The 72089-nt window shown below is 33.2% G+C and overlaps 3 protein-coding genes and 1 pseudogene across 3 annotated transcripts; 1 reads left to right on the forward strand and 3 right to left on the reverse strand.

Annotated features, from left to right (window-relative positions):
- Positions 1 to 5190: 5190 nt before the first annotated feature.
- On the reverse strand, positions 5191 to 5309 carry LOC136972100 (5S ribosomal RNA; annotated as a pseudogene).
- A 5282-nt stretch (positions 5310 to 10591) lies between these two features.
- Positions 10592 to 17861, forward strand: LOC136972075 (probable peptidoglycan muropeptide transporter SLC46). Its single transcript, XM_067266620.1, has 6 exons — positions 10592 to 10659; positions 12471 to 13596; positions 15267 to 15525; positions 15596 to 15679; positions 15757 to 15913; positions 17519 to 17861. The coding sequence occupies exons 2-6, from the start codon at positions 12658 to 12660 to the stop codon at positions 17562 to 17564; spliced, it is 1485 nt and encodes a 494-aa protein (XP_067122721.1). The 5' UTR covers positions 10592 to 10659; positions 12471 to 12657; the 3' UTR covers positions 17565 to 17861.
- Positions 17862 to 39350: 21489 nt separating this feature from the next.
- On the reverse strand, positions 39351 to 42966 carry LOC136972086 (probable peptidoglycan muropeptide transporter SLC46). The gene is made up of 5 exons (XM_067266641.1): positions 41761 to 42966; positions 41425 to 41664; positions 41256 to 41339; positions 41026 to 41182; positions 39351 to 39544 (listed from the first exon to the last, which is right to left on the reverse strand). The coding sequence occupies exons 1-5, from the start codon at positions 42695 to 42697 to the stop codon at positions 39478 to 39480; spliced, it is 1485 nt and encodes a 494-aa protein (XP_067122742.1). The 5' UTR covers positions 42698 to 42966; the 3' UTR covers positions 39351 to 39477.
- Positions 42967 to 54974: 12008 nt separating this feature from the next.
- LOC136972084 (probable peptidoglycan muropeptide transporter SLC46) lies at positions 54975 to 60124 on the reverse strand. Its single transcript, XM_067266640.1, has 5 exons — positions 59070 to 60124; positions 58749 to 58988; positions 58475 to 58558; positions 58245 to 58401; positions 54975 to 55116 (listed from the first exon to the last, which is right to left on the reverse strand). Exons 1-5 carry the CDS (start codon positions 60004 to 60006, stop codon positions 55020 to 55022), a joined length of 1515 nt encoding a protein of 504 aa, XP_067122741.1. The 5' UTR covers positions 60007 to 60124; the 3' UTR covers positions 54975 to 55019.
- Between the last annotated feature and the right edge of the window lie 11965 nt (positions 60125 to 72089).

Raw genomic sequence — 72089 nt, forward strand, 5'->3', positions numbered from 1 at the left:
GCTACACTTTCCGCCATTACTACAATCAAAGTACACGTGACTACGCGTCACAAATCCTTGCGTTTTTATTGGTTGCAGTACGACAGAAGCGCGGAACGAAAACGGAAAAGTTAAATAATTTTTAACTCTGCTTTCAGTCTTGTTTCTGTCCAACTGAACGTTCCAAAACTGAAAGTTTCGTCAGTTTGGCTTTCAGTTTTACGATTACGTCGCGGATTCCGGTAATGTGGAGTCCAGGCTTTACGCTTTTATGCCAGAAAACACATACGTAAAAATTCTGACCGAATAGGAAACATCACTGCTACTAACAGTGCAAATTTTATTTATTTTTTCCTCTCATATATCTATTCCTTTGTACCTTCCATTTTTTTCTTCGCTTCCTCTGCTATAATATAAAAAATATTTAAATTAATAAACTTGTATTCCGAATTTAAATAAAGAACGTGTGATCTAAATACTAGGCCTATATATCGATTCTACTAGACCTACCTGTTATTTGAAATTTTGTACCTATAGCCATCCATAAACGTCGTTTAACTTTTTCATTTATTTAATTTAAAATCTCCAAACCAAATTAGTAGTGGCTTGCGTACTGTACGCAAGCCACTACTAACCCTGTACGTCATACTTTATCTTTAACAATAGAGTCATCTATCTAACTGCTTTAAGAGAAAAATTTTTCAAAATTGAAATAACGCGACTTCCAGTTTGCATCGGAAGTTCGTACATACTTGGTACATTGTCGGGGTCTCCTGCTGCCCCTAAATTTCCTTATCTGATCTCGTCTTTCATCTATCTAACTCCGTTCTCGAGATAAGGAAAACCCAGGCGGAATTTTCTGATTGCAACTCAATAAGCGTCTAGTTTGCTTGTCCTATTATAATTACGTAGCTTAACAGTAAAGTAGAAGATGTCAGTAAACTCAAACAGTAAACTTATCACAGAATTGCTTTGTTTTAAAATAAATTTAAATAAATACCTATACGTTTGGGAATGCAAGATTATTATGAATAATTTGATATTTTAAGCAGTTAAATTCAAAAGTTATAAGTTACAACTTAAGAATAACAAAATCATAAACTGTAAAATAATCAATTTATTCGAATTTTAAAAACAAACTTCAAATTTATTTTTAGCAGATAACAATTGTGTTTTCAAGGAAGACAAAATGCTTATTTTTAATACAAAATATATAAGCCCGTGAAATTTGCAATTATTTTACGTAAAATTGGCATTAATTTGAAGAAAAACTCACTCATCCGGCCGCGAATCAGCGATCTCGCAAATATGTTAAGGCGCCTAACCGTGTTTTGAATCCAATGGAAAAGACAGGCGGAATTTTCTTATTGCCGCCCAATAAGCGTCTTGTTCGCTTGCTTGTCCTATTATAATTACGTAGCTTAAGGAATCTTAAAGGGGTCGACTGTCGAAAAAGTTTGCAAACGACTGAATCCCCAAAATTTTCAAAGAAGTTTTTCAGCCACAGTCGTGATTTTTACCAGGTAAAACCCTTACGTGACTCAGTGAGTTGGCCTACACCGTTTAATGAACACAACTATTTTTGTTAACGTCAGGCGTTCATTTGGCCTTTCATTTCTATTTTCTACGTGAACGTCTCCCTATTTTATTGTAGCTTAGTACAGAAAAAATAAAAATGGATACAAAGTGCCGAACAATAGTGAGTAGCTAAGGCATACCAGTGTTCGCACCAAAGCGGAAATTGTTTAAGGCGTCAAAACTAAATTACAAAAGTAGGTAAAATTGGGGTTTCTATACTTGAAGTTTATTGTTTTTTCGGTTGTAAGGGACATGATAAGATCGAAATTTCTATTCATCTTTATACGAGAATATTACGTTTTTGCGTACATATTGACGTTAACATCAATGTACGAGTATATGCAGGGAAAATCACGCAATTTGGCCAAACTCTTAATATTAACTTTCGTGGCAACGCAACAATAAAACTCTGTGTACTTACAAATTGTCAGAGTTTTATTGTTGCGAGCGGTCGTCGATTGTTAATGCGAACGGTTGGATTTTTAGTTCGTGCGGTCAAAATTTTCTCGTTTCGAGTGTTTTTCTCAGTTTTGTTTCGTTTGCGTCGATTTTATCGGTAAGTACAGACTACGATGTTTCTAATTTTACGTATTTTTTGAACATTGTTAAGCCGAATATCACAATTAGTGCCAATGATTTTCCGACGAATCTCTATTTCCATAACAATTGATCGGTCTTGACAGAGACGACGGACGGGGTCTTTCTACTCATTTTCACTTTTCGTTAAGCCCAAATCCAATGGAATCTAAATTAATAAATACATTACATCGGTATTAGCGCGCTATAGTTTATATACGCATCATATCCCATATGATATTTGCACTGTTATAGTGTGAACTTTAATTAAACAGGATAATTCGAGATTATTCGTCTAAATTTTCACAAATGTTTTGTGTTATGGCAATAGACAGAACTGTACAATTTGTAGAAACTGATTTCTATAGCGAACATTAAAAATCCTTTGGAAGTTAAAATTACTATATTTAACAGAGATTTTATTATAATATTCATTTGTGACTTTTCGTTATAATTAAGACGATATTTTTAAAATTATTTTTTTCATTAGAAATCTTACAATTTACATAAAATTAAATTTTCATAATAGTCGTTTTTTTCTTTTGCAGAATGGAAAATTTCAAGCAATTAAAGAAGTGGCGCACCTCGGCAGATGGTGAGGAGGAGGGGAGGAAGGCTCTTCGTCGTCTTCCGTTCCGTTTCCGGTAATTCGGGTGCTCCCGAAAGATGTCGAGGAGAGCGGAGAGTGCGTCAAACGGGTGGTCGTCATTACTCCCGACGATAGCGCCTCGACTGTGGTCGACTACCTGGGACCCGGAAGTTGCAGAATGGACGGTGGAGTGTCGAGGTGAGTCCAAAGTGGTCGTGGAAACATCCGTCGAGCAGAAGAAACCTTGGTGGAAAAGGCTCTTCTTCTGCTGCATAAAGTGAATCTTCTCTCTTCCGAGATCACTTCCACCCACGTTCCACTTTTCACCGGATATGACTCTGCCACCCGAATATGACTTTGTCACCCGGAAATGACGTTTCACCCGGCTACGACTTAATTTACTGGACTTGGCATTTCATCCCCGATTGGGTTTCTTCGTTTTCAATTGACGGACAGAATTTCTGCACTGGTTGTACAACTTACTTCGATTAGATTAAAGTCTGATGATCTGCAAAGTGACATCCAAAACATAAAGCAATGTTTTTACCAGCTCAAAGACTCTGTTAATTGTCTATAAATGGACAAGGCAACTTATATTGTACGGACATTCACACTGTATTTAAACCGGTGTTCGACTGTCATTGTAGTCCGAACCAGAATTATAATTACTTCAACAATTCAATTTGTAAATCGAATTGTATATAAACTTTCATATTTAATAAATTTTAATTTAAACTTTAATTTTAAAGATTGGCTATTTATCAAAATAAATATTAAAATTGCACACTTTCAGATACATTAAAACGTTTCTACTTTTATCAATATTTATTTCCATCCCTGTCATCGTTTAGGTTTTCAATAACGTGACTATTTTTAATATAGAAACGGGCGATAAAGTAATTAAAACGAGTACCATAGTTTTGCAATGAATTGGAAAATATCGGGAATTCACCAACAAAACTGCGCACCCGCTTTTACAACGCCGAATTAGTGAATTCCGAAGCAAAAAGGCCGTTCTGCAGTATCGCAGTCACACAGCGCCAAGTGGAAAATTCACTGATACACGAATCAAAATTGCCGATCTCTCCCTCTATTAAACGTCTGTAGTAAATGTGAATATCTCGTTCGAAAGATACTTGTTTTCTTAGGTAGCGTGCAAAATTTCGGGTTTTTCTGTAAAGGGATTGCCGAAATATAACCAGTTGAAAAGTGCAAAGATCTCCATAAAAGCTGTAACTTTTCTCTTTCTTATTCATTTGGCGGTGCAGATGCTCCTAGAGAAAGAACACCGCTGGCTCTAGAGAGGTCATATTTTAAACTTAAGCCTTTCTCGTTATCAGTGAGGTGCTGGCGAAACTTGCGGGTGGATAAATCAAACTTGGCGGGGTCCTATCCCTTGCTTTTATCGCTTCTTAAAATAAAATTAATCCGAACGAATGTTGTTGTTCAGAATAACAAAAGCTCAAATTTATGCAAATTAAACTTTTTTGTAGCGATTACACTAACAGCATATTGTGGGTGGCCGTCGTGACGCCCAGCGCCCTCGGAATTGTTGGTCGTAGCTGCCTCGGGTTTGAAACTACAAACTATAGGGATTTCGGAAGTTTGTAGCTTAGCAAAACCTTATAAAGTAAATCGTAAACGTTTGTAAATTAAACGGTTTCCATAAGCGCTGTAAAGTTATGCCCGATTTTAAATTAAGTTTAGGCTACTATCCTTTACAAAAGTTATAATTTTGTGTAACTTACAGATACCATTTAAACATTGTAAATAAAAAAGAGTTTATTAAAAGATTGCGGCCTGAAATTTACTGCAAACCAAAATTTTCGCCATGGCAGTATTACCGTCGCTCTCCCTCCTATATGCTTAGTATCCAGCAACTATATACAAATTCTATTTAATTCTAAACCCACATTATTATTTCACATTTAATGACTTGCGTATTTTTAGTAAATAAAAAATATATATGTGGGGTTTAGACGAGTAACATTCCTAAACCGTTAAGATTTACGAGGGTTACGGGGGGAGACGAGAACGACAAAAGGGAGAAGTGGGAAAGACGACAATTGGTGACGGCGCGAAAAGAAGAAAGAACGAATGACGTTACGATGAAAGGAGAAAAGACGTTACGAAGAAGATTATCGTTCTATCAAGACGGTTGTCAATTCCGGTTCTCTCTATTTTTATCTCAATCACTATTCCCTCATATATAATAGGCTATTGTTTGATTTTGATGGTAGCCGAAGTATGTTCTTTTACACGTAATAAACGCGTTTATTACGTGTAGAAGAACATTTTTTAATTGATACTTACCGAGAAGTTTTAAAACAATGTACAGGAAGCTAAAGGTTACAGAAAAGAAATGTTTGCTTGACATAATGTATTAAAGAAAAATTACTGCCCCAAGTGATAAATTTTATTAGACGAAAGAAAAAGAGATAGGTCGAAGAATGAAAGTAAAAGAATAGTGACAGCAGCACCCGGTATTCCCAGGTCGTCTCCGCCCCAAGTACTGAGCGGGCCCGACGCTCCTTGACTTCGGTGATCGGACGAGAACCGGTATTTTCAGCGTGGTATGGCCGCTGCCCGAGACAACTCGCCTGCACAACATCACTTATGCATATTCGTACCCAATTCGCGCTTCGAATATCGCTTTTTGTCCTTCTTACCATCACATTCCACTTTAAATCAGGTTTTCTTAAAGCGTTCGATATTACATCGACAGGATCGATGGGGGAAAAAGTTCATTAAAAATTGACAATATCAGTCAATTTTACTAACTTAATGAGACTTATTATATGTGTAATATTATAAATAATAAACAATCTAAAAATCCCACTAGCAATTCTTTTATTCGTCACAACGTCGGAATGTTAAATACAGTGTTCTTTACACGTGACACTGATGTGGTCGAACGGATTCAATAAACTCTTCTATTTCATTTATTTTTCATGTTTTCGAGACTGTCACAATTGTAGGATTAACCCTCATTTCTGTTATTGTTAGAATTTAAACCACGTGTCTACTTTGACGTCACAGAAATGACTTCTCTTTATTGGAGGAATTTTGGCGTAAAAAATTTTCACCGTAAAAATTTTGGGGTAGAAATTACGGCGTAAAAAGTAGAGACATGCTCTACTTTTTTTCAGTTCTGTTTCAGCCAAAATTTCAGAAAAATATTTATGTTTTCTGTTTTATGCTAGATTTTACGCCGAATTTTACGCATGTGTGTTCCTGGCCTTACTCTTTTGAGTCCATGCTGATTGTGGGTACCTACCACAAAAATAACTTGAATTTATTCGTCTTTAATTAACACAATGTTTTACCTGTTTTACCGTCTTTAATTAGCACAATGTAAAAGAATAAACAGAGATCAACATAACTTCTACAATTTCAGAATTATCAGACATCTTGTATGTTAAATTAATTATAATCTGTGCTTTTAATAGAATGAATTATAAATACACGGTTGTGGAAATTAAACTTCCACAACTCAGAAGGCTATACAGCGCGCTATATGGGTCATAATGATATAAAATTTAGACAAGAGCTGTAAGTTCGTAAGCTGTAAGCTATAGGCTATAGATTTATCAAACAGGAAGATAATCTATCTTCCTGTTTGATAAATCGTGAAAAAATCATTTAATTATTAAATTAAAACTATTTTTAAGGTTTATGTTTATTATAGGTAAGATATAGATTTAAAAGTTTAAAAAATATATTATTCATTTAAATTTCATTCATATATTATGAAACATTGTGTATGAACCTCAAATTTCGAGCTTCAAATTAAAAGTATCGAAGTCTATTAAAATTAATTAGATAACCGATTAAATATTAATATTAATAGATTTATGTATATATATATATATATATATATATATATCTTTTCTAACACTGATTATTTAATGTCGTCTTTCCTCCAGCTCTCCCGTTAAACACATAACACCAGCAGAGAAACCGACATCACAGGCTAAAATCTTTAGCGACATTCGAATATAATTTAATTTACTTCATCTTTTAATTCTTCCTGTTTAAGCATTATTTAAAATTCTCAACATGTGTAGAAATGTGTAAATCTACCTTCTATATATATACAGTAAGAGAATATCAGTAAAGTATTTAAGTTTGGTATATGTATATCAACATTTACAATTTCAACAATTAAATAGGAGAAAAAATATAAAATATTATAAATCATAAATTACTAGTGTTTTATAATTAATACACAATCTGAATATTGTATTTTTGCGTGACTTTATATATGTTGAAAGGAAATAAGTGTAAAAATACTTTATGCCAGCATAAACTCGATTTTTTTTCCGCTCTTTTCTCTTTATTTTTGATTGATTAATCCTAATTATCGGCTAAAATTTTCAGAGTATTTCTCTGAAAATTTAGCCGATTATTAGGATCAATCAATCAATTTTAGCTGATCAATAAAATCAACAGGACACCTCTACCTTGCCCAACTCATTAATAAAATGTTATTATTTAATTAAACGTATTATTATTATAATTATTAAGCTTTTAATTCAGAATACAGTGAAAGTTTCTGAACTGACAGCCAAAGGCACGTCCAGAATTGAATACACTAAACTTTTTCCTAAATATTCTGTGTTGGAATAAGGGTGCATATTATATGCCGCACCCTTATAAATAAAGTACGAGCTGATACAAATTACACCTCTTTTAATCTCTACGTACAGGATTCTTGGATTTTAATTACAACTAATTTAAAATTGAATTGTAGTGTTTATTATTTTAATTTTTTATATATATTTATATAAAAGAAATTAAGTTTTTAAAATTTCTGTTCTATAGAACTACAATTATTTCATATTGTAAATAGGCTACACAATATTCAAATTATTTGGCATTTATGAGGAATACATCCGCAAAAATTAGCGAGGAATTTAATACAAAATGTAAATTATCGAATATAGTATATAAATTACAAAATACATATATTTTATTGTATAAGCCATTTAAAATAACAAAGAGAAAAATTTCCCTTACAAATTAACAATTTTTTACTGTAGATGTAGTATTTAATTCCATACTTCTCTACAGAAGATGTAAGATATCTCGCTGTTTATTGCAGTTATCTAAAAATGAAATAATTTATATTTTAATTTTATCGAATAAATTATTTATTTATAACCTTTTAAATTACCCACTTCCACCACAAGCCACGCAACACTCCTCTAACTTATCAAATCTGTTACAATTTCCGCGACATCCCCCATATATAAAAGTTTGACATTCGTCAGTGCTTTTATTATAAAAATATTTAGGCATACTGGCTTTACATGGACCTACGATCTTTTCTAATGAACAACACTCATCTGAAATATGGAAATTATGTAAATTCGCATAAAGAAGTTTATAATCAATGATATAAAACTACTTACTTTCTACGTAACATTCTACGTTACAGAGAAACAGTATTAGAAATATTCCTCCTACAGCATTCATTTTGTGTAGAAGACCCTCTTTTCTATAAAAATTTATTATTTTATATAGGTTTCGAGTTAGATACGTCATGAATATCGCACCTGTTCAATGAGTGCACATGTACTCGTACCTTTGTTTCCAATTATATTTGATGTAGAGGGATAACATTTATTTATATAGTGGATTAAGTTTAGAATATTACAAACATTTACGCATTTATGTTTTAATTACTTTGTTTAGAATTTTTCGGGTAGATAGAGTTCTGTTGATGTCATGAAGCACATGTATATATAATAAAAATTAAGAACACTTCTAAATTACACCTTATAATACATCATATTTTCCTAAAGTTGACCAAGTAAGAAAAATATGGCTACACTGCTGTCGTCATGCTTATAATTAGCATATGTTTAATTTATTTTACTCTGGGTCGTTAGTTCTGCAGCGGGGAACGTGAAAGCGTTTTGGTTTAAATATGGAAAACACCCAGAAAACTCCACATACTAGCCTATTGGTGACACAAACTCAAGGTGCCGACCAGTGGCCGAATGGATAAAACCACTGAACATTTGTTTGTAGTTGGTCGTGGGTTTGCGCCTAGCCAACCTGGCCGGTCACGTAGCGTTTTCGTGTTTTATTCAAGTGTAACACTAGAAGCACAGAGGAAGTCATCCCGGAAGACATCTCCCCTAACGGCAGCTCAATCACGTACACAATCAATCCAATCCAAAGACACACGAGTGTTTAGTGGTTTTACTCGCGAACGGGTGTCGTGTTGTGTGCTCTCTAGATAGATGAATTATAAACAATAATATAAATGTAATAATGTAATAAAATTGCAATATTTCTGTTTACAAAAATAAAAAACGTTCTTTGATATTCTATTTACAAACAAAAATATGTTTATCAGATGGCAATAAATCTGTAACAAAATATCGAAATTGCAAAATAATAATAAACGAGTTATGTGTTTTAGTATCGCGCAAATAAAGTAGAAATAATTGTTTCTCATTTAAAAAAAAATGCTATAATATAAATCTAACTATTGTGCATACCGTAATTTAAATGTGAGCTTTCTATCTTTCCTGTTATATTGTTGTAACGTCACACCTTACTGACAATGTTTTCCTTCTGTATACCTTGTGCTCAGACAATACAGTGCGACTATAAGCAAATTACCAAATAATTTATTCATTCTTTCGATTTCAGAGGCCCTTTTTTCGTTGTATTTTTTCGTCACGAGTTTCGTGGCATAGAGAGTACAAAGGCATGTAGCATATTCAACGTGAGTCATATTAATTTGTATTTTAAAAAACCTCTTTGTCAACACATCGACTTGTTTGCTTGACATTGACTGTGGCAATGGACCTTACCTTTCATTACGTAATAATTTAAAATTAGCTTATTTTATAGGTTGGTGTTAATATTCTTTAAATAATACGTTTTGTTTATGTAACTTTGCATCATTATTTTTTCTTTATTTTTATTTTAGTTCCGTTTCTCTCACGGACTATGTCACAGTTTTGAAACATTGATAAGCTTAATCTTTAATCTTTACGTGTGTTGTCAACTCCTCGAGTTTTTGCTAATACAGTTAATAATAAATAAATCTGGTAAGCCAAATCTAGTTTGTGGATTAAGAAGCCAGTAAACCTTTTAATTTAAAGGTAGAGATGAATTTTTATAAAAAAAAAAAAAAAAAAAAAAAATTGAAGATGCTAATAACGAGTAAAATCGTCGTTTGTCCGACCCTACTCAAGATACACAACCCGTCTTTATCTCTTCACCCCTTCGATCTGTAAACACCAAAATTTAATAGCATCAATCTTCCTAATATACAAACCTCCCTGCAAAATTTCAGAAAGTTTCGACAAAAAGCACGGGAGTTAATAATCTTCAAAGAGGGTGAACAAAATCGTATCCCCTACACACACCAACAACCAGGCCTAACTGAATTCATTACAGTCTAATGGAATGAACATTTAATTATTTATTTACTTTTTATATTTACTCATTTATTTACTATATAATTCACGGCTGTTCTGTTTGTTATTTTATTTTTTTTTTATTTTCGTTTCTTCCGTTTCTATTTATCGTTTCTCTTTATCGTCAATTCTTTTTCCATTTATGTAGTTTGTCCTTGACAAACGGCAAAAACGGAAAATACAGAGCCACTTTATTTAACATTTAATAATGTTTCGACAGATAAAACGTTATTATAAACATTGTCAGAGCATATTCCAATATAATTACATTCATACAAAGAAAATTAATTTATATTATTACATTAAATGCAAGGATAGGCCTAAAGGTATTCTTATCTTTCATTTTTATCGAGTGTTTATATAAATTATAAATTTCTTACTGGCGTGAAATGTATAATTATCTTTAATGCAAAGCCGATAATCACAAGGCTGATTGTAATTCACGTGGAAAACGGTATCACTTGATAACATTATAATTTCATCTATAGAAATGAAGTAAGTTAAACAATTTTTAAGTAATTTTATGTAGATGTGTTTAAATATTTCTTAATTTTTATTAACTAGCGTAATTATAGATGAATAGATGTAATATCTCTAAAATATATTTTATTATAACACGGATAATCAGCTTAGATATTCTAAATTATATATTATGCGTGTTTTGATATGACAATAAGATATTAAATATAATCTTTTGTGAAGATACCTGTACGGAACAAACACCCTATATATGCTAATTAGAAGTTATCTATATACCGCTCCTTCTTCTGCACGTAAATATTAACTTAACTCAGGGCTGGACTTAGACTTATTGGGGCTCTATGGCGTCTAAGCAATAACATATTATAGGCCCTTCCTCTCCACCAATGATAGGTGTAAAAATATGAGATCCTGAGCTACAGATTATAATGTGAGGCCCTAAGCTGAAATTTCTTTAACTCAAGAGCGATTTTTCCATAACTACCATGCGTTAATTCTTACTTTTGCCCATATTTTCTCAACATCAGGACGGTAAGTCCCGCACACTTTGTCACTGGATGGCTTTCTTACATGACGCGTTTAGCCACAGCTCTGATTATCTTCTAATTCATGAAAGTGGGAGGTTAGTGAGGTCATCGTTAAGGTGTCGGCAATACACAAAAGAGATCAATCATAGTAAACATTAAACAAAGTTTTTAATATAAAGTAAAATGATTACAAATACTAAAGGATAACTTGAATAAATGTTAGGGGTACACTTCCCACGTTCCGTGGTCCAATTCATTTACAAATGAGAGAGAGAGTTTACATAATATTGGTTAATCATCCTACCTCTTTACGGGTGTTTGGTAGTTGGATGGCAAAGGTTGGGGAAATGAGGAGACTTGCATCCGATAAATCACAAGGTAACAAGACAAATTATAAAGATCTCTTGAGAAACAAATGACTCTGGGAGAGTGTCTGTACTTCGTTGTAGATCCGCCAAGAGTATGGCGAGACAAGCCACAGTCTATGGCTCTTTCTGGATATGTCACCCTGAAGGTCAGTTGTGCGGCCATTATATCCCCATCAGGTGTGGAAATTTGGTCTCGTGACTCTATATTGTTTGGTGATGACACTTCAAATGTGTTATTGCTGTGCCAGCTAGGACAGTGGAATCAGATTTGATGTTCTCCTTTCGTTGTGAAATTTTTTTAATTGTTGATGTTCCCATGCGTCAACAACTGGATAATATTGACAATTTTGGATGATGGACTAAACGTTTACATGTTCTTTGTTTATCGGACCCGTGAGAAAACAGAAATACCGTAAGTTGGGAAAAAAGTTTTTTCTTTCCATGATAAAAATTTAACAATTAACCTCTGGATCTCACATATGCCATGCTGATCCAGTCAGTAAATGTCATAATCTTTTATTAAATATTATATACTGTACGTATTTATATAACAGTAATAAAACCGTATAAATGTAATCTAAAAAATGTTTCTATATACTTATATATAATATAATCCATAAATTTGCTTAGAATAATCACATATTAATACAGTAAAAGATGTATAAACTGGAATCTCATGGTGTTTTCGTTTAGACATTTTTTGTTTTATTCAAGTTCCGTTTTAGACAGGTTTTACTATATATACTGTATATAGAGGATCATAATTAAAGAGTGAGTTAGGTTAGATTATCATTAAAACATAACATTGAAAAACGTTGAGGAAAGTATTGAAACACAGAGGAAATGCTTTCCTCAATGGTTTTCTATACAATAATTAGTTATTAAATTTTGTTTATAATTCTTTAAATAAAATAAAAATTAAATTTTACAGAGTCAAAGCTACATGTTATACCAGCGTTTCTTTAACATTCAACTACTATTAAAACAAGATAAAGCGAAATAATTGTTTTAAACGTTTAAATACTCCTGAAATTGAAGATTATTATATTTAATGATCAAAGGATTCCATATAAAACTATAACTTCGCATTCTACCTTTTGTTCTAAACGCCTAAATATATGAAAATGAGCCTTGAAGAAAATACAGAAAAGTCAGAATTAAGAAGCGTAAATCGCTCGAACGAAGACACGAAGAAAACTGAAGAGACAGAAACTAGAACATGTTTACAGATTCTTAAAAGTTTTAAAATAGAGTCGTTTATGATCCTCTTTATGTTTGCTTATCTCTTAGGCGACGTTTCTACTAAAAACATTTATATCGATAAAGTTTGCTTGAATGTCTACAACTTTTCAGCTAACATCTGTGATCATCTGGATAATTATACTGACGAGAAGGATTTAGTAGAAATTACAGCAGATAATTATAACTTATACAGCTCTTTAATCACTACTATACCAGCGATTTTTTTCACTTTGGTCATAGGACCATGGAGTGACAAATATGGAAGAAAGCTACCTATATTTTTATCACTGATCGGTTTAGGATTAGAAAACGTTGGATTAATGTTCAATGCAATTTACTTTAGTACTCCTTTGTACTGGACGCTTGTAAGTGCAATTCCTGCTGGTATATTTGGAGGATTGACAGTGACTATAACGTGCTTGTACAGTTTAATTTCCGAACAGACAACTCGGAAACAAAGAACTATAAAATATGCACTCTTAGAAGTATCGTTTGGAATGGGTGCTCCTCTTGGTACCTCTGTGGGAGGTGTAATATACAAAAATTATGGCTATTTATACGTATATGTGACGAGTCTGTCGTTGCAATTTTTGGCTGCTGTGTGGTTAATTTTCGTAATTAATGATAATAGAAATATCCGAAAGATTTCTATCTCCAAGGCTGTTAGTGATTTATTTTGTTTTACAAACTTTAAAGACAGTTGTGAAGCCGTCGCCAAGCCTCGACCTAATGGAATTAGGAAACAGATCTTGTTGTTAATAGCGTCGATGTGCTCATTGGTGAGCATTTTTTTAGGTCAGTATAAAAAATTATTTGTTAAATAATGAATATTGTATGCTACGGGTGGGGAAACTATATTCTGTAACGTTCGCCAAGAAAGAGATTGTTATTCACGTAGGCATTGGAAAAACCATCGTATAGTTTACATAAACAATGTTCTTTCAATGCCCTCGTGTAGCCTATATATTTAGAAAGTAGTTAAGGGTGATATGTTTCATATTAGTTTCAAGTTTTGTAACTAGGAAATTAATTAGTTATAAATTTTTCCGATAAACGGCACGTTTGAAAGTATGGTCCACAGTGTAAGGTTACAGATGATACCACTCTCGATTCAAGAACGTTGGCGAACTGGTTGAGCTTACTGGAGTATCCCCCAGATGAAGTGACGATGTATAATTCCAATTATTACAATTGACTACCACTACCAATAATTGCTCATTGAAATCTAAATTGTGTTAATTTCAATAAAGTTAGTGAAATTTTCATAAAATAATCGAAAAGTAATAGACTAGGTGTATTTTTTTTTAAATCTTCGTTAAACTGATATTTTACACTCTAAAAAGGTTTAAAATATATATTACTTTAGCTATTAAGTGTAATTTAAGCTCCTAAACTATCGAAAGCTTTTTAATTTCGTTCCCGTAAAACTTTTGTGATGTAGTAGAACCTCTTAATGACGGACGTCGACAGGGAGTGATGAATTTGTTCTTATTTCGAAGTGTTTAATATTTATCAATATTGTAAATCATTACATACTAGGCAATAAAAATAAATATCTTTTATTCGTTTCGAAAATGATAAATGCTCGTTAATTAAATGCGTCCGTTATTAAGAAGTGTCCCTTATGAACGGTTTTATTTTGTATGCACTTGATAGCTGTTTTGGGTTTGGCATGTAATTTTTTCTGTGACAAATTTTTAATACAGAATAATTCTTCATAGCGGATTATTCGAAAAATACAAATTCAATAATATTTAAACAATTATCAATAAACAGCTTTATTCAGAAAGAAATTTAAAATATTTTGTTTTCTCTTTTGAAATTGTCTTGCAATTCATATTATGCTGGCAAGTTGTCTTAACCTTAGAACTTAATATTTTATAATTTTACATTTAATTTTTGTGCTTTACACGGAAACGTGATTTTCCTATGAAACAGTGCTTTTGCAACATTGTTCATAATGCCATCATTATGAATGCTGACTGACAACTATTGTTCGATTTGGCTAAGTAGTGAAAAAAGAAAAGTACAGTATTGCGTTTTTGTGTCTAATTTTTGTTTTGAGTTTAGTCAACTGTGCCACAGGTAGATAACTTTCGTTTTTGGTCAATGCCTTAATACAAACTTCATAGCTTGTAAAAATTTTTTTAAATTTCTTAAAAACACTGTCGAACGAGGCGATAGGTAAACAACGGTAAACAACCATACCAAATAAACTTTCCTATAAGACGGCACTCAGGCAGCGAACGTCTGAAGTACGATCACATTTCTGACAAGTTTTCGACAAACAGCAGGAGTAGTATCATCTGTATTCTTACACTATGAATCACTGATGATCCTCTGACTAACAGCAAAAAATTACATTTTGGTACAATGATTAGGTCTGTCTTGGATTATTTGATGGTTACTCGTAGACCACTGATGGTCCCTACGTTTCATTTTAAGATCTATCTAATAAACCAGTATGCAAATCTCATATAATCAGTTTGTTTCAATTTTTTCAGGAATGGATGGTTTCGAATTTTATTTTGCAAAACATATGTACAATTGGGATGTGACTGCATTCTCTAACGTCAAATCTTTATTGATTATTTCTGGAATAGTCATTATTGTCATCGCCATTCCTATAATAATTAAAGTGTTGAAGGTCAATGATTCTTGCCTTGGCGAAATTGGTAGCATCTCTATGTTTTTATCAAATATCATAAAAGGATTTGCTTATAAAGCTTGGATTTATTATTTAGGTATGAACTTTAAACATAAATGAAAAACAACGCAAAATACTTATAATAACTAAATGTTTATTAATTATAGCCGGTTTTACTGGTGCATTAAGTGGAATGAGTTTGTTCGCAGTTCGTTCGAGAATTTCAAAGATAGTATCAGAAGACGAATTAGGTATTTGATAAGTATAAACGTCGAGTTAAAAATTAACTTTAAAATAGTCTAATCATTATTAATCATTATTTATACAGGAAAAATATTTGCATTTTTATCCTCTTGCGAATCGCTAGTTCCTGTTGTGAGTAGTTTGTTGTTTACTCAGATTTTTAATGCCACTATCCATATCTTTCCTGGTACTGCATATGTTGTCGCTGCTTCTTTCGCTATACTCCCAATCATTGTCTTTTGGTAAGTAATTGAACAATTTACTATACTCTAACATGTATTGTATAATAGTATATTGTATAAAAATATAATAGACGTAAATGTTTATCAGTAATGATTTTATTATTTGTTTAACTAGTTTTGATATTGATGATGCTATCTGGGAAAAAAATTGAGGAAAGTAAAGATATTTTATTTGCTTTAATATTAGTTTCCAGGAAAGAAGAAACATTTTTTTAGTAGATGATTATAATCATATTATCTGTAATAAAGATAATTCAGTCAAAAATCCAATAATGGGTTTCTTCCAACATCGTCCTCCACTAAGAAGCAGCTATTTTTCACGGATGTTAAACACAAATGCATGGAAAATAACCATTAAGCGAAAAGCACACCATAAACAGCGACGTTTTATTAAAAGTCGAACGTTTTCTATGTACTTGACAGAGACAGTTAAGTACAGTACTTTGTTTACTTAATAGTTAAAGCGGCGTTAGTCCACACAACGGCAATTTGTTACGTTCTCGTCAGTAGCTTTTTGACTATATTATATTTCCACACGAAGAACATACACAAATTTTAAGAGTACAGTAATGTCAAGAAGCAGAAAATAAAGAACATAATCAGAAAACTACAGCGGATTCTTGATATACACTGCCTGACATCACGAAAGAATTTATTATTTTTTGCATGCGCGGAGATCTTTTGACAGTGAATGATTTAAATCAGTTGTTTCAGAGCTTTCTTCATTGGAAGTTTACTAAATTTCGGAGCTAATGCTGTCTGGTAAAATATTTGCATATTTATTCGCTTGCGAATCGCTAGTTCTTGCTGTTAGTAGTTTAATGTTTACTCATATTTCTAATGCCCCTATCTATACATTTCCTGGTACTGCAATGCGTAGTTGAATACCTTTTGTAATTATGAAAAGTTTTACCATACTAATTATGACTGAAAATGAGCATTTTTCTTAGGAATAATCAAATAAAGAATACAATAATATAATTACTGTACTGTATTTCTTTGATACTAAAACGTATCGCAAACTTAAAATCGAATTTTTAAACTTCCCACAAAAAAGTACCAATTCTATGGGTACATCACTCGCTTCGCTCATGATCTTGGCCACTTATACTATTCATAAAAATTTCATGACGATCCCTCGCGACGACCAACCCCGTCAGAACAATTCCCTTTCGCTTCGCTCAATCTTCCGCCCATCAGTGGCCGAGTGGATAAAACCATTGAATACTGGTTACGAGTTCTCATCTGACCAATGGGTCTTATTTAGGTGTTACTAATGTAAAGGAAAACTCCAGCCCTTTGGCAAGGCGCGAACCCATCAGCAACTATCAGTGTTCAGTAGTTTTGTCCACTCGACCACTGGTGAGTAGGCCTACGCCACCCTCAGGAGGTTGAGCGAAGGGAGTGAAGTAAGTGGGGAAGATGTTGGCCTCTGACATGGGAGTTAAATCATTACAAAATTTTGTTATGAATAGTCTATACTGGGCGAAGCGCGAGAGGCGAGCAAACGAAGCAAATGGAGAACTGCTTATGGTGGTCGTGGGAGAAAAACACCCTATACACGAATAAAAATCGATTATTAATTTAAAATTTTTGTTTTCTTAGGTGGATTGGCCGAAAGAAGAGTAACGATTATGAGAACATCAATTAATCTAGATTTAAATTTTCCAAACAGCACTTCGTTTATAAATGTATGAAAATAAATAAATATTGTCGTTTATAGCTTTACAACTGAACCTTATGAAATTCTAATACAATTCGTTATAAATATAGTGGGTAAAATTTGATTTTAAAAATATTTAAATTATTTTTATTGCTGAACGAACGAAGCACTGTATAAGATATAAGTATATTCGATCAAATCAACGTATTATGAAAATATCTATAGTTTACTTGCTGTAAATTAGTTAATAAAATGTCACCGGAAACATTTGAGACAGAAGAAATTTTTAACAAGAACACAAGCATAAGGTAATAGTACTTTCAGTAAACTAATTTAAACTTCATTTAATAACATAGTAGTTTATTTAATGTACAGTTCATTTAATAGTTTTTTAGCTTCAGCGGATCAGTGACAAGTGGTTAAAGTTACTGACACCGATAGTTAATTTTGGATTTTCGTTTGACCGATACAGTGGGCACGAGGTATACGGCGTGCACTTTTCAAAGCCAATACCGTGGCACTAGTATCGGGCTTATGGATACGTTGCTTGCTGTTTCGTCTGTCATACTGTGTTTACGTTGCTTTAAAATTGCTTTTTTACTTATTTAGATATTATTGAAAGACAAGTTTAATTGTTGTAAATCTCAGTGTAATGCCGATAACAAAAATGACCAGGATTGAAATTCGCAAATTTCTGAATGACCAAATAAAGAAAAGAGAAATCAGAGGTAAAGGGACGTCCATAATTACGTAAGGTATTTTCGGGTTGGTGAGGGTCAAGGATTTCTTACTCAGGGGTAGGGGGTAATAATATTACGTAAAACAAGGTCTCTTATTTTTTGATCTCGTTGAGTGGTGGAGTTTTTGAATTTGGCGGTTTCTATAGGAACTCTCGTTGTATAAACGCCATCTTATGTGACGTGTCAAAATAATAACGCTAGCAGAATCACGCTCTACACATTTTTTATCATGGGAGAAAGGCCGTATAGTGGTTTCTCTGTCTTTTTATATTAGAATAAGTGGACCACTCCTATGAGGTATAACACTAAGAAAACATAAACCAAAATATATGATACAAAGTAAACATAAAATTAGTATTTGGCTTTTAGTAAAAACTAAAATGTAAAACTAGAAATTATAGTCTTTTCTTCCATACTTTTTGAACATAGCAGTGGCGTGCGGTCATTGGAAGCGATGGAAGCGCCGATTCCACCTTCCAATGACCTTCTCTTGTATTTTATAAAATATAAATTTTCATATTTTAACGTACTTTGCATTAATTAAAATTAATATTTTATTATAACTGCATTATGTATCTTTTACAAATTTCTATACTACATGTGAAAAAAACAATAAGATTGCTATTGTATATTCGAATGATTCGGTGGCGGAAGGAGTGTCGAAACCGGGGTCAGTTTCCAATCAGCCAGATTATATAGGCATTGACACATGCGGTTTACAGAGCGCCAACCTCACCCGGTTTAGCTGGTGGATGCTTCACACACAAAGCTTCTTATTTTATATCCCGGACCGGTTGTGGGCTGTTAGCCGCCTGTCTGCTAGATATTCGACCGCCCTCGCCCGATTATGTGAATCATGAGTAGACTAGATCAACGGCGGGCAACCCCGCCCGCGGGCCAGCTACGGCTCGCGAAAAGTTTCTATCCGGCCCGCGAGATCTTTAATAGATTATTAAATTGGAAAAATAACTAATTAATAGTTATTTTTCCAATTCTTTGTAATTTTCGAAAACGATAAGAGAAATAAAATGTAGTAATTAACTTTTTATTTATTTCATATTTGCAGACTAAAAAAATTACAAGTCACAAGAAGGCGTCAATTGACTACTACGGCCCGCGGAAAAAAACGTAAATTTATTCTGGCCCATGTTATAAAAAAGGTTTCCCACCCTAGACTAGATTTATAACTTAACCCAACCGATAGGAGTTTACTGGCATGTTTTTATGATTTTATGATAGTTCTGTATAGTTGACAGGAGTTTAAAAAATCCATTAAAATATTTGATATATTTATTCTGCGTTTATTCTGCTCTCCATCTTATATTACTTACGGATTTCAATGTTAGGCCGCTGACTTCCACTAGCCGTAAAAGGGCGTAAAACCCCTCACCGTAAAAGCTTTTAATCACGTGACCACGATATTTTACGCCTGAGCAGGTCGTAAAACCAACGTAAAAGCGAGTTGAACACTGCTCAACTCGCTTTTACGTTGGTTTTACGACTTGCTCAGGCGTAAAAGCTTTTACAGTGAGGGGTTTTACGGCCCTTTTACGGCTAGTGGAGTCGCGGCCTTAAACCGCTGATATTACGATTTAGTACGTCCCATCTGTAAGGGGATGCAGAAAAAACGTGTACAATTCTAGTACAGTGTTAAAAAATTAACTGTTACTTTGGCAGCATCATTTACAACCAAATTTAATGAATGAGACGTACAATGTTACAAAAAAAGCTCTAGAATTTATTTTCCTTAAATTTAAGATTTATGTATCGGTTGTCATAAAAATTTCTTTCCACTTCTTTCCCGAGACTACAAATATTCAAGTACAAAGTAACCGGTTTCGACTTATTTCTACTTTAGTAATTAAATAATTAAGCGATTAGGAATTAGAAACATAAAACCCTGACGAAAGAGCCGAAATTTTACTTAAACAGAAGTTTAACCGAACCAATCTCTTGCCGAATACAGTGGGGTCCGTTCTCTTCGTAATATTAGATGTAATAAAAACAGAAATTTTTCCAGTTCAATGAGAGTGACCGAAAAGTTGTAAATTTTGGAAATTTCCATGAACACTTGGTCCTAAAACGAATTAGTTAGAAAACGAACGATGGACAATATGTTAAGTTTAACGTATTTAGATTTTTACAGCTATGGTGAGAAACGTTTAAAATCTACAACAACCCTGTCGCGTCCTTTGAGATATACTAGTGATGAGACAAAAGAGGCATTTGACATTGACCGGTATCGGCACCCTCGGGATTTGGCACGCACACACCTACCTGGACCGTCTCTGATTCCATTCATTAGCTACTCGTAGGGAGCTATTACACTAACTTGTAAGTGGATTGTATTAAGATTTAAAAGGAAAGAATACTTTGTTATTTTTAGGTACGTTTCTTCAAAGTTATATTTAATTATAAGTTTCTTTAAAAGTATATTCATACAATTGAAGAATTTTTTGTACTAGGCATGTATATTCATCACACATTTTGTTTTACCAAGTAAGTTTTTCTGATAATTTTAATTTTAGCCCTTATATCGTGGCTAGTGATTCAAAAATTTATTTTAAAAAAGTTCTCGCTCAAGACCCTATAATGAAAAAGAAAACATTATTAAAAGAGAAAGACCAATGCCTAAATTAAATATAAATACGTCAACAAAAAAATTTCGACATTTTGACGATAAAATTTATGACGAATGACGATTTCTTTCGTAAAATTGAAGCAATTTGGAAATCAAAGCGGAATAGAATTTAACATTGGTAGACAATATAAAATAAATATTGAAAATTATAACGAGATAATTACGATTAATAGATATATCTAAATTAATAGATGTTATATGTTTTTCCTCAAAGCAAGAATTGGCATTTAGAGGGCGTAGGAAATTTATTGAATCTAATAAGAAAGTTCAATATAATTACCTCTGTTATTTATTAAGTACGTCAGATAATCTATTAAAAATACATTTAAAGAAGTATACGGTTTTTACTGGCTTATCGAACAAACGAATACGGGCCCTGACGCACAATTAATTGATTGCCCCTGTAAGTCGGCTTCTTACAGAAACACAGCTTCCCTATCATAAAATGTCACGGCACGCCACTGGTAAAAAGTATCAAACGGTGGCTTCTGAACAAGCTTATCAAGTGAAACATGACCACCTGAAACCAAGCATAAAGATTTCTAATTTTAGAATAAGTCTATCTTGAGCATAAATTGGAAAATGATAGATCATATGTTTTTACCAAATTGTACTATTAGCTAGTACACGGAAAAATAATTCACCTTTCTTCTCTGACTTTTGGAGGCTAAAAAATCCCAAATCTCTAATCCATTCACTCAAAATGGAAAGACTAGTATAAAAACAAAAAGGGCAAACAGGTTAACTTTAAGAGAAAAATAAATTTTATTATTTTACATTATACTTAACCCCAAATGCATTTCGCCATTATTGGCCGCTTCAGTAGGGTTTGTTACAACCAGAATTTGATAGAGATTATCCACTGGGAAACAAGTGCACTTCATTAACACCAGTACAACCATTATGTATTATCAACTCTTCCTAGCATTCCGCGGCTATCACGCCATTATTTAAATTCATAACATTATTTTGCATAATGATTGCGAAATGTTCTTTAAATTTTCTTTTTATTATATTTTTTTCCCTATTTAGTATTTTTATATTATTAATATCTACTTGACACTTATTCGCGTGACAATGTAAGAACACAGGAGATGTATTAATTTTAAGTCGCACTGCCGCCAAATGTTCCGATATCCTCACTCTCAGTTTCCCCAACATAATAATTTGGTGTTCCACATGTGCACTGAAGTCTATAGATCACTCCCTCTTCTTCCAAGAGTTCTTTATCCTTACAAGGCTCAGTCTTTATTAGTCCAAATAACCTGTTTTTTCGAAACGGGGCCAATTTAATTTTATTTTCACAAAAAGTTTTTTGGTATTTTTCAAAAATATTTTTAAAAACTTTTTATTAACAGATCATATGGTCGACAGTGTTTAGGTTATCTGTAAAGCAAAAGCAAAAGGCAGTTTCTGCCCGGTTATACATCGCCAGGTAGCTTCTAAAATTACCATGCTCAGTAAGTAGTTGAGCAGTAGCAAACGTTAAATCTCTAAGTGGTGATGAGAACCTACATTCAACACTAAGAAAATAAAGTCTTGTTATTCTAACAGTTTCACTGCTCAACTATTCTTGATTCCACTTTTGTATAGCGTTGTCATAAATATAATTTTTAAGGCTGCTACGTGAGAGAGGGATGAGTGTAGTCAAGTCCTTTGCAGCTGACTTAACCTCAAAGTCAGCTTTTTTATTTCCTAGTATGCCCACTATGGCCAGGAACAAATTTAAAAGTTATCTTATTTACAAGATTTTTAATATGTGCTGGATATATGCAATTTTATTGCTATTGCAATTGGGATTTAATAAGGCTTTTAGGACAGACTGAGAATCACTGTAAATGTTGATAGACAGAGTTTTGTTTGGTGGTGAAGTGGCCCACTGAACAGCTTAGTAGACAGCATCTTCTTCAGCTTGATAGATGGAGGTTTGTGGCGGGTATCTGTACCTTCTAGCATACATGTCAGTTTGGAGGAAGATACAGATACTTGAGCCGACATGCAGGGGGCTTTTGGACCCATCTGTGTAGATATTAATGTCTGCATGATTATCCATGGAGGAATCAGATGACACCAAATGTACCCTGGGGATAATCTTGTTTACAGGGTGATGATCAGAGATAGTAGGGTAATTGCAATGTGGTAGCATATGAACAGCTGTAGATAGGAGTAGAGACCGTTGTTTAGCCTTGATGTTTGTAGTTCTGATGTGTAGTTTAGAACCTTTTCTACAATGCATAGTGGCAAAGAAAGGAGCTCTGCTAGTATCAGAAAGGCATTTCTGCAGAAATTTAGTAGAAACAGTTCTGCAGCACTTTGAAATTCTTATGGCAAACTGTCTTTGAAGAGAGAGTAATTTACTTGCTACTGAACTTTTACTAGTTACATGACCCCAGCTAGAGACCGCGTAAAGTATCATTGGTTGTATTACCCCATTATATAGAGTTTTACAAGCTTTATGATTTAGTCCCCAGGCGCACCTAGCACATTTTATTAGCATGTAGTTTATTTTCTTGACCTTAGCCAAGATGTAATCGATATGGCAACGGAATGTGGTTTCTCTCTATTCTCTCTTGTTTTATTTTGTATAACGTTTCTGTTTACACATGCACTAGCTAGTCGATATGTCAAATTCTTTTGCGTTCTTTTGTAAAAATTAAAATTAATATATAAATGAATATTATGTCGTTGATTAATGATAACAATAATAAAAAGATTGTTAATAATTTTAGAAAGTTTTTAAAATAAATTGTTTATTCGAATTCATTAAAGTTTTATATTTTTAAATTTATTATTATTTAATTTAAAATTTACTAAATTTTAAATTAAGTTTTCGCAGTGAGGTATTTCTCATTGTGTGAACATTACCCCGCGACGACCCACTATTGGCCAACGGTTCCGTTTCGTGAACACTGGCAGCCGATTGCAGAGACAACATTTAGAGGCCGACGGCGGTTTACAGATCGGGTAGACCGCAGTTCAGAAAAATTTCATTGCAGAGACGGCGTTTCTCGCTTGCCACAATGTAGACAGCGATTAGAAACAAGTTATTTGTCCTACTTTCTAGACTCACTCGACAGCAAGTTTAGAGGGCTTTTTGTAGTTTTGTTGGTGGAAAAGTTTAGATAAAAAATGGATATCGTTCCTTCGATAAATGTTGTAAACGGTACGAATCGACAAAATTATTCATTAATTAATTGCTTGGAACAAAAATAACAAAATTAAATACTTTAAATTTGTTTTAAATGTTCAAATTTCGATATTCAAATGGGAAAAGACTTAAAACTACAATTAATTTAAATTAGATGCATTTATTTACAATTCGAATATCGTGTCGGTTATAAAACGTTAACGCATTTCGGGGTCATTGTAGTTACTGAACGTTGTGTTAAACAAACGAGACAATTTTAATAATTACCGAAATCTTTTTATAGAAATAAAATATATATATATATAATAGTAATAATAAAATATTTAAAATTATTTATTTCTACAGTTACGAAGGGTGACAGTAATACGATGTCGAAATAATTCGTTAAAAATCTATTCTGAAGACAAATTTCGAATTCGGTATACATTTTCTAAATACAGTAGATCCTCAATTATCCGGACCTCGATTATCCGGATTGTTCAAAATAAACAAAAATTTTACAAATTTGCTGATTTGCACTTGGCGATTGCGACACTGTTTATGTACGTGATGGAATGCATAACTTTTTTTGTCCCAACAACGTCTCACCCGGCACAGTGGTTCTAAACTTTTTAATACATTTTGCGTCGTAATAAAAATGTAACTTGACATACATATTTATAAATAATTTATATTCAAATTACATCATTTCTATGGACAAGGGCGGTGTAAGGCATGGGCGACGTGGGCCACCGCCTATGGCCTCACGGTCCGAGGGGCCTCGCGCCTCGAAGGTTTATGCATTATTTAAAAGCCGTGAACGCGACGAAAAAATTTTATTCGTCATAAAACGATAAATAGTTTGCATTTTTATGAATAAAAATTTGACAGTTTCAACTGCTTTTTATTTTATAAAATCCATCTTCTTGCGCCACCAGAGGGCGTTTAAACAATAGGCAGTGTTAGTGCTGGTCAGTAGTCCAAATTCAAAACAAATGTTTGTTTCTTGAAAATTTGATCACGATTTAAATATAGTACTGTATTATTTTCTATTATCCGGACTACATTCATTCCCACTTAGTCCGGGAAATCGAGGTTCTACTGTATGGATTTGTTCGTATTTTAAACCGTATTGGCAACGAAATCAAATATCGAAATGGAAAATGGTCGTCATTATCTGCCGAACAACGGTTGTTGAGGGCCTTAAGATTTTATTTCCGGAAGCTTTCGGAATGTAGCTGGCGACCTTTTCTGACGTCGCAAACGAATAACCCGATTGGTCGAACGACTCCTAAAACAGGGGAGTAATGGTCAAGAAAGTAAGAACCAATGTTTTGCCGAAGTTCGTGTAGAGAGCGTTTAGAAATAGACGCTCGTCGCTTTGCAACGCATTTTAAACCGCGGTTCAGCCAGCCAACGTCTATAGGCCGTTCTGTTGTTAAACGTCGTTTAACGTAAACTCTGTCCCTGCAACCGGCTGTGGGAGTTCGGTCGTGGGTTCGCGCTTCGTCAAGGCAGGCTGGTCACGTAAAGTTTTCCCGATTTTCTCCACGTCTGTACGCCTGAATCGTGGCTAGTTACCCTTAAACGGATTTCCTGGAAGGCATTGTTTCCCTCGATACGACCATCATAAACGCATACAACTACTATTACATGACAATTACGTCACACTTTTCCACGGAGCAATATAGGCTAGAAACTCATGCCCAACTAGCTTCTACAAGACAAGACATTACCCCGCGTGTCTAGCCGAACAATTCCATTGCTTTCATCTTAATGCTAATTAGTCTTATATGTTAATTTCTTATTGCTTTTAGTATTTAATGCAATATTAATTCTCTATAAAATGTGTTTTTGGAATGTATTTTGGAGTGTCTAGAACGAATTAATTCGATTTACATTGATTCATATGGAAATAATTGCCTCGGTTTTCGTCGGTTTCGGATTTCGCCGATTGTTTTCGAACGGATTATCGACGAAAACCGAGGTATCACTGTATTACACTAATAAAGATTACCAACTCAAAAAATCAGGAGAGACAAGTCAATTACAATAAAGGATATTTACAGATTAATGCTTTTTCTGTGAGAAAAAATCCTTCTCTAAGAATACTCGAAAAACTAAGTAGATAGAACTGGTCAGTTTTTAGCTTAAGAATCTGATTTAATTCTTCCATTAAGCTTAGGGTCAGTATTTTGAAAATCGAACTCGATAATTTTCTACGAATTTTTTTAATTGTAAAACATAAACAAATTTTATTTTTAAAATTCTGAAAAAACGATTAATAGAAGAATTAAATAAAATCTTTACGTTCCGTATCTACTTCCGTTTTGGAGAATTTTTGCGTAAGGATTTCCTCGTAGAAAAACAATTAAATTATTAACGCCATCTGCTGACGATCGCATGCATAAACAAAAAATTTATCAATAGCAATCAGCTCTAATAAATGCAGATTTTCTTGACATAAATACAATAAATGAAATACGTAATCTTTTAAAAATATTTTAAAAATTACACTCAATTCAAAAAGTATGAGTGACATTTTTTGTATAAGAATGTAAACACACTTCGTTCTTAGGCCTATCACTGACACTTCTGAATTTCATTAGACCTTCAAATATTGAATGTAAGGAACTGGCCATCTGAAAATAACAAACATTTAAAATTTTCATACAATTGCATTTTACATATATTTTCTAATATTGCTACTTACTTTAATTGGAAAGTTTTTATTTATGTAGAAAAATCCACCTACGGTAATTCTCAATGACATCTTCCCGAATCTTTTCATAAAATTTAAAATCTATTGTACGAAAATTCTCAGTGTAATCGAAATTAACGATGTAAATACAAAAAAGACAAACATTTAAATATTCTTACTTTCAACTTATTTTGTAGATTAATATTTGTACTTGAAAACCGTCTTATTTCTTGAAATGAATCATGCATCTGTTTCGAAAAATTTAGAAAAGATATTATTGTGCAGTATTTAACTACATATTATACAATACTATTTAAAATCTTACCGTTAGTGTAAATGAGGAGAAGAGAAAACTGTTTACAATGCACGTAACCGCAAAAAAAATTGACAAAAACAGAATAACAATCTTGTTTGTTAAACTCATATCAGTAAAGAGCAATTGATAGCAACAAAGACATGTCACAAATAATACGAAAAAGTATAAAATTACAATAATGTCTTCATAGATATTATTGAGATGCTCAATGTATGCCCATAAATCCGAATGTTGAACAATTAATGATTCTATTTGTCGTTCAATGTTAAAATTTTCAATTTTTAACAAAGACAAATTTTCAGATAATCGCAAAAATCCGCTTTTTACAATTATTATAACAAAAAGAGCAATAAAGCAAAAATGGAAAATTAGTCCAATAAAGTAAGTGACATAAATGCAAAGCAACACAGAGTAGAGAACCATTTCGTATGTCAATTGATGTTTTTGATCAAATCGATAACAAACAACCGCATTCATTATTTGATAGCATATTATACAGCCGAATGAAAAAGATAAGACGAAATGCCAAAGTTTAATTACAATATTTTGTAATTTTTCCACTTCTAAATGATTAGATATTTTAATTTTAATCGACGAAGGACATTTTTTCCGTTTTGCGACACTGAAAACATATGCTGTATTAAACGTTATTAACGTGAAAATTATTTCAATGAAAATTGAATGATACCCCAAAAATTTAGGCGAATGTAAATATGGAAAGAATCCGTTAGATCCCAAAATCAAATCGAAAAACTCAAATCCAAAACATATCCATAGAAAAAATTCGATACAATTGAAATAAAAATGTTTTAGTGATTTGCTTGGAAAAATAAATGAAAATTGATACATGCAATGACAAGGCCTAAACGGTTCGTAACCGAAAACTAAAGCAGTGCTCAAACCATGACTGAGAAAGCATTTCAGACAAAATTCATTTGATGAGGAATAATCCATGTCTACCTTTAAAAGATTTTAAATAGATCAATTTTAGTAAACTGAATTATTATAATTATATAAATCATATTATTTGGTAAATTAAAAATTTTAATCTACTTAAAAACTAACTAATTACCATACCGATGAACACACAGAATAAAGAACAGATATATTATTACATACTGAATTAATTAATGACTGTTAAGATAGAACTGCTAACTACATAGAACGACGTCGTCGAAATCTTGTATTTCCAGCTGTGATGTTAGATAATACCTTACACTAGTCTTGGGTTTTATCGATTTATTTGATCAATAAATCCATTAGCCATCAAATTTTAAAACATGTCAGAAATAATTTTCCAATATTGGAAATGACATAGATGTTTGAAATTACAATGGATGTTGTATGATACTAAAAATGCAATCTTAAGGAAAACATTGGAAGATGCTTTGAAACTATGGCCGTCAGTGTTTTACATAAGCTTTACTGATTTATAGTGAGTGGAGACTATTTACGTAGTAATCCTTGTATGAGATGATAAAGCAACGAGTAAACAAGTTATTAAAAAGGCATTTGAAATAAATTTATAACATTTGAAAGAAGATTTAATCTATCGTAAGTGAAATGTGAATGGCTTATTATTATTCCCGAAAAATTATAGTATCCAATTGTGTGAATCATTTATAAAAGGAAATTGGTATTTGCTAAATATCTCAATTAAAAGAATTGACGGTTAAAACAAACAAAGCTACATTCAACGTCATAATTGTTCATTGTCGCCATTGCTTAGATCGTTTTGGGCGCGTTGCCTGGAAAAATCGCTTTAACGCAACTAGTAAGAGTGCCATTGACACAGTTGCACAGCTACGGGGATGTGGTAGGTGCGGTCCGCACCGGGCCCCTGGAAGACGATAGGCACATAGGGGCGCAAAAATGACAGGAAAAAAAGACGTGAAAAGTTTTTTACGGCAATCAGAACAAAGCAAAATTTGGCATTTGGCTGCTCGAGCTGATGGGCCCCCTATTACAGAGAAACCAGCAACTCAACTCTAATCAAATTATACACTATATACACCAGTACACAAAAATATTTAAGTCCGTTTACGTAAAAATACAAAAAAATAGCTAACGCCCAAAATATCTTCGTTGCTGTATCTTCGGATCTTAACCTGATTCGTCAAGATGGATCAATGGAGCTTCTGAATTTCATTCATCGATACAAATTGATCGATTCGGTACCGAATATAGAAATCGGTCCCCGAATCTTTTTAACGATGGGAGTTAGTGCTGCAACTTGTGAGAAAAGTTTTTTCAAGCTGAAGCTAAGTAAAAACTACCTGAGGTCGACAATGAGCAACCTGAGATTGACGAACCTTGCCATTTTATCCATCGAACGTGAAGTTACTGATTCCATCGATTTTGATACTGTTATTTCTGATTTTGCTAGTCAGAAAGCTCGTAAAGTAAGTTTTTAAAATTTAAATGTATCCTAATATTATTTGTTTTACCTCGCACAAAACGGAATAAATAAATCCAAAAGCCTGAAATTTACAGAAAAAATTACTTGATTTTTGTTTGGACGTTCCTAATTACCATTACGAAAAAAGGACACCCCTGCCAAAAATTTTTTACGGGGCCCACAAATCTGGTTTCGCACAGGGCCCGGAGAACTCTAACTGCGCCGCTGTTCATTGGCGTAGCTAGAGCAATACCAATGACATTGCTCGTGTCAAATGAAACGAGTAATGTCATTGGTTTGCTTATCCAGTTGTATTAAAGCCTGTTTGCCAGGGCAACGGACTCTTTGTAAACATAAGTATATGGATAACTAAAAAGTTCATTGGCTGTTCGTAGCAAGTATCATGAATAATGTCGGATAGATAGAAACTGAGCCAACGAAAAAGACAAGCCAGGGTGCGTTGTTTATCACATGACCAAATTATTGCTAAATATCGCCCTGTTTGAATTGTGTTTCTATTAAAACAGAAAGACGTCTTACAGATATTTTAAAATTTTACAAATGTTTTATTTAAATTACGATAAATATTTGAGAAAAATTATACCAGAATCTGTTGACCCTACCAGCATTGTAGACATCAGCGAGGTTGAGGACGAAGTTTTCAACGTGAAAACGCGTACGTCAGACGTTCAGCGCCGCCTTCCTGTAACCGTAGAAGTTTGACAATAGCGTTTGGAACGTCAGTGGAATCATGCTCACGTTCCCGCTATGGTCAAACTTCTACGGTTACAGGAAGGCGGCACTGAACGTCTGACGTACGCGTTTTCACGTTGAAAACTTCAGCCTCAACCTCGCTAATAACGTGAGAGTCTGGAGACAGAATAATTTTATTTAATAACAACGAAAATTAAGTCAAAGTCAAATCAAAGTTTTAAATTGATGTTAAAAACTACACATTTTTATCAATTTTGTGAGAAAAGGGAAATAAAACTTTCTTTGACAAGATGTTATCGCAAGTTTTTGTCGAACATCTGGTAGTTCGATTCATCAGTGCATCCTGTCATGATAAAATTTCGAACAGCTGATTGTAGAAAACCCAGTATAAAAGGGGCAGAGATAGCAGTCTTGAGGCGGATGACGAAAAACAATGAACCGCCATAGAAAGGCAGATTGTCATATAAAACGCCGTAGAAGGTCTCTACCATATAGAAGCCCGGACTGCAATAAGGAGCACATATCCCAGCTTCATCTGTCATTCGTCTCCAATCCACTCCGAAAGCAAAGCATCGTGAGAAGCGGGCGGAGGAGGGGCATCGGCAGATATCGGTTTAAACTTCCTTGAATCGGCCACGATCGGGCAAAGACCGTTCAATTTGACACTGGATGGTTTTACCCGAGTGACTAAGGGGTGATAAGTCCGTTGATAGGGGGTTGGCGCCTGATAAGTCCACCTTTGAGCAAGTCAAACAACAAAAACAACAATTTATTTTTGCTGTTTGACAATTTATTTATATTGCATTGATATGTGTTTGGCAGTTAAAAGTGGTTTCAACTTCATTTTTAAATAATTTACATTGTCATAGTTTTTTAAAGTTTTCCAAACAGTTGCATGAGATACATCTATTGGTATTTCAACAGCAGCATGCCTTGTTGACATGTTTTTATATTTATTATATAAGCTTCAAAACTTCTCTCATTCCTGGATGTTAAACATAATATATGTTGAATATATATAAAATTAATATTTGTGAAAAAAATTTATGCTGCTTTATGAAATGTAAAAAACCTGATAAAATAATTAAAATAATGATAAAAAATAATTAATATTTCCAGTAACAATTTCAAAATAAATTTTTAAAAAACAAAATTTATGGTGTCCTTATACTTTTGTAACAGGCTGTAGAACTTACCCTATTTTTAGAAGTATAAAATAGAGAGGTTGAGGCCCACGTATCAGCGCAAAACGTGAACGGCGGACGTCCGAGCGCCGCGATCTGGCAATTCTAGACGGTCGATAATGGCGTTCGCTTCGTCTAGAAAGGCGAGTATACGATCGGTTAAACTTCTTCGTTTTGTGTTTGGGGTTGAAATTATGACCTATTTTATTAAAATAACGATTATTTAAGCATTTACGAATAACATTGTAAAGAAACAGACGATTTTAATCCATAAATTATTTAATTAATCAATTTTTTAGCAAGTGATGTGAAGTGTCGATAACATTTTTATAGCTGTGTTTGTAAAATAGCTTATCATAGTTTTCTTTTCAGAATGATCAAGATATTTTTCGAAAAATTTGATTTAGAGAGGAAAGAAAGAGAAGCGTTATTAGAAATACTTTTGAAAACTTTGAATAAAAATTGAAGAAAAAGTTTTATAACATTGAAAAAATTCTTTATTTATTTATTGATTACATTCTAAGTATTTGTCCAATTTGGGGAGGGTAAACAATTAAAATAATCTGATGTTGCACTACCGTATAAGCATGTGTGACAGTTTGTAAGTAGTGCACCAACAATATGCAGTTTACCAACAGGCTGAAGATAAAATCTAGAAAAGCAATTATCTGAATTATTTTCCCAAATACCCATTCCACACACTCTCTTACTGAACTCATCGTGGAATTAAATACTTCTTGCTCAAATGTTAAGCTAGCACCTCGGTATGGTGTAATGAGGTGTTGACGCAAAGAATAACCAGAATCTCCATATAAAACAAATTGGGTCCCGTTCTCAGAACAAGGAATCGCAGCCAAATGCTCTAACAAATTAGATTCTCTCAACATTCCACTGTCATGACTTTTCCTTCTATTGGTTCAAATAAATTAGCAATCATACCATCGAGTGTAACCACTGATTGAAATTTCAAACAATGTATACGTTTATGGCCACTGAATACCACCCTTTGATGTATTTTTGGTCGACAAATAGGACGTGCCGTTCCATCTACGAACCCCCACAGTTTGTCAAAGGAGCACCTTTTGCTATTATTATTTGGCTAAATAATTTTAATTTTTCTCTTGTTAGTTTTATTTTGTCGATATTCAGTAACAATTTGGAATGGCTATTGTAAATGATGTTTAGTGTTTCATGCACAAATCGTGAAAGTTCATTTTTTGATCTCCCCAACAAAACATAAATATTAAGTCTTATAAGTACAGTAAAGACTCGTAAATCGGAACCCCGGTAATCGGAATCGCCGTTAATCGGCACGATTTTCAGTCGGACTGTGCCGTGCTGGATCGAACATTTCGGATACTAGATTTACTTCTAAAGTATAATTTTCATGTTTTTATATTCTTCAATATATTTATTTTGTTTGTACAAAATGCAGAAATAATTTTTAACGATACGATAGCCTCGATTATTATTATAAAAATTTTCGATAGGCTTAAAATCGACGAAAATTCAACACGAAGCGACACGCAACGGAGAAAAATTTGAACATCGGACAGGTTAATATATTTTTTCGTACATAATCCGTAATCGGAACAAATCCCTAAGCTGAACAACCCCAGTCCCCAATTGATTCCGATTTTCGGTTCACTACTGTATATCAAAATGATTCTTGAAAGTAAGAGTCATTTTGATTTTTATTTCTGACAAAGGCCTTTCAAAAAGAACGAAAACGTTTGAAATTTGAATTAAAAGGCTGCATTATAAAGGTTGGTGTGTGTCGATACATAATTAGTAATTAAGTGCAGTTAATTAATCAAAGAAGAATGTTAATAATTAAAAAATAAAGTTCTTAAAATTCTATAAAATCATGCCTAAATATTACGTAGGATAGGGAAGGGGAGGGGATCAAAGAAAATATTACGGTTTCTTACACAAGGGTGAGTGGGGATCTAGAATGGCCAAAATCGCTCTTACGTAATTTATGGATGGCCCCTAACCTTATAAGAGAGATTATGACCCTGAGGTGCATTTTATATTTTAAATAAATCTTAAATATATATGTAAAGATGATATAAATTCATATTTGATTAACTTAAGGCATTGCTATAGTTTGATATTAATGTTACGAGAACGTATGATTAAAGGAAGTTTCGAAATTATATGTGTGTTAATTAAGTTATTGTCGATTCCTATGGAAATTCCATTTTAATGAACAATAATTTGAAATAATTCAATTTTATGTCAGGCTGGTTTCTACTAGGACCCTATAACAGAACCCTGGCTACGCCATTAGTTAAGTTACAAATCTACTCGCGATTCACATAATGTGGCGAGGGCGGCCAAATATCTAGCAGGCAGGCGACTAACAGCTCAGAACCGGTCCTGGGTCGAATCATTGGAAGCGTTATACGATATTTTGGTGTGTAGCATTCACCAGCTAAACTGCGTGAGGTTGATGCTCTGTAAAGCGCATTCGCAAATGCGTATAATCTGGCTGCTTTACACGATTCAGATATTTTCGCCGTGGAAGCTGTCCCGTATTCGACAAAACAGCCCTTCCATTCTGCCACTGATATTGTTCGAATATACAATAGCAATCTTATCGTTTTTTTCACACGTTTTTTTCACATGAATTTGTAATAAGATACATAATGCGGTTATAATAAAATATTAATTTTAATTAATTCAAAGTACATATTATAACGAATTTAGTCTCTGTAATCCAAAACACTTTTGATAGATTAATCTCACATCATTGTGGTTAACAAATTGATATCAAAAGTTTTTACAGCAAAACATTTATATTAAAGAATAATTCAAAGTACGTTAAAATATGAAAATAATCGCGCAATATGTATTTATATTTTAGAAAATACAAGGAAAGCGGGACTTCCGCCGCTTCCAAGGACAGAACGCCACTGATTTAAGACGATGTTAAAATTATGTAAATAGATGTGTAACACGTACAGCTAGAGGTACACAAAGAATAACCTTAAATGTTGAATGAAACAGTCAATCAGTAAATTTTTAAAAAGACAATATGAAGTTGAAGGGCATGAAAATTATGAATGTGCTCTTTAGCTCAAGCGTAATGCTCAACGCACGCGCTATTCTGAGCATAACTATGAACTTTTTTATTGTCGCATTAACAATAAATGTTAATAACATAATTTTGACCATTGTCAAAAAGTATTTTAGAATTTTCGAAGTGATTTATTATTCGAAAGGGATATCTTTATTAAAAAATGAATTTTTTAAGTAAGTTCAATCAATTAGTTTTATATATATATATATATATATATAATTAAAGAATTATTTATCGGTATGTGAATGATGTATATTAAAAAATCGTATTAATCGTAATTTTTTAACGAAAGGTTTAAAATAATCAATGAAAATATTATATAGCACATTATGATATGAATTGCAACTACATTTCTTCTTGATTTCTTTCAATTAAAAAGGAAGAACAACTTGCGGGTATTTACAATTAATTCTCAAAAATTAGCGTAGAAATTTAGTTTCAATTGTCTTCAAGATAAACTTTTTAATTATAACGAATAAGAAACTATACGTATAGGCTACAGTATATACAAAAAGAAGAATAAATCAATATTTCTGACTTTCATTAATGATATTTAAATCTGCTTTAATTTTCTGTATACAACATTTTGAGCATAGAATAGATTTGTGCAAATACACTCAAACCTGTTTTTGTGCGGTCTTTTTTTGTGCGAATTTTTATACGTGCAATGTGTTTTGTGCAATTATTTTTGTGCAGTATGCCAATTTTGATTGAAATTCATATACCGCACACAAAAAATCACACAAAACAAATCGCACAAATAAAAAATCGCACAAAAACAGGTTTAAGTGTATAAATTAATTTTATGATTTTATTTCTCAATGTAATCCTACATATATGAATATTGCTTTCCATCTAAGACGTATAAGCGACAGCACACGCTTCTACAATTTTTATTCTATAGATTTTGTAAAACGAATTGAAAATTTGTTATTTTAAATTTTTTTAATACATTAGAATAAATTAGTATTTGTAATTCTGTTTACAATAATAATTATGAAATGATTATTTCTAGGTGATCAACAATCGTTTGATGGAAGTTATTTTCCTTATAGAAATAACTTTGAGGTAAGTTTATCAGAAAATTTTATGATGTATGTTTTACTTAAAATAGAGCAAATAATATTCAGATAGCAATAGAAGTCAAATACATAGAGAAATATGTAACGATATTTTGAGATTTCTGTTTATTTAAATATAATTTGAAAGCCGGTAATTTCTTTAAAAGCATTCAGACATAATTGTTAACATAACATCATATAAATTTAACTGCCTTTCAGTTTTCCTACAAATATTTTAAAGAAGTAGACGTATCGAGCAGACTGAATTTCTCCAATCCCCTTAACATTCAATTCTCAGTTTCTGGCTTTTTGATCTCGAAGATTGCAATAATATATTCAATATTAAACGGAATTTGTTTCTCATTTAGGCCAAGATATTTAGGTTTTTATTTTTTTCTCCAGGAAAATTTAATACTCAATCAAGTAAATTGTTGAAATTACATAAAAAATAAAACTGAATTTAATAAAAAATTTATTCATATTATTTGACGCCTTTTTAAAATCAAAATTAACGTGTTTAATCACTGTTTAGGGTCTTGGTCTCCTGGTATAACTTGAACAAATACAGTTAAGATATTTTAAACGCCTATATAAATTAGAACGATCGATCCCTGGACCGATTTTAAGGCTTGAATTGGGAAATTAATATTACACCAAATATTTTAATATTTTGGGCTAAAACAATAGATTTACCTCCTGAAGATCTTCGTTGTAGTGTTTACAATTCATTATTAAAGATTGAAAAATTTTCTTAGAAAAACAGGGTTATCTCTTTTCATAAAATATTGAATGAATTCAGATATTCCTTTATATTTCGGTACCAATCACCTTACAACTAAGAACTTATTTAAATGAAATAATGCAAGTTAAATCGTACCAGTTATTGAACTATGACTCGTTTACATGTTAAAGTATCAAAAAACTGTTTATAATAAAACATTTGGGAGGAAAAATCAAACAGTACCTAAATTATGATTTGAGTTACTCTGTTAAAAGCTTGATTATGCAGCTATGTTTGAATAAATTTCGAATTGTAATAAGGGCCATCGCTCGTATAATTCTAATAATGGAAGATATCTTTACTGCAAAAGTACTCGTTGAGTGTGTATCGAGCCATATTTTTGTTTCTGGTGTCATGTTATCCCAGATAAAAAGTAGTATTCTAGGTGAAATATTTAATTTGGTTTACATTGATAATTTATCTAAAATGACTCTTTTTAACTTATAAATTAAGAATTTGAGAAAAACGAATATATGTGTTTTAATTTAATTGTTTAGTTGTGCATAATTTAATTGTTTAATATTTGTTATATGTTGAACTTGTCATTTGTTATTTACCTTCCCCTATTTTAGGAATGAAAAATAGAATCAATAAACGATAATTTACAAATTCTAACGTTTGATATATTAGGGATTTGAGTATAAACTTAAATGTCTTCAAACTATGTATTGCACATTATTTTAATACATATAGAAAGAATTTCTAGTATTAATATTTTAACAAATTATATAGAACACAAAATATTTTAATATTGATTATTAAAATTTGTTTCTCAATAATGCAACTTACCTGCTAGTTTTTAATGTGTTGTACGTTTTACGAAATATACTATAAATAAGTTAAACAGATGTATTTAGTTTTACAATGATTATACAAATAAAAACAAACTGTTATTACACATTATTGTAATTTTATTATGAATTGGGTATAATATCTTATTAATATATTGTATGGTTAATATTTCAGTATGTAGCGTAACTGAACCAATATGGACCAGGAACAGAATTTCCCGAGTATTGGCCAGTTATTGGCCAGTTATTGGCCAGTGAGGGAAAATGTGCCACTAGCAGAGTCGCCTGGATATGATCCAAGAATAAATGTTACAGAATATGGGTCTTCTACACAGTGGTATGGATATGGTCCAAGAACGGATGTAATAGAATATGGACCGCCAGACCAATTTTATGCATATGGTCCTCCAATAATGCATGTAACAGAATATAGGCCGCTAGTACAATGGTATAGATATGGTTCAAGCATAAATGTCCCAGAATATGGGCCTTCAGGACAGTGGTATGGATATGATCCAAGTATGAATGTCCCAGAATATGGGCCTCCAACACAGTTATATGCACCAGTTATAGAAGTCCGTCAAAATGAACTGTCCGTAGAATTTCCTGGATATGATCCAGCACTAGATAACCATGAATGTGGGCTACCGGTGGAGCTTCGTAGATATAGGCAATTTCTAGAAATGCCAGGCTATGGACCAATTCCGGAATTACACACACATCGGCCCGTACTAGAAGTAGTTGGATGTGGAGTGTCTGCAGAAATTCCTGGACAAGGGCCAGAGCAAGAAATGATTGAATCTAGGACGTTGACAAAAAAACTCTGCATATGAACAATCGTCAGAATTGCCAGGAGAGGAACCAACAGAATTGCCAAAACCTGAAGCACGACAGGAAGAATTAGAATATTTTCCAGAACCAGGAATGATCAAGCACGAGCCTTCAGATAAAAGAATATTACAAGCAGACGTTCCTCCGTCATCAGCAACTCCTGCATTGTTACCAATTCCAGGTAATCAGTATATTAATGGTAAATCTTGTTAATTTTATCATGGTGTTAATTTGGTAAAAATATACAAATAGATGACCATATCTACATGAACGATTCTATGATTGTAATAATTTAAAATTTATACATGTTAAATTGTACTTGAAAAAAGTATTTAGGGAAAACTTGCTTTAGATTTTATGGGTAGCTCTGTTAGTTTTAGGGGTGAATTTTATCCGTGAAGTCCAGAACAAGACGATTACTGCCCACCAGTGGCTAAGTGGATAAACCACTGAACACTTGTACTTGGTCGCAGGTTTGCCAAAGGGTTGGCCATTCTAGAGTTTTCTTCACATTAGTACCACGTAAATAACACCAAAATTACGTGTTAGAATGTTAACAAGTGTTTTGATCCTCTTGTCGTCCTGACGCAAGTCTGATCCAAGAAAATAGAATCGCTGTGGTTGTTCGAATATTTGAGTGGATTAAAATGCATGGAAGTATCATAAAATCCTGCTGTTCCATAGTCTTCAAGCGATCGTGGCACATTTCTTGGTGGGTGGCATAGTCCTTTATCTTCCTACAAGTTGCAATTTCTATACGTTGAACCGTTTCATACGGTATGGTGGGTTTCTCGGAACGTTGTTCATCGTATATAGTACATTACCCGTTTTCTCGAATTTAGCATTAAACGGTCTGATATTTTCTCTAGTAGGAAGATACTTCCTGAATTTCTGAGTGAAACTTGTATTTTCGTATAGCCAGTTTTTCAACTTTAGATTTAACTAAAAATATTACCGATAAACAATTATATTTGTTATATATAATAACATGAATACAAATAAGCCAATTATGAATAGAGCGTGAATAGTAGTTTATTACGAGAAATTAAATCGTCTATAAAGTTTAATTTGACATTTCGTTATTTCTGTTGATTTTTTAAAACAATAAAAAAGTATTAAGTAACAAGGTCAAAGTATTTAAGCAAAAACTTTCAATTTTTGTATGATAAACTACGATTGAAAGGAGTATAATAATGCTATCATTTTATGACATTTAATCTTCAACCGCGTATAAGCGCTTGACATTAGTCACGACAATCTTATAACACGTGGAAATAATAAAGAAAACCATATTTTAAACAAATATTTATAATTTATTTCATAGTATATTCTCGTTTATTCAACGAAAAGATTAATAAAATAACTTTAATTTTATTACTAAATATTAATAAATTAGGCTATACAAAATACGTACTGCATAACTTCGTACATATGCAACATTTATTAACAAATAATATTCATAAATTTATTATTAACTTTATCTCATTTTTAATATTTTATTACATATTTTTTCCCTGTTTCATGTCTTCTTTTATAGAGTTTGTTCCGGTTTATCCTCAAGTAATTCGTTATCGAGGTTTTTCTTTCTGCCGATCCACCTTATAAATGAAATTAAAATTAACAAGCAAAGTTTCTGTTCACGATTCATTTCAATTTGTTTGATACAATAATTATATCAATAGTAAAAATTATATGAAATGAATCGCTTTATAGTGCAATACAGGGTGCTCCAAAAGTCAATCGACCGTTGCAAAAACCTGATTGCTTTCTTATTGAAAGATTTAATCATATTTTTTGTGATGTTTGTACGTTCTTATCATCTTATTTTACAATATATATTCACGAGTATGACTGAAACATACAAACCAAATCATACTTAACTGAGTTTTGGCCATCCTTTATTTACGAAACACAATCAACTGAATTCAACGCTGGTAAATGAAGTAAATATGAACTTCTGAGAATGTAAATATTAATCAAAACTTAATATTTATTGTGGTAATTCGTCTAATTAACAACGATAGTAATCAACGTGGTAATCATAAAGAGTAGATGCTCCGAGCTATCTGTACAAAGGATAATTGAATAAATCTCAACAATGTTTAGTACAGATACTGTCCTGAGATGCGGTTTCAATTTTTGAAAAAAAAACTTTGTTTTACAATCTAGTCTGAGGCAAAATGTGGCAATTCTTTTTCCTTAAAATACATTATTAGATATGTTTTCTAACGAATTTAGGGTATGTAAAATCGCAAATCGTTTAGCCTTCGAGTGCATTGTGCAGCGAATGCAGTTCTTAGAGCATGAATATGGAAAACACAGAGCCATATCTTTGATAAAATACCACTTTTCACATCTGTAATCACATATGTAATCGGAATAAGACAAATGCAATTTGTTATCTTCCGAAATTTTTCAGAAAAAATACACACATATACACATTGAGGAAAGAGCAGCGCTAAACTATGCTCCAGCGACTAAATTAGAACTAAATGAGGATGAGGAAAAATGTTCTACCCATTTATTCTAAGAATTTGAAACGTTTCTGGTAACAGAACAGTAATTTTGTTGAATGAACAATTTTGTCGCTTTTCTACAGGGTATAAATTCATCTTCCGCAACAGCCTCATTTGAAAAAAGTTAAAGGTTTTGTATATTTTACAATGATATATATGCTGATTCCGTTTATTGAGAACAATATTGAAATAAAAGGTAGCCAAGGTATGGGTTATATATAACATAGCTACAGATGTAAACAGCATGTGTGTCTGTTCCAGCGTTTGGATTAAAGTAATTAAGTTACGTACTGTATTGTACATGAAGTGCTGTTTTTGAATAAAATTGCGTGTACAAGGTAGGTATGCTCATTTGCTTGGCGAAAGCCTTCATAAAAACGTAATTTAGATCTTATTTAAAATAAAAATATGTAATTAATTTTTTAATAAATTAAAATATGTTTAATATCAGTTGGTAAAATTAAAACCTCTATAGTTATTCAATTTCGTATGCAGTATATGAACAAATAATAATGACTTATATACTGCTGAAATTGCAACGTAAATAAAATAATTTTACTTACGGAAAAACAATAATTGGAAGTATGATGATAGCTCCTGCTATTACGTACGCCATACCGGGAAACACGTGGATGGAAGCATTAAAGATTTGAGTAAATATTAAATTACCAGCAACAGGAACTAGAGATTCGCAAGACGATAAAAATGCAAAGATTTTACCTGAAAAAAGTACGTATATTTTACTTACTAAACTTTAAAATCCCCAATATATTTCATCAACTTTATGAAATACCTAATTCTTCTTCGGATACAATTTTAGATAGTCTGGCTCTCACTGCCAACATACCCATAGTGCCAAATATACCAAGACCATTACCTATACAAAAAGTTTTAGTCAATATATACAGCATACATTTCTACTTTTTAATTATAAACATAAAAATAAAAGTGAATATCTGAACCTAGATAATACAGCCATGTTTTGTATGCAAATCCTTTAACAATATCCGATGAAAACATAGAGATGCTGCCAATTATACCCAGGCAATAATCTTTCATTTTGAAAACTTTTACGAGTACGGGAACAGCGAAAACGACGAAGAACATTCCGGCAGTAAGAAATGCAGAACTAACATTAGAGTAAGTAGTTACGTCCCATTTGTACATTTCCTTGGCAAAGTAAAATGCAAATCCGCTCATAGCTACCAACGATTAAAAGTTATACAATTATAAAACTTATTAATTTTTATATTTATGGTTGAAATATGACTAAAAGTGTTTATATTATTTTTACTAACCTGTATAAGTGGAGATCAAAGCACACATTGAACCTATCAATAACCAAATTTCCAATCTAGTTCTGTTCGGGCGAGGCTTCGTTACTGCACCATAACTTTCTTTAAAGTTTTGGAAAGAGAATAAATCACAAACGATTTTGCCGTTCAAAGTATTCCGTAAGTTTCTATTGTCTTTAACAACTATAATTAACCACATTATAGCCATTACTAGCGAAACTATTCCTGTTATATACACGTAGATATAACCATACTTCTTATAAACCATTCCACCAATAAATGTGCCAAGTGGTATACCCACACCATAAGCTAATTCTAGGAGTGCATATTTTATGGTTCTTTGTTTTTTGGTGGTTTGCTCGGAGATTAAACTGTACATACACATCAAGGTTACTGTGAAACCACCAAATATTCCTGAAGGTAAGGCACTGAGAACCATCCAATATAACGGGGCGTCAAAATAAATTATATTTAATATAATACCAACGTTTTCCAATCCTAAACCAATTAATGCAAATATCACAGGCAATTTCCTTCCATATTTGTCACTCCAAGGTCCTATAACCATAGAAAAGAATACCGCTGGAACAGTTTGTATTAATGTGTTGTAAAGGTTATAGTTGTCTGCAGTGGTTTCTATTTCTTGTTTCTCTTTGGTATAATTATCAATATTACTACAAATGTTCGCTGGAAATCCGAAAATATTCAGACAAGTTTTATCCATAAAGATATTTTGCGAGCATACACGTCCTACGACGTAAGAGAACATGAAGAGAGCCATAAACGGTTCGACTGTCAGGCTTTTAAGAAAGCGTGAACATGTAAATTTATCTCTTTGTTGAGACTGCTGCACTGGCGGTTTTATAAGTGGAGTCGATTCTTCATCTTTCCAATTTGTGTCTGATAATACAGGTTCGTCCATTTCTTCTACAATAGTCATCTTCCTCAATAATAATGTGTTTTAATGTGAAATAATTAAAGCAAGTAACAGAATAACGATAAATTTTATTGCTGTTTTTTTCTATACACAACTGAATAGTAGAATTGAAAAAAGTAAGTGATAGTTTGCAGCACAACCTTATAGTTTTTAAACCTGTAAGAAAGTGATAATAAATAACGCTTCTAGCCCACTACTTTAATTTGAATTGACTTTGTTATCCAATCAAATAGGGTTGTAATAAATTGAAGGGCTTATTACACCAGGGTTAACTAGAATAAATAGACTAGCTTTTACAAAAATAGTAGCCTTTAATATCCTCAATCAAATTTTGGTAAATACGGTACATCAGCATACATGTATGCTGGTGTTGTACTGTATGTATGTAAGGGATCTTTGTATCCGAAATGCATTCTTACCAAAATTTGATTGGGGCTATTAAAGGCTACTATTTTCTTTACGAAAATAGTTTATTTTAATTTTTCCGAATTAATAATCGAAAATTTACGAAAATCTAGTTTTATTCATTCCAGTCAACCCTGATGTGATAAGCCCTTCGATTTATTACAACCGTATTTATTAAGATAACGAATTTAATTTAAACTGTAAGAAAGTATTTAAGTGGATAAATTTCTAGCAGGAAAATACTATTATACTGCATTATGTTAATTATACAGAATTTATAAATATACAATATTATTATTATTGTCTACTGTTGTTTGTTTTTCATTTATGTTAACTTTATTACTGAAATATTTCAAAAACGTATTTTTTTAAACGTTAAAATATTACATTATATCTATGGTAACAATAATAACTTGGGTTCAGCTTCATTTAACAATCATCGTTTGAAGATTGTACTAGATTTATAAAATCGTGTAACATTTCCAATTGTACGAGTTTCTATACGTAAAGCTGAATAACAGTTAGCTTACCACCGAGGGCCTGGCCTCTTAGTTCTCACAGATTGGAAAGTTTCAAAAAATCCAGCAACAAGTTTATCTACTTTCCCGGCAAAATTTGGTGGCGTCATATGTTATAATATTTTATTTACAAACTTTTTATATTTATAACTATTATAAAATGGCAAAAAGCTTAATTTCAAGTATAGGAATTTATTTTATAATACATTGTATATGCTAATAACGAGTAAAATCGTCATTAAGTCCCACCTTACTGGACATACACACGACCCCCATTATCTCACCACCCTGTCGACCTTTAATCATCAAAATTTAACAGCGCGAATCCTTCTAATAAACAAACCTCCCTGCAAAATTTCAGAAATTTTCGACACAAAGCACAGAAGCTGTTGATCTATAGGGTGAACAAAATCGTGTCCCTCCAACACACACAAACACACATACACACACTAATATCCACACATACAGAAAAAATACCTCCCCCTTTCCCAGAAAAGGTCCCCTTAGTCCGAAAAAACGTCAAAATCTGGAGTGGGGTCATTTTCTGACCGATCGCCATACTTTTCCTTTGTTATCTCTGCAGTGCGAATATTCATTTAAGAAAAAATCAGTGTAGAATGTGACATCATTAAGTACAATACTTCAAAACTCAACTTAATAAATTATTGCTTTACGGTATAAAACGGATAATTTACATTTTCTAGCAACAGTAAACAATTTTTCCTGCTGGAAAAGATGATAAACATATTATACATCTGTATTAATTTAGGTAAAATTAAATTTGGAAAATCGGAAATATTAACCAATACTTCACTGTAGATACATAAAACTATAATTAATTCTAAATATTTTTAATACTTTATAGTTTAAACTTACTTGTAATCGTTTATCTCAATGCATGACTCTGTTTTACATCGAATGACAACTACTATCTGTTTCCAAGTCTGATTAACAAAGAAACACGTGACTAATATCCTTGGTATAATTCAATCGGTGTATTTTATTGTACACCTATTGTAAAAATATCAATTAATAAATTAGACGCATATACTTAAAATATTTTTTGTATTAGGTGTAAAACAAATACAGAATTTCTAATTTATTAGAAGTTTTGTGTACTTTACCTAGAAATATATGCATTAAAGTTTGATTTAACGAAGCGTCGTATTATTTTATTTTCCATCTTTATAATTAACTCAATGTTTATTCTTAAAATTTTCCATTATTTACGGTGTTTTTGTAATCCGATTTTTTCTTACTTATCAATTTTACTGTTCGATTAAAAAAAAATAATAAAAATTTCCGTTTATTGTATATATTAGATAAGAGCAATATCAGTAGCATATTATCAGCAAGTTAAAATATGAGGTATTTATTTCATAACGACGTGAATTCGATATGTTTATGTGTAGGTAAAGTAGTGCGATACTATCAAATAAATGTCAAAGGAACTGTACTTCTATAGATGACACTTCGCGAGATATAGCCCACCCGAAATCAGCCTACAGCCTACTTCCAGGTGCAATATGGAATAAAGAAAAGCCCGACATGCGATCATTTGCCAGATAAACGTGGAAACCCAACGGCGGCAGTTTCAGTCGGCGCAATCTTGCTTGCAGACTTCATGCTTGCAAGAAAGTTAAGTTATAGGCACGGCGATCAGTGCCTGTAACAATCAACTGCATTAACTTCTACTAACCAAAAACAGTATTTACCTTAAACCAGTACTACTGCCTATTCCCCACTCTCTGCATGTAGTCGTACGCTTCGGTGTTCGCTATCGCTCGCACCTCAGCAACCATGCGACGAGCCACCACATTCCCTAAAACTATATCATTAAGTACTCCACGAACAGTCAAGTGGGCTACTCGAAGTCGGTATAGTTGCGTAGACTAATAGTTAAACGCGATAGTCACAGCGGAGCGCGCGGTGCGCGTCGCAACTGCCAATCGCGTGTGACTGATTTCGGGGGGTCTAAATCTCGCGAAGGGTCACATGTAGAGGTAAGGTTCCTTTGAGTTTTTTGCTCCTATGGGCATGCTCTACAGCTATGTTAAGGTCCCAACAACGTCATTCATATCTGCAATTTTACCCAGTTTAGAATGTTCAGTTCGCTGTCATTTATCCCGTCTACGGTTCTGTACTAATCTTGCTTCTATTTGCTTATCTGCAGGAAATCTAAATAGTGTAACACATCCGAAGATATACTTTTACAATTTAGTGTCGCACAATAACTTCCTAAATTCCTACACAATAAATTCCTTCACTTATCGAGCACTTAAATGCAGCTGACTCACACGGAAACCTAGTGTGTGATATACTCTATAGTACGCTTCAAAATGGCCTCTGCTGCAAATGATATCCAGACCTATTTATATAGTCCTTGATTTTCGAGGGCCAATTTGTTTACTCGCAAAACGCATATGGTAAGTCCGAATATCTCGTTCGAAAGATGATTATTGGCAATAGAATACGTTTTTATTCTTTCAATATATTATTATTATTATGTTGGGTTAAGTGAGATATACTCGGTTAACACCGGTGGCTGCGTACTATGGCGGACCAAAGTCAAGGCATAGTAACCAAAACAGAAATTAAAGTAGTGTATCAGTGTGTGTGTCTGTATTCAGGAATTTTCTCACAATATGACAGGTATTCAATATAGTGGCCTTCTGTAGTGTGATGTATGTGTTTCTATTCAATTGTAATGTGCCCAGGCTTTTCTGTAGTGTGTGTGGTATGACACCTGTAGAGGAGAGAACAACGGGTACAATAAGCGCCCTATCAATCCTCCCAGATGCCTTATTTCCTGGGCGAGTTCTGTGTATTTGCTAATTTTTTCAGTGCATGCGTTTTGTATATTGTGAGTGTTTGGAATGGATATGTCTATAATGTATGTGATTTTATTGTGTTTGTCAATGAGTGTGATGTCTGGTCTGTTGTGGTAAATTGTTTTATCTGTGATTATGGCTCTGTCGTAGTACATTTTGTGCATGTTGTTTTCCAATACTGTCTGTAGAATGTATTTGTAGCATGGTTTGTGAATGTCTACTAATTTGTGTTTCTTTGCAAGGTCTTGGTGTATTATATTTGCTACTTGATTATGTCTGTGCAGATGTGTTGTATGTGCAGATGTGCAACCAGAGGAGATGTGTTGTATAGTTTCTAGTATGATGTGACATTTTCTGCATGTGTCATTTGTGAGTGTTGCATCTTTGAGTGTGTGTTTTCTGTAGTTTTTAGTATTTATGATCTGATCCTGTATGGCGATCATGAATCCATCCGTCTCCCCAAAGAGGCATCCCCGAGCTAACCAGCTGTTTGACGCTTATTATTATTATTAAAATAATAATAATAATAATAATAATAATAATAATAATAATAATAATAACTAACCAAGTAGCAAATATAATACACCAAGAGCTTGCAAAGAAACACAAATTAGCAGACATCCACGAACCATACTACAAATACATTCCACAGACAGTATTGGAAAACAACACGCACAAAATGTACTACGACAGAGCCATAATCACAGATAAAACAATTTACCACAACAGACCAGACATCACACTCATTGACAAACACAATAAAATCACATACATTATAGACATATCCATTCCAAACACTCACAATATACAAAACGCATGCACTGAAAAAATTAGCAAGTACACAGAACTTGCCCAGGAAATAAGGCATCTGTGGAGGATGGATAGGGTGCTTATTGTACCTGTTGTTCTCTCCTCTACAGGTGTCATACCACACACACTACACAAAAGCCTGGGCACATTACAATTGAATAGAAACACATACATCACACTACAGAAGGCCACTATATTGAATACATGTCATATTGTGAGAAAATTCCTGAATACAGACACACACACTGATACACTTCTTTAATTTCTGTTTTGGTTACTATGCCTTGACTTTGGTCCGGCATAGTACACAGCCACCGGTGTTAACCGAGTATATCTCACTTAATCCAACATAATAATAATAACAACTCTCCTGTGGTCACCACCTGGTCGTGGTGGGAGAGCCCAGTAATTTTACTGATCCATAGGGCAATGCAGGCTGGAGCACAAGCTCCTGGTAGGGACACCCATGCCAGTAAGGTCTATGGAGAGAAATGAAGCTAAGAGTGACCACACACCCACATTCTGTGGAGATATATATCATGGTAGTAACCAGATCTAAATGTGATACCGGCTCGGACATCGCCCGGGTTAACAAGGTCCGCGTTCGTGGGTTAGGCAGAGGCTCACGTTCGAAAAATAGGTCACAGTCTCCCTTGGTTACCGGTGGCGAAAGCAGTACCGGCCCAAGCATGGCTACTGCAATGCCCTCAACAGATGTGAGGAATCAACCCAGCCTTGGTGTTTCTGTGGCAATGCATCCACAGACCACAAAGGCTGGAAAACCACGCCAACGGATGAAATGGACAGTAGAAATGAACGAGTTTATCATCCGTAATTATTACATTATCACAAAACTCGAAACAAACATGACAGCATACAGACAACAACTACACCATAAATTCACACAACAATATCCTCACCTCACTGTTACCGAACAAAGGGTTGTTGATCAAAAAAGAACAATTATACACAACAACCTTATCTCACAAACAACACTTGAACTTATCAAACAACAGGTTGCTGATCAAATACATCAACAGACAGAAACATCTAACATTAATGAAGATCATGTAACCTGTCAGGATAATTCAGTAACAAGCATTGATAATAACACACATACAACAATTAGCACTAATGATACTACAGACACTTCCTCATCCATCACTGATAACATAGACATGGATTTAGTTAATACGCTCTCACTTATATTTCAGGAAACACTCACTAAATATACAGGCACAGATCCCACACAAAGACCACGAATACCAAAAATCAACACGTCAAAAGAAGTAGGAAAAACACTAAATTATGTAAACACTCACTTACTACCACACTACATTCATTCAATTTCTACACTCGCAGACATTCATACATTAGTTTATGCTGGGGCAGTCACAGTAGTGACACACCATGGACTGAAAGTACAATCTCAGACAAATACACAGAAAACACAATTCTATCACAAGCCTGCCTGGCAGAGAAGAATAGAAACACAAATAAATGGCATTAGACAGCAATTAGGCAGGCTGACACAATACACTAAAAACAACATAACACCCAAATTAAGGAAACAGCTCAAAAACATTTTCAAGAAAATAAAAACACACACAAAACATGAACATCACAACACACGCATTACAGAATACATTGATACACTAAAACAAAAACTTGCTGCCAAATCACGTAGACTCAAACGATACAAAACATGTACACTACGAAAACAACAAAATAAATTATTTACAAACAATGAAAAACTCTTTTACAGACAAATTAATAACAAAGCAAACACTGATACACAGCACAGTGGCACACCAACAGAAGAAGAACTCACAACATATTGGTCTTCTCTTTGGTCCAGTGCTGTCACGCACAATGCTGAAGCAGGCTGGATCAAGGAGGAGAACAAAAACTTACACAACATATCAACTATGCCCTGTGTTGAAATAAGCATACGTGATTTTCTAATACACTGTTAACAGAACACACAACTGGAAGACACCTGGTGTAGACAACATTCACAATTTCTGGTACAAAAAGTTCACATCACTGCACCAGGAACTAGCTAAACACCTAACACACATCATCATCAATCCACAAGACATGCCAAATTTTCTTACTCAGGGCATCACCTACATGAAACCTAAAAACAACAATACCACAGACCCCACACAATACAGACCAATTACATGTCTTCCAACACTCTACAAATTATTGACATCCTGTATTGCAAACAAAATATACAAACATGTTGAAGAACACGACATTCTAACAGAACAACAAAAAGGTTTCTGTAGAAATCACAAGGGATGCAAAGAACAGTTACTCATAGATTCAGTCATTCTACGGCAAGCACACAAACAACACAGAAACATACACATGGCATATATAGACTACAGAAAAGCATTCGACAGTGTTCCACACAGTTGGCTGCTACATATTCTACACATGTACAAAATACATCCATCACTCATTGCATTCTTTCAAAACACTATGCAGCACTGGAGAACAACACTACATCTCAGGGTTAGTAACACTTCCATACAAACAAACCAAATTTTTATTAGGCGAGGAATTTTTCAAGGAGATTCCTTGAGTCCTCTCTGGTTCTGCCTAGCCTTGAATCCATTATCCAACATGTTAAACAACACGCAATATGGTTACAATATCAGGCATGCAAAAACAACACAGTATACACTGTCACATCTCATGTACATGGATGACATAAAACTTTATGCATCCACACAAAAACAACTTCATCAACTTCTACAAATCACACATTCATACACCAACGACATACAAATGGAATTTGGCCTAGATAAATGCGAAACACTTCACATAGAAAAAGGAATCCTGAAGAAAGATTTTGCACTTGGAAATGGAGACGTTATTGAATCCATGGAAGAGGGCGAGTTCTACAAGTATTTAGGATTCCAACAGGCCAAACTAACAGAACATGCACAAATAAAGCAAAGATTAATTAAAGAATACCAAAGTAGGTTAAATGCTATTCTCAGAACACAGTTAAATGCAAAACACACAGTTAAAGCAATAAACACATATGTCATCCCAGTACTCACATATTCTTTTGGAGTTATACATTGGACTCACACAGATCTTGAGCAACTCCAAAGGAAAACAAGAACAACACTTACTAAGCATAAACAACATCATCCTAAATCCGCCACAGAAAGATTAATCCTTCCACGTAAAGATGGCGGGCGTGGCCTGATTGACATAGTTAACCTTCACTACAAACAAATACAGTTACTGCGAGAGTTTTTTTTATGAAAAACAAGAAATATCACAATTACATAAAGCAGTAACTCTAGCAGACTCGAATAACACACCATTAAACTTACACTCACATAATATGGACACAACACAACATATAAAAAGCATAGACACCATTAAGCAATCGTGGGCTCGAAAGGCACTCCATGGCAGGCATCCTTATGATCTGGCCCATGATTTTGTTGACAAAACTGCGTCAAACAGCTGGTTAGCTCGGGGATGCCTTTTTGGGGAGACGGAAGGATTCATGATTGCCATACAGGATCAGGTCATAAATACTAAAAACTACAGAAAACACATACTCAAAGATGCAACACTCACAAATGACACATGCAGAAAATGTCACATCATACTAGAAACTATACAACACATCTCCTCTGGTTGCACATCTGCACATTCAACACATCTGCACAGACATAATCAAGTAGCAAATATAATACACCAAGACCTTGCAAAGAAACACAAATTAGTAGACATTCACAAACCATACTACAAATACATTCTACAGACAGTATTGGAAAACAACATGCACAAAATGTACTACGACAGAGCCATAATCACAGATAAAACAATTTACCACAACGGACCAGACATCACACTCATTGACAAACACAATAAAATCACATACATTATAGACATATCCATTCCAAACACTCACAATATACAAAATGCATGCACTGAAAAAATTAGCAAGTACACAGAACTCGCCCAGGAAATAAGGCATCTGTGGAGGATGGATAAGGTACTTATTGTACCTGTTGTTCTCTCTTCTACAGGTGTCATACCACACACACTACACAAAAGCCTGGGCACATTACAATTGAATAGAAACACATACATCACACTACAGAAGGCCACTATATTGAATACATGTCACATTGTGAGAAAATTCTTGAATACAGACACACACACTGATACACTTTTTTAATTTCTGTTTTGGTTACTATGCCTTGACTTTGGTCCGGCATAGTACACAGCCACCGGTGTTAACCGAGTATATCTCACTTAACCCAACATAATAATAATAATAATATAAATTTTTTACCCTGTAATAGAAATTTAATATTAATAGATAACTTTTTAATTATTTTTGACGTATTTTGAAACCGTGTCGGTAGTTGTTGTTGGTTGTTTGTTGAATTTTTAATTATTGTTTATTTGGCAATTTTTATGGAAGGAGCTTGGCATTTTCAGTACGGTACAATAATTAATGTTGACAGTGAAGATCCTTACGTAATCCGCTAAGATCTTTACGATGATCCATCTCGAGTTGGTTCTTACGACCCGAGAATATCCGTACGTTGGTTCGTAGAAAAGTACACCTCCACACTTAGTCCAGTGAATATTTACAGTTTATTTACAAAACAAATATTTACAGGATGTACAAGTTTGACAACATTACACACACGATGCAACAAAGGTGTGGTATCTCACGTACAGCTTGTCTGTTGGGGACAATTAGACCCTGGGGAAACTCCGGTCAGTTTTCGGAGTTGGCTCAACCGTGTGGCCGTCCGGTCTCTACCCTAACCCTTCTCAGAGTAATTCCTAAGAGGAGAACACTCTCTCTACACCTCACGGGCTTCCTAGGTGTCAGAGACTACCACGTATCCGGTCTCTCGCCCTTCTCCCCGTTCCTCTCGCCACCCTTACAATTTAAGGAGTTCCACGGCGACAACTTGCGACCAATCGGGTTCTTCCTTTCCCCTGGGAGCTTCCAAAGACGTCCGCCCTACTCCCGACGACGTAGCTTACAGTCGCGTCCGTCCCTTGTTTACATTTTTTTCCAAGCCGACCGACACGTGGCAAACACATTGACCCCTAAACGGAGACGCTACTCCTTTGTTCTTCCCGGCCGTTTATAGCCCCAACGCCAGGTGAGACTAATTATCTCGGTCGCGTGGCTTTTAGACTTCCTGCGCTAAAAGCGGACCTTTACATTGACAATGAAGAGATCTAATCGATGTACTGTACGCTTACATGGTGAACTTTGACCTATCGTCCCGGAAGTTTCACCAGATTCTTACTGATAACGAGAAAGGATTGAGTTTAATATTTGAGCTTTCTAGACCCGGTAGTTTTTCTGTATGAGCGTCTGCAATGACGATGGAAAAAAGAACATACAACTGTTTTGACAATTTTTGCTCTTTTTGATTGCTTGTATGTCTGTCACCTCTTAATAGAAAAATCTGAAATTTTTCACTCTACCTAAGAAAACAATTATCTTTCCAATCCTTCTTATTATTTCATACCTTTGGGGAGAGGAGTAATCGACTCCTAAAAATCGGCAACTCTGATTCCTGTACATATACTGTCAGTGACTTTTTACCTGATGCAGAGGCATTTAGGGATTACAACATCCACTCTTCAAGAGGGAATTCTCCAGTTTTTGCATAAGTTATACACTTCTGATATTACAGTGTGCTTCTCATACAGTTTTTGTGGAAATTCCAGGAACATTCTAGATTTTACATCTACACACAAGCTTCTATCTGCTTTTGTGGTTACTTCTCCAATGTTAACGTCTTTACAATCCACCATGAACACAACAGCTTCTTATCGCTACCATAAGAAGCTGTTGTCTTATTACTTCTACCATAATGAAGAAAGTATTGATATTATATTTACAAATAAATAATTAAATATGAATTGAACCAAAGATGTTCGTGACGTATTTTTATATTAATCATTGATTGGGAAGATATAAGTTATAGTTATACAGTGAACAGCAATAGGTGTCATTGGATCCAAAACAGAAGTATGATGGTAATATAATTGTTTATATGTATGAATGTATGATACAAATATAATAATATATATATATATTAAGTCTATCGGCTTTTATAGCACGAAAAGTTATTTTGTTTTTTGTACTTATAAAATGTAAATAACTTAATAGACCAGACCATTTACATTACCTAAACAATTAATTATTGGCGGTCGAGGTCATTATAACAGTCAAAACTCGTTCATTGCCATAAAATTTCGGATCTGTCAGCCCACTAAGTGATCTTGCAAGCCAACAATCCAATTCTTATTAGTTTGTCCTTTATACAAATCTTTATTCTTAAACAAATCTCTACCAAAGTTTGTATGAGTATTACTTAGACCAGTGTTTCGCAAATTTTTTCTACTTGCGGCACACCCGTGACCCTCAACACGGCACACCAAAACGCTATTCTCCTCAAAAACGTATGATATGATACTAGTAATAGAATTACGTAATGTCACTAACCTATTATTATTATTATTATTATCATTCTTCTTATTATCATTATTATTAAACAGACATCAATACCTGTGAACAAATTTATTTTAGGTTTAATTTCTTAGAATACGTAAAAATGCGTGGCTTGTAATAAAGAATAAACAAACATCATTTTATTCATCAGTGCTGCGGCAGAGAATAAAATACAAGCATAAGAAACACAGCAACTGTGATAAAAATATATAAATAAACTTGACAATTAATAGAAGATGTAAAAGTTCACGCCACACCTTTCACATTGTGACGGCACACCGGTTGCGAAATACTGACTTAGACCCTGGATTCGACACTAAGCTATATATTACCCCAAAATACTGGAGTAGTATATTGATTCTGCATCCTTTACGTGTAACGCTATCTAATAAGCAAATGCTAATTGTTGTTGGTTTGTTGATAATAGATTGTTGGTTTTTTGGTCGGATTGTTGGATTCAGGAAATAAATGAACATTTTAGTTACTAGGGCCATTGCTTTTTCTCTTTAAAACCCCGAGTAACGTGGAGCACACGTCGCTAGTACATTACAATTTTATGAATGAAGAATTAGTGTCCTTAATGTAAAGGTATACAATAAATACAGTGATATTGTTCTTTCTGACAGCAGAAAATAAAGTAAAAAACTCTGTAGCTATTTTCTAAACCTTCGATTTAACTAAAACATTTATTGATAAACAATAAAGAAAGATTTCTTTATCACTTTATTATAATTCTATAAATTATTTAAATGCTATTAAATAGAATAAATTGCTGCAGTTTATTACGAGAAAATAAATCGTCCATAAAATTTGCTTTAAAATTTACTTCTTTGTCCTGATTTTTTAGAACAATAGAAAAGTGTTAAGTAACAAGGTCAAAGTATTTAAGCAAGTAAACTGTAAACATTTGAATGATAAACTACAATTGAAATATTGCAATCATTTTATGATATTTAATCTTCAATCGTACGCGTAAGTCCTTCACGCTAGTCTAGATAACGGTTTAATACATAGAAACCATAAGAAAACCATCTTTTAAATAAATATACATAATTTATTTCAACGTATTCCTTCCATTTACTTAACGAAAATAATTCATTTTATTACTAAATATAAATAAATTATACAAAATTCTATATAACGAATTTATTAACAAATAATATAAAAAACTTAAGATATAAAAATATTCATAAATTTATTATTAATTTTATCTCACTTTTAATATTTTATTAAGAACTTTCTTCTGTTTCATGCCTTTTTTCTAGAATTTCTTCTGGTTTATCATCAAGTAATTCGTTAACGAGATTCTTCTTTCTACCGATCCACCTTATAAATATAATTATATATATATATATATGTATTTTTAAAATTAATTAACAAACTTTCTTTTCATAATTTATTTCATTTTGCTTGATACACTATTAAATAGTTAAACGTTAAGGCCCTTATTAGACTAGGCCGCCAGGCGGCGCAGCCGGCGGCGCCAACGGTGACGCTGCTCGTCACTGGGCATTGATTGTTAAGAAACCTATTAGATTAGGGCAGCCGGTGGCGTTGCCACAAACTGGAGCTGACTGGCTGCCGTTCCCCGCGACCACGTTGGCAGCCACAGGTGGCGGAGAGTCGTGTCGGGGCATTGTTTCACACCGAGACTATTACACTGGGCCACCAGGCGGCGCAGCCACTCCCGCCTACACTCGGTTTTGCCATCACATTGTCAGTCTATTCTGCTCTATTGACGAGAAAACATGTCGGACAACAATTATACATATATGCTCCTTCTTGTACTTTTAATGAAAAGGAGAAGACAAAGGGAGAGAAAGACGCCTGTACTGTACATCCTATGCTATCATTAAAGGAATCTAAAGGGTTGTACTATACTCTTTCTGATGAACTGTGTGTGTGTGCAGACGACAACAAGTTTTTTAATTACTTAAGAATGTCAAAGTCGTCCTTCTTTGAATTATTGTCTTTAATAACGAGTGACTGGCTGCGCCACCGGCTGCCCTGCACGTGTCGCTGACTGAGTCACTGGTGGCGCAGCCTGGCGGCCTAGTCTAATAAGGCCCTAGGATTCAAAATTATATCTAATCAGTCGTTTTATAATACAAAAGTGAGTCAACCATTATACGATTAAAGTGCTTTTTTGTTTAAATATTTAATCATATCTTTTCATATAATGAAACCAAAGTTAATAAATGAAGTGAATGCAAACTTCTGGGTACGTAAATATTAATCAAAACTTAATATTTTGTTATGGTAATTCTTCTGATAGATGATAGTATGGTAAGCTAAATGATGATTCTAATTAAAGAGCAGATGCTCAGAGCTATCTATACGAAGCTAATTCTACAAAATTCAACCAAATTCAATATTCATACTGTTCTGAGTATATAGTTTCGATATTCGAAAAAGTCTATTTCCAAATTCAGTCGCTGGGGAAAAATTTGGCGCTTTTATTTTCCTAAAGTGCGTTATTAGGTACGTTTTCTAGCAAAATTCAGGTATAAAACTTTGCAAATCGTTCCGCCTTCGAGTGTATTTTGACGCGAATGCATTTTTAGAACATGGAGATGGGAAATACAGAGCCATACCTCTGATGTAATCGTCAATTCCACATTTCACATGTGAATTCGGAATGAAATTATTGCAGTTTGTTTACTAAACTCCCGAAATTCATCAGAAAAACTTCGTACATGAACATTAAGGAAACAGCAGCAAAAAACTAGGACCCGGCGGCTAAATTTTGAAAGTAGCAGAAAATCGCTTTTATATAAATTTCGTTTCATACGGTTTTATTCAACAATGTACTTTTAATCCAGAACGAGCAGTTATTTATTGTGTCATCATCAAAATGTCCAGGCTGAAATTTTTAATCATATTTTTTTATTGTATTTAATTTAAAATATATGCTCGCTACCTCAAATTAGTAGTGTCTTTCCCCTGTACATCCTAATTTTCCTGTTAGCAATAAAGTCGTGCTAGGCACCCATCTAACTCCTTTCGGAGGAAAATTTTGAATTGATTTAAAATGACGTAACTTTTCGAGCAAAGTGCGGAGGTATATATATAGTTAATCGGGGCCTCTTGTATCTAAGCTTTCCAGACCTGGTCTCATCTTTCAACTCACTCCGATCTGGAGATGAAAGAAAGACGGACGGACAGACAACGGACAGAAGAACGGACGATAGTAGAAATTGACAGGTCTACAATGTTTTCAAAATGTATTGTTCAAATTGTAGACGTATGAATAAAGAGCGTTCATGGCAATAATATTTTCGAATAGAATTATTGTTTTCGTGCAAAACTTCATTGTAGAAAACCGATTGCTATTGCCCCACTTACCTATGGTAGGTTCATAAATGTACCAACCGTAATAATGTATTAAACATATATAAACATACACTAGAAAAAAATTTATATATTTAGCTATATATATGTGAGGACTGGATTAAACCGGCCCAACCGATTTTAAAATTTTATTGTTCGAATCCCCTCGGGAGATAGCGATCAAAATCGGAGATAGCGATCAAGATTCAAAGGATGTGCAGCCTTCTGCCGTCAAACACGCTTCCCTCCTCTCCGGATCCGACCTCTGAGTCACGGAGATCGACTCATCACCCTCCGTCGCGATTGGTAATCGCAGCGGACGAGACCTGGAGTATATAAAGGGGGAAGATATCTCAGAACGGGGTCGCTGTAGGTCCGCATAAGACGCCCGATCCGTAGGATCAGTCCCGAGAATCGAGGGCCGAACCCCCGAAGCCACCGAAGCCCGCCAACGACGCGCCGCCCCAACCGATCCTCCTGCTTACCTCCACGACCGGAGATCCGAGACGATTTCACCTTCGATTCTAACCGAGATATCAGAAGACGAGGTATGATCCCCCAACATGTGTAAACTCTCCTTCTCCCGCGAGTAGGGACGGGACGCGTTAGATTTCTGTATTTTGTTGTCCGTCTAAATAAATCGTTATGTGTTTTCATCCTGGGTCCGTTTATTCGAATATCGCCGTAAACTTATCGACGAACCCACACACTTCCTCCACTCAACCTGACAATTAATTACCCAATCCCGACGAGTCGGGATATCAAAAAAATTTAGTCATCCTTGACAGTGGGGTGGGTCTTGCCGACCTGTTCGCCGAAGAAAAAGGAGGTACGACTCCCGTCCTACCTCCCGGCGTTTCCCACATATATATACAATCTTTTCCTGGTGTAAGTTAAAAAATAAATGCAAGTATATTAAACAAATATTTTAAAATGTATGTTTTGGCAAACTTTAATTGGTGTATTCAAATTTAAACTGACCAATAGTGCACGGTTCGTGCACAACACGAAATCATATAAAATCGCCCAATTCTGAATAATTTACATAAGCATAATCCTAATTGTAATTCTTAATATACCGCCGAAATGGCTACAATAATACATAAATACAATAATTTACTTACGGAAATACAACAATTGGAAATATGATGATGGCGCCTGCTATTATGTATGCCGTACCGGTGAAGACATGAATAGTAGCATTAAAGATTTGAGTAAATATTAAATTTCCAATAACAGGAACTAGAGATTCGCAAGACGATAAAAATGCAAAGATTTTACCTGAAAAAAGTACGTATATTTTACTTACTAAACTTTAAAATCCCCAATATATTTTATCAACTTTATGAAATACCTAACTCTTCTTCGGATACAATTTTAGATAGTCTGGCTCTCACTGTCAACAAGCCCATAGTGCCAAATATACCAGAGGCATTACCTATGCAAATAGTCCTAGTTAATATATATATATATATATATATATATTTATTTATTTATTTATTTATATTATTTATATTTTATTATATATTTATATTATATTTATTTAAATGTATATGTATATATATATATATATATATATACACATTTATAATATATACAACAAACATAAAAACGAAAGCACAACAAACCTAAATAGTAGATCCATGTTTTGTATGCAAATCCTTTAACAATATCTGATGAAAACATGGAAATACTACCAATTATACCCAGGCAATAATCTTTCATTTTGAAAACTTTTACGAGTAGAGGTACGGCGAAAACAACGGAGAACATTCCAGCAGTAAGGAATGCAGAATTAACATTAGAATAAGTAGTTACGTCCCATTTGTACATTTCCTTGGCAAAGTAAAATGCAAATCCGCTCATAGCTACAACAAGTTATAAAACTTATTAATTTTTATATTTATAACTTAAATACGACTAAAATTGTTTAAATAACATTTACTAACCTGTATAATTGGAGATCAAAGCGCACATTGAACCTATCAATAATAAAATTTCCAATCTAGTACCGTTCGGGCGAGGCTTCGTTACTGCACCGTAACTTTCTTTAAAGTTTTGGAAAGAGAATAAATCACAAACGATTTTGCCGTTCAAAGTATTCCGTAAGTTTCTATTGTCTTTAACAACTATAATTAACCACATTATAGCCATTACTAGCGAAACTATTCCTGTTATATACACGTAGATATAACCATACTTCTTATAAACCATTCCACCAATAAATGTGCCAAGTGGTATACCCACACCATAAGCTAATTCTAGGAGTGCATATTTTATGGTTCTTTGTTTTTTGGTGGTTTGCTCGGAAATTAAACTGTACATACACATCAAGGTTACTGTAAAACCACCAAATATTCCTGAAGGTAAGGCACTGAGAACCATCCAATATAACGGGGCGTCAAAATAAATTATATTTAATATAATACCAACGTTTTCCAATCCTAAACCAATTAATGCAAATATCACAGGCAATTTCCTTCCATATTTGTCACTCCAAGGTCCTATAACCATAGAAAAGAATACCGCTGGAACAGTTTGTATTAATGTGTTGTAAAGGTTATAGTTGTCTGCAGTGATTTCTATCTCTTCTTTCTCCTTGGTATAATTATCAATATTACTACAGATATTAGCAGAAAATCCGTAAATATTGAAACAAGTTTTATCTATATAGATATTTTGTGAGCATACACTTCCTACGACGTAAGAGAACATGAAGAGAGCCATAAACGGTTCGACTGTCAGGCTTTTAAGAAAACGTGAACATGTGAATTTATCTGTTTGTTCAGATTTTTGAACTGGCGGTTTTATAAGTGGAGTCGATTCTTCATCTTTCCAATTTGTGTCTGATAATACAGGTTCGTCCATTTCATCTGCAATAGTCATTTTGCTCAATGATGTTTCTCAATATTAAATAATAGAAACAGTTAGAAGAATAGCGATAAATTGTTCCATTGTTCCTTTCAATTGACAACTGTATATTAGATTTGAAAAAAGTAAACAATAGTTTTGCAGCATTGCCTTATAATTTTCAAACCTGTAAAAAAGTATTTACTTGGATAAATTTCTAGCAGTAAAATATCACGTTATATTAATTATACGAAATTTACTTTTAAGTGTCTTAAGTCATTATGATTTTCCATTTTTGTTCGTTTTTATTTCATTTTAAAATTATTACTCAATGAAATTTTGCAAAATCGCATTTTTTAAATGTTAAAATATTATTTCTTTAATAATAATAATAATAATAATGACAATAACCTGACAGTCCAGCTACACTTATCAGGTTACCTGTTTTAATAATATACACGGGTTTATGTACAGTATAAACCCGTGTAACCTTTTCAATTGTACGAGTTTCTATAAGTAAGACGGATCAACAATCGGACGGTCGAGTTAGTTATAAACGTCAGTCTACCGCTATTGGAGACGCAGGTAAAATATTTTAGGGAATTTTCCACGGTGATATTTCCCTAAGTCGTCGGTCCCCGCCCCTCACTCTCCGATCGCCTCCACTCTGGGCCTGGCCGAATTCACGATGAATACGAAAAATTGTGGGTCTGTCCTCTTATTTTCCAAAGAACGGATGAACTTAAGAAATATTAGAATAAAAAATTTTTCTATTATAAAAAAACACAACTTAAATACCTTAATTTTAAATATTTTATGCATTAAATAAATCTTTTAAGTTATTTTTTAACTCTGCATTAAAAGTATTTATCAAACAACAGGTGTGGAATGTGACATTATTAAGTACACGTACTACAAAAGTCAGCTTAATAGCCTATTGTTTTACAAAATAAAACGAATAATTTAGATTTCATAGCTACATTAAGCAATTTTTTCCTGTTATAAAAGCCAGCAAAAACATTCTACATCTGTATTAATCTATACGAAATAAAATTGCGAAAAACAGAAATATTAACCGATACTATAATACATATAGAACCTTTAAAATGATTATAAACTTTTCTGTTTATTTAAACTTACTTGTAAACGTTTATCTCACTGCATACTTCTGTTCTGCATCGAATGACACCTGCTTCGGTTTCTATCACTTTCCGTTCGAGTCAGTGATTAACAAACGAACACGTGACCAACATCCTTGGTATGATTCAATCGACGTATTTAATTATACATCTGTAAATATAACGTAAATATAGCAACGTCAGAAATATATATATTAAATATTTAAATATTTTTAGTTTAGGTGTAAACCAAATACGAAAGAATGTTTTATTAGTTTTTGATTAAAAATATAGTAAAATTTTCATTTAATTATATATATTAGAAAAGAGCAGTATCAGTAGAATATTATCAGTAATTTAAAAGTTGAGTTATTTATTAAGGTCGTGAGTTAACATGTCATATGTATAAAGAAAATCGAAACAACTAGCAATTTCAGATTCAAAACGAAAATGGTAGATAAGCGACATTTAGTCATTTGTTTAATCACTTAGAAGTATTGTCACTCTATTAATAAATATTAAATTTGTAAAATTATTATTGAACTTTTATTTGGAGTATTTTATTAGAAAATTTGTTTTGAATCTGAAATTAGAATGACATCGTCACAATGCCGGGCTAGAATTTTTAATCATATTTTTAATTTAGTTAATTTAAAATATATGTTCTTCACTTTAAATTAGTAGTGGCTTGCCCCTGTACATCATACTTTTCCTTTAATAATAAAGACGTTCCAGTCACCTATTAACTGCTTTCAAGGAAAAGATTTGAAATTGAAATAATGGGATTTTCTGTTTCTATCGGACGTTCTTATATAGTTAATCGGGTCCTCCTCTTTCGAAGGTTTTCACATTTCGTTCACGTCTTTCATCTACTAAATAATTTTTTTTCATATTGAGGAAAGACAGACGGACGAACGACAGTGGGAATTTATAGGTCTACAGTTTTTTCAAATTGTAGCCCAAAAATCTGATTTATTGATTAGAAGTGTGCATTTACGTGGGTGATTAAACAATAGTCGACGTTGCATAATAAAGCTTGTTTCTCTATTTTTTTAAATTTTTTAGATTAAAACTTAGGAATTTCTTACTTAATTAATAAAAATGAAATCTCAAAAAAATATTTCAATAATAATTTTACAAATATAACGTTTATTAAGAACAAATGGCGACACATATAAGTGATTAAACAAATTAATAATTGTAAGTCATTATATTATAGTTGAAGAAACTATTTTATGTATAGCCTATATATAAAATATTTAGTTCAGGGCCTTATGAAATAAACATCTCATCTTTCAAATTATGGATATTATTCTACTGATAATGTTTTTATCTTATATATACAATTACAGTAGAGAGTCGTTAATCCGAACCCCGGTTATCAGAATCGCTGTTTATCTGAACGATTTTCAGTCGGTCTGGGCCGTGCTGGATCGAACGTTTTGGATACTAGATTTACTTCTAAAGTATAATTTTCATGTTTTTATATTCTTCAATACATTTATTTTGTTTGTACAAAATAAAGAAATAATTTTTAACGATACAATAGCCTCGATTATTATTATAAAAATTTTCGTTAGGCTTAAAATCGACGAAAATTCAACACGAAGCGACACGCAACGGAGAAAAATTCAACACGAAGTGACACGCAACGGAGAAAAAATTGAACATCGGACAGGTTAATATATTTTTTCGTACACAATCGGTTATCCGAACAAATCACTAATCCGAACAACCCCAGTCCCAAATTGATTCGGATTAACGACTCTCTACTGTATTAGAAAATTTTACTTTTTTTTTTTTTTTTTTTTTTTTATCAAGAAGTAAAATTGATAAGTAACAAAATAACTCATCTAATACAAATAGGTATTAATGGAAAATTATTTAGAATGAATAATAAAATAATACTCTGCTTCGTTGAATCAAACTTTAATGCTTATATTTGTACGAAAAGTGTACAAAAAATTGTAGGCCTATAAACTCCCATTGGTTGTCTGTCCTTCCTTAATGTCGAGAACGGACTTAGATGAAAGTCGAGACCAGATGTGAAAAGCTTAGTTGCAGGAGATCCAGATTAACTATACACGAACTTCCGGTTTGCACCCCAGTCACGTTATTTTAATTCAAAAAGGTTTCTTCTGAACGGAGTTAGATACATAACAGCAGGACTTTGCTGTTAACGCGAAAAGTATGATGTACAGGGGAAAACACTTCTAAAATACTCGAGAAACATGCTCATCATGTCACAATAAATAGAGTTAGGAAATTACTATTCAGAAATTAAAAAAACTCAATGTGAAAAATTAAATACTTATAGATTTTTCATATTTCACAGGGTTAAACACTTTCCACACCACACACAAGTGCTATGTGCTATTTGTCGCAGAAATGGCATAATAGCGCGTTTTTTTCGTTTTGTGCTATATCATTGTCTCAGTAATTAAGTGAATATAATATATATATTTTTTTAAATTATATCTTTTATTGTAATAATTATATTCAATGTATTATTTTCTTAAATCTTTTACTAATAGATGGCGCTACATGTAAAGCCAGCATACGTGTGTGTGTGGAGGGACGTTTTCGTTTGCCCTCTTTGAAGCTTGATAACTCCTGTGCTTTTTAAAGAAAATTTCTGAAATTTTGCAGGGAGGTTTGTGTGTTTGGGGATTGATGCTATTAAATTTTGGTGATGAAAGGTCGAGGGGATGAAGTGATAATGGGAGTCGTGTGAAACCTCGGTAAGGTCAGACTTGTGAGATAAGCAGAGGGTCAGGGGTTAATCCTCGCTGACCACTTACACTGCACAGGCTGGCAAAGCCCGATCTCTTTGTCGGTGGATGACTTAGGAGGGCAAAAGTGAGTGGGGGAGTGCGTCGGTAAGTCGACAGTCGTCTTAGATTGACAGGAGACAGGTTAACAAATAAAACATTTATTGAATAAAATAGAATAAAACTAGCATAAATTACAAAGGCGGTTACAAACTATTCTACGATAAACTGAGATTAAATGCGGTTAACATACGCTTGAATGCAACTAACATTTATATGAAGTTTACTGATTCTAACTAAGACGGCTATGCGTCAAGCCTATTGCCGTTGCTGGAGAGAGAGAGTTTACAAAGGTCTTAACAAAATACCTCTTGGTGTGAGATTGGACGATATAGTCGCCGATTATATGGCTGGAGTGTGGCGGTCGCCGAAGATAGGAAAGAGTCGCTGAAGGTCTTCTCCAAGGTGATTCCATTCCTAGGCATGGAGACGGACTTCTTATATAGACGGATTCTATATAGAAACAACTTCTTATGCGAGCGCCCTAAGTTTCCGATGGCGCGAGCTTTTATAGTGTTAGTGTGGGAAGCGGTCGGTTGCTGACGATGACTTGCAAATTCCTGACAGCTAAGTGTCAACTTTCCCACCTAACTGTTGATAGTTAATGGAGACCTTTGCTCCGATTCTCCGCGAGGAGTTTTTTCTATCGGTGATTGTTTACAATATTTTTGAACAAAAAATGAAAGTTTCTTTCATTTACAAAAATTTTCCCGCTAAAATCCGCGGTCTCACAGACTTAATGACGATTTTACTCGTTATTAGCATTTAAGTTTTTATTTTTATTTTTATAAAACTCATCCCTTCTCTGAAAATTAAGCTTTTTGCCGATAGTTGAAAATAAAAAAGTTTCATAAAGATGGCACCACCAAAATTTTAAATGTTGCTGGGGAAAGTTGAGCAACTCGTAGCTGGTTTATTTTGTTCAGTAAACTGTAGAATAGGTCAGAATAAATTATAAATATGTATTTAAAATATTATTTGAGTATTGTTTCTTTGTGTTTTAAGTTTGTCATGACTTGTATGAAACACAGTACTTAAAATATGTGACTGAAGATTAGGTCTAAACTTGATAAAATTATACATACAATCTCGATTGCAGTTTATCATTGTAATTGTCACTTACCACTTTCTATTGTTGATAACTCTGTAAAAAAGCAAATAAAATAAAAGACAAGATAAACTTTAAATTAGTTATTATTATTTTCATTTATTTATTAAAAATATATTAGTTTGATTCATTAGGCCTATATAAATGCTATTTGAATAATAAATTTTTACTAAATATTTTTAAATTATACAGTTGATATTTGCTTAAATTAATTTTAATTTATTTATTGTCATCTCTGGGCAGTTAGAGAAACTATCTACAAAAAAATGTACACAGTAAAGATGGGTATTGACCGATTAACTATCGATACTTTATTTTTTGATCGATATATTGGTTATAAAATTTAAATGTAATAAACGTCTTCAATTTTTGACAGTTAATTTTTCTTTTTGTAAATGTTAATACAGCAATAATTGTTAGAAAAAAAACTATCAACATGGATGCTGAGCAACCATTTTGCCTGTTTCAAGAAATCATAACCAACAATTAATTCGATCCAACGAGCTAGAATATAATACATAGAGTGGCTGTGACTATGGTTACAGCGCAACGACAGGTACTATCGACAAATTAGATTATTCTAGTCCGTTGCCTTTATACAACACAAATGCCAAACTCCCTTGACTAAAATAAAAATGGCGGACATGTCTTAAATTTTCCTTAAACATGACTTCGGCCACTCTATGTAGTTTATATTGTAGCTCATTGGTTTGGCCTGCATGAATAAAGCAAATGTGATCTTCATCATTTACTACCCATCACGAATTATGATAATCTGCACACCAGTCTAAACCCTTAACTATCCGAATTAATTGAAATCTCATGTTCATAAACTGAAAAAAATAACCTATAATGCGTTATCTTTGTAAGAAAAGAATTAAGAAACAAACAAAACGAAAGTAAATGTTAGTTGAGATATTTTATTTAAAATTATTCCTACAATAATAAATATTAAGAAGAATATGATTACTTGATTACTAAGAAATGCTTAATTATAGGAGTCTTGACTCTTATAATTATTTTCCAAGTGGTAAAGTAGGTGAAATTTTAATTAATTAATAAATTGTCACAAAACTCTTGTGTCCTTATGGAAAATGAAGAGCCATCACAAACTCTATCTAGAAGTAATCATACTGAATGGATTTGTGTTCTTATGATGTCAAAGTTATATATCTAGCTGGACGTAGTACGTGCATAAATGGTTACTCATTCACTTCTCAAATTTTCATAATGTGGAAATGAACTGGAAAGGTTGAATACACAATCTCGATGTACCGTGTTTTTGTGTACTGTGCATCGCATACAGCTTCAAATCACTTATTCTCTGGCTATTATGGCAACCAAACACTGCACAATATCTACATGAACTGTTTTATAAGGCATGTCACCAATGAAAAACTAAAAATTGCCAAACCTACACTAACAAGTAGAGGTACCTTAATGGCTACCGATATGCCCTCGTGTGGCAAAATTCAAAAACACGTTCTGGAAACTTGTGGATGTATTTCATGAGGAAATCCTTTAACGTTTACAAACAGTAATTTAATTTAAATGACTGAAAACGTTTCCGTTAATTAGACCATTTATTTCTTTGTTGCTATAAATATAGAAGCTTCTCGTAATCAAAGCACAGATCAAACAAATATACAAAAGAAGATACACACGTAACAAACACAATACATACGACACAACATTGGCATAATTAAATCGGCTGCTTCAGTTGAGAATTGAATAAGGAAAACAGTTTATAATGTGGAGTAACTAGTTTAAATCACAGTTTACAATAAAGAGATTGTCAACACGTTGATAGTCACATTACTTAGAGAAACACATTGCCACCACTATTAAGTCACGTGACATTATTACGTGACTAATTGAGCATTTTGTAACGGATTTGCGCATGAGTTTTGAACAGGATTGCCAGGTACGTTGGCTATTTGCAGAATAAAAATGCTTCCTGGGAGGATTTTTTAAAAAAAAACTAACCCCTATTTAGGTTGTTACAAACGTAAAGAAACTCCACATGGCCAGCCGGTTGGCCAGGCGCAAACCCACCACCAACTACCAGTGTTCAGTTGTTTTATAAACTCGACCAGTGGTGGGCACCATAATTGTTCGAAAATACAATCAAATATTCGTATTTAATTGGCATAACTTTTATTCATTTTTGTGTATTTATAAATTCTATTGTTTCTTGTGATAAAGGAGTCTAAATGGAAAATTCAGTTCTCAATATGCAATGGATCTACGAGATTTATCTCATTAGTCGGAAATAATTTCAACTTTCTGGAGAAATTGGTGTTCTATAAGGAGCAAGAAATCTCGTTAATATATTCAAATTAAGTTTCGCTTGTAGATTCATATTTTTTTTTTTTTTTTTTTTTTTTGCATGAATATCCACCATTTGTAACGTCTCGGTGCATATTTATTAACAGATGGGAATCTATTTATATGGAATTGTATCCTATAATTCTGCTGTGACATCACTCTATATGGGTTATTCAAACGTATAGATCAAGTTTTAACCTTAGAACATAACCTGAATACATTTTAATAATTATTGAATAATTAAATTGCAAATATATTGATACGTACAGTACATTAATAATTTAAGCACCTGAATAGGAGCCAATTTTCCGTAGAAAATACTTTCGGGAGATATCTCTCTTGGTAGATCCCTTATGTGTTGCATTGCCTTAATCTAATCCAAAAATCTACGAACGATCCCTAAGGATCATTCTCAAAATTTTCTAAGAAGGAGCCCGGACTAATTGCTAAGTCACACACAGACAGTAAAGTTATAGTGGCATTCAATTGACCTCATAAAATTTACTTTGTACATTTTTTTTCTCTTCATTTTGATTGAAATGACTACTTTATAAAGTAACGATACTTTTGTAAGAGTATTTTAAATACACGTGTATTTTAGTAGTTCCTACACTGAAGTATTGATAATTAGAGTTCCCATACACCCGAATAGATAAACCGCTGAATAATGATTGTTAATCGCGGGTTCGGCCTCACCAAAAGGCTGGTCGAGTGGAATTTATCGAGTTTTCTTCACCTGCCTAACACCTGTTTCCTACTGAAAGTCCTCGTTAGAGGCATATCGATCTCTCGCGATTTGTGTTTCTTTATCCCATTTAACTTACATTTCTAGCGCAACGAGAGGATTCTTTCCTAAGAATGTTACCTTAACTTAAACTTCCCAAAATTATTTATAACTTTAGTAAAATTTAGTAAATGAAAAGTCTTGAAAACTCATACATTTCATACCTCACAATAATTAGACGTTGGCAAATGGTGATATAATTTGAAAATGAGAACACATGTGTTATTTATAACTGCGTTTATTGACACATATTTGCAACACACTGAAACGTATTTATTTTAAATAATATAAATAGGCCGCTAACAGTCGAATATTCAAATTGTCAAGATGAGTAACATAATACCACTTTGTATCGCTCTCTTTATCGTTGGCATTAAGAGTGAAGAGCGGGGTAAGTAACATCATTTTATGAGTTTCACATCCATTACACAAATTTATTTATTTATTTATTTAACTTAGCTTATTGTTGTATGCTGGAAAAGGACAAGGGATTGTGCCTTGCATTATTTCCAAGTTATTTTTATAATGCCAATAGTAGTCGATGCGAAGAATTTAATTACGGTGGGTGTGGAGGAAATTGCAACAGATTTGCTAATTTAACCGAATGCTGTGAGATTTGCGGAGGAGGTAGGTTATTTAATTTGTTACAAAAAAAGTAATTTACATTTAAAAATATATTTAAATAATTTAATTACAGATAATTGCGTAGAACAAGTTACTCCATTATCGTAAATGGATGAAACTTGAACATGTAGCACTTTAAAAATCGATATTTGGAAGAGCACCACTTGCAATTATACTGTTTTACTTCAAATAATTCAAGTAAAATTTGGCTGATTATTGTTTTTTTCTTCTAGAATCTCATTTATCTCAATTAGAACTGATATATTATTATTATCGTTTAATGAATTCGCCATTCGACTGAAGGCTGTAGAATTAATTAGATAACACATGGCAACGCTACGGCGATCTGTCAAAGGTGAATGCCTTCTGGAAGGAATTTTACAAGAAACTGGTCCCTATTTTGGTGTTACTCACGTGAAAAAACCCGGAAAATTCTTCTTGGCCATTGATGAGATGCGAATCTTTCTCCAACCACCAGTGTTCGTGTTTTTGTTCACCCGGCCATTGGTGGGCATAACAGAAGAATTTATGTTGTTGATGATGATTTCAGATCGTTAACAGGATGGATCAAAAGTCAGTTAACCATTTTTTTGAGTTTTGTTCTGCTTTTAAAAAAAGTTATAATTTCATTTGTTAAAGCTATTTTATTATATATAAGCTAAGCGAAAAATTGAAAGATCCAAGTCCAATCGAAAGTCTCAAGATAGTTATCGGAGAAATTCGAAATTTTGAAAAAACGCAACTATTTAAGTTATATTTTTCTTTGTTTTTTAACTTTTTTTCACTTATTGGGGACTAAGCGGCTTTCTTTTCATACCCACCAATCGGCCGTCTTCACCCATAATTGAGGGTGAGAGACAGGACCTGATATATCTGGAACAGATCTCCCAGGAAAAATTCCTGCGTTTACTTTGTTCAAATTCAATCCCGAATCCCCCAAAGCTGTACTCGCACTTTGGGTAATCCCGGATTAAAGGACTGAAACACGGACGTTTACTAAGATGTCAAAATCAACGCCTGTAAAACAAATGTCATGCAAACGAAATATTTTAAGTATCGTCTGCCTATTTTACTTAAAAGTTTATAACTATTCTATTCAGTTTGCATTTTTTTCAATCTACAACGTCTTCTTTCGACTTACTATTTAAATTTTATTAAGTTGTATGCACGTGAGTCCACAGAGGGGGATAAACGAGACACTGCTATCTCCTGGAATTGAGTAAAAAAATTCCATAAATTATAATAGTAAAACTGATTGAGATATGTAACCTCATACCCTCGACCATGGGACACTTTATATCTGTCTTTTTGTATTTATGCAAAGATGCCTTTTATAATGTACAGTACTTGTAAAATCTCAAAAAAATTAAAATAATTAAATAAAAATTCATTGATGTAATTATTTGTCTGCACTCCTCCTGTAAAATTTTATTCGGACGGCCATGGTTGTAAATACAGTATACTGTATTTATTAGATAAGTGTAAACTTCTGAATACTGTAAAGTGGAAACTGATTGTGTTTCTGCTTTGATACACTGATTCCTTGTAATGCTGGTCGTGTTTCAGTGTAAACTGCAAAAATACGCGTTGATGGAAGCGAGACCCTAGTATTAGATCGCCAAAGGTAAATCTTTTAGCACGATATAAAGTCAAATTCCTTTTTTTTAAACATTAACTCTAGGGTGGCAAAAACCATAGACTCTAGGATCTACAGTTATATTTTTTTTATCTAAATACAAAAGACGGTAACTCAACAGAAACAGGTCGCTGTAAGTTTATAAGTGTGTATAATAATAAGTTTTGTGCTATTTATTTACTGTATATCAAAATGCTGATTCTTTCTTTCCAAAGTCGATTGAAACCAGGGCTGTGGAGTCGATAGATTTTTACACGACTCCGACTCCGACCAGGGGCGGACTTGTTAACAAAGTAGACCCGAAAATTCTGACGTCATCACGTAACTCAGAATATTAGCATCAATAAATATAGTTCCAATAAAGATAGGGCGTAGAAACTTTTTATTCCAAAGTTAAAATATTCCTCTAAGTAATGAGTCAATAGGATAATTTTTACTTTTCTGTTATATATAACAGAGGAAAAGTATTGATCGGTCAAAAAATGATCTCACCTCAAATTTTTGCATTTTTAGACTCAGGGCACCTCGAAATGTCGAGATATGCGAAAGATTCGGGTTTTTTTTCTGTATGTACGAATGTGAGACTGAATGGGAGGCACGATTTTGAATCGAAGTCGGATGGTTTAACACAGGAGTTATTAAGCTTGAAAATGGTTGAACTAAATCGGTTGGTACACATTCTAACATCCGTTTGAACTTCTCTACGTTTCGGGGCTTCCCGAGTCCAAAAGAGTAAAAATCTGAGAAAGTCATTTTTGACCGATCGTCATTCTTTTCCTTTATTATAGGCCTATATTGTTTAACAGTCGGGAAAGTAATAATGAGGACGATTCTGATTATTTAAAAAAAATTCAAAATAAAACGATTTCAAAAAATTAATTAAACATTAAAATTTGACACATCTACTGAATATATAAGTTCACATTTATTGACTTGTTTGATGATGGCATTGGTATTTGGTAAGTATGTATAAATAAAAATAGTAAATACATTCTTATACAAACAAATTAGTTTAATAAAAATGTTGTACAGTACATAATATACGAGTATATTCGATAATATATAAGTATACAGATACATTAAACTAAGTCAAGAATGAGAAATATAACATTTAGACTGGCTAAAAAAAAAATTGCTTATTTTGCCATCCGCGCATTCTTTTATTCAGCAGTGCGCTGAGCAGTTGCTACCGGAAGTGACGTTTTTGCTGCTGACGGTCGAAAACACTTTTGCTGGAGAGAAAGCTATCTCAAAATGGCCGATGTAAACGATGATTCTCTTACTGCTATATTTACGTGCGTTTGTTCAGTATTATTAGAAGAAAAGCCATTCAGTTCGATGTTTTTTATAAGAAAACGTAGAAATGATGATTTATTTGTGTCATTGGCGTTGACTGATTCTATTAACACTTTATGTATTTTTAAATGATTTAATGATGATAAGTCTACTTCAGAAGGCAAAATTTTATTCTCTCTCAAATATTGCAGTAAATTGCTAGAATCTGTAAATAAAAATTAGAAACAGTATTTCATAAACCAACTTTTAACGGTAGGTTTGACTTCATAAACAAAGACAATAATAATAGGTTCTTATATTTCGTTTTGTTATTATACATTTCACATTTATTAAAAAGATACTTGAAGCAAAGGAGTTAAAAATCTGCTCATTTAATGTAGCAAAAAAACTGTTT

Source organism: Centruroides vittatus, unplaced genomic scaffold, assembly GCF_030686945.1.
Source record: "Centruroides vittatus isolate TY-2023 unplaced genomic scaffold, ASM3068694v2 contig_2787, whole genome shotgun sequence".
NCBI lineage: Eukaryota > Metazoa > Arthropoda > Arachnida > Scorpiones > Buthidae > Centruroides > Centruroides vittatus.

Coding starts and splice junctions, on each gene's coding strand:
- LOC136972075 (XM_067266620.1), top strand. CDS start 12,658: ATGAAAATGAGCCTTGAAGAAAATACAGAAAAGTCAGAATTAAGAAGC. Junction 15,526..15,595: donor AGCTTGGATTTATTATTTAG/GTATGAACTTTA, acceptor TATTAATTATAG/CCGGTTTTACTGGTGCATTA. Junction 15,914..17,518: donor CTCCCAATCATTGTCTTTTG/GTAAGTAATTGA, acceptor TTGTTTTCTTAG/GTGGATTGGCCGAAAGAAGA.
- LOC136972086 (XM_067266641.1), bottom strand. CDS start 42,697: ATGACTATTGTAGAAGAAATGGACGAACCTGTATTATCAGACACAAAT. Junction 41,183..41,255: donor TGTATCCGAAGAAGAATTAG/GTATTTCATAAA, acceptor TACTTTTTTCAG/GTAAAATCTTTGCATTTTTA. Junction 39,545..41,025: donor CTTCCAATTATTGTTTTTCC/GTAAGTAAAATT, acceptor TTCATTTATAAG/GTGGATCGGCAGAAAGAAAA.
- LOC136972084 (XM_067266640.1), bottom strand. CDS start 60,006: ATGACTATTGCAGATGAAATGGACGAACCTGTATTATCAGACACAAAT. Junction 58,559..58,748: donor AACATGGATCTACTATTTAG/GTTTGTTGTGCT, acceptor CTATTTGCATAG/GTAATGCCTCTGGTATATTT. Junction 55,117..58,244: donor TTTCCAATTGTTGTATTTCC/GTAAGTAAATTA, acceptor TATATTTATAAG/GTGGATCGGTAGAAAGAAGA.